Here is a 58,256-nt window from a genome sequence, read left to right as displayed (position 1 = left end):
CTGGTGATAGTTACATCTGACATCACATCTTGAAGATGAAAAACATTGCATCTCAATTGAATGACATAAAGTTTATCATTTTAGACTCTTTTTTGGTCAATCTAATTTAACCTCGTTGTCTACTGAATATGGATCCTTCAAGATCTCCTACAACACACATAATGATGAGTAGTATTTTAATGATCTCTTGACAAAATATGTTTAAGAGGAAGAAATATTGAAAGGTGAAAGGATGCCTTGTGCACATATGACCTCTCCTAAGAAAAAACATAGGTCAACTACTAAGAAAAGTTCTTTTAAAAAGAAAAACAAGAAGAAAACCTCTAGAGAGAGTTCAAACTCTTAAGCAAAAGCTAAATCCCAGGCAAATTGTTATTTTATAAAGTGTTTCTTTTACAAGAAGAAGGAACATAAGAAGGTGGACTGCCAGAAAGACCCTCAAAATTTTCGAGAAAATTATTCAATGTATGATGAATTTCCAAAATATACATATATATACAAGAAAGATCTTAGAATAAATAAATATATATATATATATATATATATATTCATTTGATTCAAATTTTTGAAAGGCTTTAGGATTGTTATTTCCAACAATATCACATTAAAAGAGTTTTTCCTCTCTTTTTTTAAATGTTTAAGAATGATAGAGAATTAGGAATTGTACTCAAACTTTAAGTTAATTTAAAAAAAAAAAAAGAAGAAATGGTTTTTGAAAATGAATTAAAACAAGAATTTAACAATTCAAAAAGAGGTTTTTTGAAAAAAGTCAAAACAAAATTTAATAAAACTAAAAAGAGTGTTTTTGAATTTTTGGAAAGGTTGGCACACAACCAACGTTTTTCTAAGGCATGGGCTCACTCTAGGGTGCAGTCCATGCCAATTTGAAAAAGTGATTAAAAAAAATGAAAAGACAATGAAAAGCCAAAAAGCCTTGAAATGGGCCCAAAATCAAGGAGGAAAAAAAGGAGAGTTGGTAGCATTAAATGGGGGTCTTTCAAAGGTCATTAAAGGAGGAAAAAAAGGGGGAGGGGGGGTCAACATGGACTCTTCATCCCTCCCTTTTAATCTCAACCATCCAATGGCTTTGTATGGGTTTAAGAAAGGAGATGAGAGAGCCCCAGCCAATTTGGCTTCTCTCTCTCTTCTATTTTGTCCCTCAACCAAAATTTGTTGTGTGTGTATGTGGTGGACCTCCATTCTAAGAAGAAGCACAATACCTTCTTCTCCTTCCTTCATCCGATCACGGTGAGTTTATCTTCTACCCTTCTTGTGCACACACCACATCTATTCATTTCTTTTTGTTCTTTTTGTGTTGTTTCTTCTGCTTTTCCCATTGTGGATGGGTTCACAGAGCCTCTTCATGGCTATGTAAAACCCCAGCTAAAAGGAAAGAGCAGGGTAGGTGGCTGGAACGCGCCCTTGTTGCTGGAAGCAAGGGGATGTTGTTTCAGCACCCCCACTTTTTGCACTCTTGTTGGGTGGCAGCCGACTGGGAGGGGTGGAGGTCGAGCCTCCTCTCTTCATTCTTTTCCCCCTCCCACTGTGGCTGTAGCCTTTTTCTAGGGTTGTGAATGAGGTTCAGACCTGGTCCGCCTGCAGCAGGTGACTCAGGCCGACCACACCCGGGTCAGCCCAGGCCCCCTCTCCTTCCCTATCTTTTTCTTTTTCCACCACTTCCTCTTTTCTTTTGCGCGCAGCAGAGCCTGGCTACATGCCAGACGGGTGCTTGGGACTAGCCAGCACCCTGTGCAGGTGCTGTGTCTGGGTCCCTAGCACCCAGACTCCCTCCTCCTTGCAGCTACAACAGCCCCTGTGCCTTGGATGCCCTGTTGTAGCCGTGGCAAGCAGGGTGGTCCAGCCCAGCACGACACCAGCATCACCCCTGGTCTGAGCCACCCCGGCTCATACCAAGATATGGTCCTTTGTAGACCAGAGCAGGTCTGGTCCCATCTGGACCAGACCCAGCTCGTCTAGTCTCGAGCTTGAGCACCCGGACAGGTGTTGTCTAGGTAGCCTCTTGCAAGTCTCACAGCAGTAGCATGCATGCCCTTCCCCCGCGCCCCTCTTCTCTATTCGCGTGGCAGCAGCACCCTTGGTCCGATCTACCCTGGCTCAGACCAGAGTGTGGTCATTTTTCAAATCTGAGCTAGTCTGGTCCCACCTGGACCAGACCTAGTAGTACCTGGTCTCACGGTTGGGTGCCCGAACAATCACTGTCTGAGGCAATCCATTGCAGGCCGCGGGGCAGCACCGCTTGTGCCTTGCACCTGCCCCTTTTTTCACTTCCGATTGGCGGCCTGTCTGGCTGCTATTGTGCAGCCTGCAGCAGGCCCAATTCCCTCGTGATCGGGATAGCTTTCTGGCCGCAAGCGGGGCTGCAGCCCCTACCGGTGCGAGCCAGCCTTTGGCAGCCTCATTCCGCAGCCCAACGTACTGCGATGTGCACTGCCTTAGCACCCATTTTTATGCCGTTATGGCAGCGGGTTGCTTGTGTCCCGTGGCAGCCCAATGCTGCCCCACTTTCCCCAGTTTTGGTAATATGTTTGGTGGCTTCATTTCCCGCACAAGTGTTGCATGTGTGAGGCACTTTCGTTGGGTTTGTTTGTGCTTGTTACGACACGAACCAACACGTAGAATAAATGCATGATGTTCACAAATGTTTGGCTGCGTATATCTCCAGCCACCATGGTTGCGACATGTGGACCCTCATATCGATATTAGCGTATGTATGTTGAAGCGGAATTGCCACTATGCGAGTTCTCACAAGAAAGATGTGCCAAAGTAATTCCCATAAATAGATTACGCAAGGTTATCACACATCACTTGCACACCATGACACGTGCATGAAAATCCTTAGTTAAATGGCGCATGATTGATGGCAAAGTGAAAGAAATGTGTTGCAATGTAGGTAAACGGCCTTTGCACTTAATGACATCAAATGCGATGCAAAAAGGCATGTGACGTATCGCGGAATTGTAAATGTTTATTTCGCCATAATTGCAAAATAATATGTAATAATGTGTAGTTGACTCACGTATTGGATATTGTTGCCTACTTACACGTCACACTTGCACATCTTGACACAAATGCGATATGAAATGTATGTGACATGCGTGGTTAATGTGATTTACATGTATGCAAAATTGATCGAAACATGTTTGAGTAAAGTTAGAAATTTCACACTTTTTGACACATCATGTCATTGAACTAAAATTTGTTGAATTAAGTTAGTTTGTATATCAAGTGTCTGATTCTGCAAAAAGTTCCTATTATGCGATAAATGTTTAATAGAATTGCGTGCATTTATAGTTGACACACGATGCACACTTGACACTTGGTTCATCCCGAATGATAAAGGGACATGAACATCACAGTAGGGTTATGACACTTGTTTTTGGCATATGTGAATGCTTATTTGAAACTTCGTGGTGAGTTGTGTTGGGCATTGGGGCATGATCGTGAGTAGAGCTCACTTGTGTTTGTTGTGTCATAAACCCCTAAATAATGAATATATGATGGTTGCCTTCACAGACAAAGAGCTCTTTTGAGGTCGTGTGAGACTAGAGCACGTGAATGAGCGGGCTAGACCATGAGTGTTGTTTGTGTTGCTCTGCGGGGAACACAAGGCCAGATGGGCCTAAGTACCTCGAGATGAGGGAAAGTTTACTAATTGAAGCCTTAATAAGATAAACTGCTCTGTTATTCATTCACAAAACGGTTCACCTTAGAGAGGGTAGATGATACAACCCTAAGTGACCGATCGATTTTACGACACGTTTAAGGAGCAAAGGCTCCCTTTGATCTCCAGTCACTCAGAGTTAGGGAGATCGAGGTGACCTATTGAGGTGCCTCAGCTATTGAAGTAGTGTGGATTGCAATCCGTTACCTATGCGAGATTTTCTCTCGGCTGCGAGCCGCCCGCATGAGGTTTACTCGATCTGTAAGTACCCCGATTATCACATAACATAGAATAATAAACGCCGACGGTATTTTTTATAGAATGTGAGGTTCATTCACGTACCTAAAGGAGTAAGCAAGACAGAATAATTAAACTAACTTGCTAACTACTGATGTAGGAATTAGTGTTTATGTCGTAGTGAAATTATTAGTTGTTTAGATGCTTATGTCGTAGTGAAGTTACTTTTTCCTATTGCACTTAGTCAGTTGATTCAAATGTTTCTAACTGTTCCATCATGCTAAAGTTAATTATGTCGTTATGATAGTTGACCTTGTTGATGTCTGTATGAATGTTACTACTGTTTTATTTTCATATATGTATGGTTGAAGATATCATCTCACCAACTCTCAAGAGTAGTGACCCTGTTTTATAAGGATACAGATGATGACTGCTAGAGTGAGATCGCGATGACTGTGTGATAGAGGCTTGGGACCCACACTTTGGACTTACGTGGTCATGGCAGTTGTTTTGAGAAATCCTTCTTTTTGGTTTTTGAGAAACTCTTTTGTAAATGAGTTGATGTATATCCTCGGTCTCATTTTGTAAATCAAATGTGGAATAAAATGTTTCTTTTGGTTGTTCATCCTGTAACCCGCTCAATTTTTCCAACTGATTTCCCCTTATGGTTTTTTTGCTTGTATAATGTTTTTTTTTTTAAAAATCCTCTAAAAATATAAGGATTTTACAAGTTGAGATTTTGGGGCGTTACAGATCTTGGTATCAGAGCGTGTCTAAAAGTGTGGTTCAAGACTCAGTGTGCATTGTCCATCGTACTGTAACCATGATTAGTTTAACAATTTCTGTTGTTTAGTGTTGATTACTGCCTTAATCAGTTCTACATGCATAATTAGACATATGGTTTGATAGATGTCGTTGGATCCAAGACATGAAAGGATTATTGATGCCCTACATGACTTGGTTCGAGGCGTAGAAGCCCTAGACCGAGTCGTTCAAGAGATAATACAAAGTGCTCAAGTAATTACACATCCAGCACCTACGTGTGGTAGATGCGAGTTGTATCATATGGGACAAATTTGTCCACGTCAACTGAGTGATTGCCCCTATTGTAGCCTTAGAGGGCATATCGAGATTGAGTGCCAGCATAAATTGAGCGACGAGATCGCGAAAGGTAATGCCGAAATGGTAGAAGACGTAGTGTCCGAGACTAGTCCAGTACCGTCGGAGGTTGACAGCCAAGAGGGAGATTTGCGCATTTCGCCAAATTCTCCTCAGTACTCGCCAAACTTCTTATTCTCGTTTTGTTTCCCCTCAGTATGTGCTGACTTCATCCCAAGTTCTGAGTTCTTCTGAGTATACTTTTGCATCTCCTCTTCGTCCGAAGCCAAGACAGTGTGGAATCTAGAACGATTATCGAGGCAGTTACACTAGTAGAAAGTAAAGATGATTGCTCTATGTGAACTTTTTGTTGGAACATGGAGTCAGTGTTCATTTTTATTTTCGACGTGGTTGGATATACTTTGTGTAACCCTGTTATAGTAGAGAGGGTATTTTAGCTTGATATGTAATGAAATGTATGCATCTTTTGTTCTATAAATATAAATTGTGTTTTGGACGTGTTCCTTCGCTTATACTAGCTTTTTTTTTTTCTTGATCAAGATGGCATGGTGAGGTCGATGTGATAACCTAATGGAGTCACTCAACAACCTTGCAGAGGTTGTTGGCCGTCAAATGGAAACCATGCGTGCCATGGGTGACAACCTTCAGCAAGCCACCCAGAGACGAGAGACTCCTACTCCAACTCCAGCTACGGTGGTACCCTACATGCAGTTCATGAGTTTGAACCCTCCGTCTTTTGATGGGAAATTGACTCCTGAAGCCGCAGAAGATTGGGTTCGAGAAATTGAACGAATATTTCGAGTTCTACAAGTTAGTGATGACCAAAAGGTGGATTTCAGAATTTATCAACTCCGTAAAGATGCTGAAAGGTGGTGGGCGACTACCTTGGAGATCAAATTCGTGAATGAGTCAATCACGTGAGAGCAGTTCATGGAAGTCTTCTATACCATATATTTTCCAATGCACGAGCAAAGTCGAAAGATGCAAGAGTTCCTTGACCTTCAGCAAGGGAGCTCTACGCTAGCAGAATATGTCACTAAGTTCAGAAGCTTGGAACGCTATTGCCCCAATGTCTACATCACTGAGAAGGGTCGAGCTATGAAATTTTCTCACAGATTGAAGCATGCCCTTCATACGAAGGTTTACACACGTGTTCCTATGACTCTAAATCAAGCTTTGGAGACGGCTACTCTCTTGGAGCAAGATTGGTCTAAGTCACAGAAGATGTAACCATTCAGAGAGAATCAGCAGTCAGACCAAAAGAGTTGGTCTAAGAAGAGAAATTTTCAGAAGAACCCCGGTGGGAAGAAGTTTTATCCACCAACGAAGAAGTATCGCCCTCAAGGTAACAACAACAATCAGCATCATCAAAATCGGCAACACCAGCCACAGAAGCAGATAACAGCAACACCAGTTTGCCCAAAGTATCCCATTGATCATCCTGGCTGACCATGTCCTTGCAACACCGGAGGATGTTTATATTGTGGCAAGATGGGCCACTACATCAAGGACTGCCGGAAGAAGCAGTCAGATGATTTGAAGAGAAACACCCCAGGAGCATCACAACCGGCGTATTAGCGACCGCCTCAGCAACAACAATCTTATCAGCAGAAGGCAGGCAGTCAGAGACCAGTGGTAGGTCGAGCCTATGCAACGATCGTAGACAAAGGCGAAGCTAGGGGGGCCTGGACTGGGCTGTAGCCCAGTTCTGCCTCCTGAAACAGTTACAAATTTTTTTTTTTTAAAAGCCCAGTCCTAGCCCAGCCCTGATTCCATATGAAATAGATTTGTATCCATTTTTGTAGCCCATCTCAGTCCTAGCCCAACCCTGACTGCAGCAAATAGTTTGATTCGTCCATATGAAATAGATTTTTATTAATAATTATAGCCATTTTTTATTTTATCTCAAAAAAAAATTTGGGGGGCGCTGCCCCCGAACCCCGACTATCACACAAAAATATTTTTTTTTGCTACACCCATGTTTCCCCCCCCCCCCCTCACATGAATCTTAGCTACACCACTGATCGTAGAGCAAGTGACCAAGGGAGAATTGGTCCAACGATACTCGTCGCTGGACAAGCGGCTTTTACCTTATTTGATTATGGCGCTTCCCATTCTTTTATTTTTGTTAGATTTGCTAGAATTATGCCTATGACTGTTGAATCATTGAATTACCCGTTGGAGGTCCATACCCTGACTGGTGATCAGTCCTTGTGTGTTTTGTATATTTCGAGCATCGAGGTGTCAATGGTAGGTCAGAATTTGCCAGCTGACGTAATCCTACTAGACATGACTGAGTTTGATGTCATTCTAGACATGGATTGGTTATTCGAGTATCATGCTCAAGTTCTTTGCAGAGAAGATAAGGTGGTATTGACCTGATTGACCAGTTTTGGAAATGAGACTCTCTGGACCCATTCGAGACAGTCGTTTGATTTTGTCTTTCAAGGCACAGAAGTATTTGCGGAATGGGGGTACTGCGTTCTTAGTCAGTATTACTCCAGTCAAACCAGAGATAGTCTCTATCAAGAGCTTAGATGTAGTTCAAGAATTTCCTGATGTGTTTCCTGAGAAATTGCCCAAATTACCTTCGAAGTGCGAGATCGGGTTTTATATCGAGCTATTGTTTGGAACTACTCTGATTTTGAAGGCACCATATTGTATGGCTCTAGCAGAACTCGAAGAACTGAAGCGTCAGTTGGAAGAGTTGATGGAACAATGATTCATCAGACCTAATGCATCTTCGTGGGGTGCACCTGTTTTGTTCGTGAAGAAGAAAGACAAATCTATGAGGTTGTGCATTGACTAGAGAATGCTCAACCTAGCAACAATTAAGAACAAATATCTGTTACCGAGAATCAAAGATCTCTTTGATCAGTTGCAGAGAGCCAAGATATTCTCGAAGATCGACCTTAGATCGAGTTATCATCAACTCTGGATCAAGGAGGAAGATGTCTCGAATACAACATTTTGAACTAGATATGGGTTGTATGAGTTTGTAGTGATGCCATTTGGGCTCATGAATGCACCAGCAACATTTATAAATTTGATGAATCGGATCTTTCGTCCGTTTGTGAATATCTTTATGATCGTGTTCATCAACGATTTCTTGATCTACTCAGAGAGTCCTGAGCAGCATCAAGAGCATATGTGTATCATCTTAGGAGTACTTTGGGAGCACAGATTGTTTGCCAAGTTCTCCAAATGCAAGTTTTGGCTGAGACGAGTCATGTTTTTGGGTCATGTGATATCTAGTGATGGAGTGTCAATTGATCTAGCGAAAGTTGAAGCCGTATTGGATTGGAAGCAGCCTTAGACTGTTACCGATATACGAAGTTTTCTTGGATTAGCTGGTTATTACCGGTGTTTTATTCAGGATTTCTCCAGAATTGCACTACCGTTGATGAAGCTTTTGTGTAAAAGAGTCAAGTTTGAGTGGACTGATTCGTGTGAAGAGAGCTTTCAGATCCTGAAGATGAAGCTGACGACCTCTCCGGTGTTAGCTTTACCTTCTGACAGAGGTGGTTTTGTGGTGTACACAGATGCCTCAAGAACATGATTGGGTTGTGTGCTAATGCAACACGACCGAGTTATCGCGTATGTCTCAAGGCAGTTGAAAGTTTATGAGAGGAATTATCCAACTCACGACTTAGAGTTAGCAGCAGTGGTGTTCGCCTTAAAGTCTTGGTGACATTATTTGTATGGAGATACGTTCGAAGTCTTTTTCGACCACAAGAGTCTCAAATATTTATTTTCCCAAAAGGAATTGAATATGAGACAACGTTGTTGGCTTGAGTTCACGTTGTCTTACCACCCTGGTAAGGAGAACGTCGTGGCAGATGTGCTCAGTCGCAAATCAAGCAGTGTTCTGGCTAGTCTTGTGTGGAGCCAGAAGTTGATTGAAGATTTCGTGACTTGAAAGCCATTTTTTACTGGAGGCGAAACCATTAAATTATCTGGTTTGACCATTCAAAGATGTCTTGACAGTAGAAAATCCACTATTAAATACATCTTCCTACTGTCAGGTGGTGTCGTCTCATGAAAAAGTAAAAAATAGTTTACAACCATTGCGAAATTCATTGCTATATACGAGACTTTATCTTAGGCTATTTGGATAAGAAACTTTATTATGAGTCTTGAGATATAGACTCTATTGAGAGACCACTAAAGATCTTTTATGCTATAAAGTTGTTGTGTCATTCTCGAATAATAACAAGAGCTCAACTTAGTGTTGACATATGGAGTTAAAGTACTTTATTGTTAAAGAAATGACTGAGGATAATTTAGTGTGTATTAATATAATCGATACAAAAAAATGACTATGGATCCCCTTACTAAAAGGTTAGTATCAGAATTATATTCTCAACATGTAAAGGGGATGAATTTGTTTGATTCTTTCTGATGTATGACAATATATGCAATCACATTTGTGAAACTAAATTGATTTTCTATGACTATATGTATTATTGATCTAGCATAAAAGAACTTTCATTTGGATAAAAAGAATAGCAGAATAACAATATTAAAGGACCAATAGAATGGGTTAGAGACCAATCTATTCATAAAGGTGATCTTAACATGCTAAATCACTGAAAATAATTATATTATAGTGCATAAAAATATGATATTTCATAAAAATGTGTTCATATCCATGACTCATATAGTTCATTCTTGTGATACCAGATAGCATGTGAACCCACATGAAAATTGGATCGACATAACCATAAAAACTTTGATTTTTATGCTTTTTTGTGTCAATGGGTAAAGTGAGAGAATGTTGGATATTTCAGATCGGGTCCAACCTAAGTGACCTGGTTTGACACAAGACACTAATGAAAGCATTAGTGAGGAGTTAGTGGGGGAGGGTGTTACATGAATGTGAAAAATTTACATTCAACATGGCATGTGAAGGGTTCACATACATGAATGCCATGTATGTAACCTCTCACTCTCCTCTCACTATAAATTGAGGCATTGCTTGATGAGTGCAACCATAGTGTTCTCTTTTTCTCATTCGGGTTCAGGGTCCTGATTACCTAGATTCATCATGGGCGTCGATAGGTTGAGGAGAACGTCGTGCACCTGCACCAATGCTCATTTCATCCATGGCATCTACCGGTATGTATTATTGTTTTATACATTCCGACAATGTTTTAAGAACACTTCAAACTATTGATCACCATAATGGACAGTAAAGATGTCAGAGCACTTCCTCAAAGTGATTTGAGTGATCACCTGATATGCTCCCTGCATGACTTAGTTGAGTGCACCATTGAACCTGCAAGCGGATCGGGCCATCTTGGTGGTTGAAGCTGCTCTAGGGCTGTTAACAGGTTGAGTATTCGACCCATCAAGGTGTACCCAAACCTGCTCAAATGACCAATTGGTGGATTGGCAGTGGGGTTTTGTTGGGCTAAGCTAATGAAATTCCAAACCTGGATCCATATAATTTAAGGAGCTTATTTTTCACTAAAAATATGTATAAAATACTTGAGTCAAGCCAGTCGGATAGCCAACAAAAATCATAACACTAAACCATCCCTCGTATTACTATTCAGGTTTGCACCAAACAAGGTAATGATCAATGTGAAAAGATCAGGTGCCATCACATGGCCCAATTTTTTATGCCTTACGCACCTGATCACCCTCCATCTTGAGAATAAGGTCTGTCAGGTGTGGGGTCCATGACCTGGTGGAGGCCGATCAGGTGCCTAAGGCACAAAAAATGTGCCATGTGATGGCACCTGATTCGGACTCGTGATCAATGTGGCACTTCTCTGCTTGTAATGGAACACTGACATGTTATGCTTGTTCCTTGCAGTCTTTGGCTTACTCTAGCATGAATGCTGACCAAGGGAATGCACTTGGTGCCCATCTGCCAAGATCAGAACTCTCTGTACCATACTCACAATTGCCGGCCATTTTTTTTTTTTGAAAATCTCTCAATTTTATCCCGAGATCTTAGACCATTCTCTTGTTCTGTAGCCAATTTTAAACCATCCTCACAAATAATATTCTCATTTCACATCAGCATATCGCTTATCAGGCATGCCAATATTAGATACCTGTACCAAACTCATCTCTGAAATCATAAGCAGAAGTACCAAATGTTTAAGAAGCTGGTCTCAATTACTCGAGGAATGTGTACCATCTTATATAAAAACATGTTTTTATTATATTATAGATGAGTATCAAGTTTGTTTCTATTAACATTTTTGCATAAAAACAACAATTTCATGACACAATTTTTATCAAAAGTTTAATCAATATTATAACTTGTAAAAAATTATTTTATAATATTGATTGACTTACATATAATGTTTAACCATTTTAATTTATAGATATGTTTATAAAATATATACTTTGTATTAACTTTTGATAAACTTGTACCAATTTTTTTAGAAACAGTATCAATGTATATTGATTTATTGATAAACTTGTGAAGATTTTCCATGTCTCTTATTGATTTGTTTTTTTTTAAGGCAAGCTGGGGTTGGGTAGACCCCTACCAGTTATACAATTACACCATTGGGTTTTGAACCTGCAATATCCCCAACACAAGGTGACCTGCACTAGTTGCTCCTATCAGACAAGCGGAGCTCCTGTTGGTATGTTTTTTATTGGTTATCAACATGGGGATGCCTCATTTTTTTTTTGAAAGGCAAGCTGGGGTTGGGCAGACCCCTACCAGTTATACAATTACACCATTGGGTTTTGAACCTGCAATATCCCCAACTTGGAATTTATCATCAGTGAAAGGGGCTTGATGCACCCACGGGTGATCCGCGTGGTTGGTAGGAGCTGTCAGTGCACGTCGCCTTATGGTGGAACGTTGCAGGTTCAAAACCCAGTGGTACATTGATAATTGGTGGGGGTCTGCTTAACCCTAGCTTGCCTTTCAAAAAAAAAAGGGCTTGATGCATGGCATATTTAAAGGTTTAACGTGAACATGGGTCCTGATTTTTTTCTGTAACACTTTTTTTTTTAAATTTACATGTGATGTCTTCTTATTTTTGGATGATATGCTATTCAAGCTAAAAAAAAAAGGTAGGATATAGATTAAGATAACACAAGAACAAGTTTTATGTAATTTTGGTGGTCATATATGTTTGTACTCCATTAATCTATTCTTTGATTTTTTCAGTGCATTCGTGTTCGCTAGTAGAGAATTAAACGCATCCAGCCATAATTGACTTGCAGCTCTTAAAGCATAGTCTCGAGCATGTATACATGTGATACCGTACCAAAACTTGATTAACAACGAATCAATGATAAATCTCTCTCTCTCTCTCTATATATATATATATATATATATATTCACTTTCTGGCCAACCTCCAGCTGGTGCACACACGTCAAAGGGATAAAAGGCCCTTAAGCAGCCTGCAGAAGTGCCACTAAAGGTCTTAGGGCTTACCACTACCGTAGACCGGGGGAAATGGGGGGTCGCCTGGCCTTGGCCCGTGGGAATGGAGGACATGAAACAGAGATGGAGGTGGGGATGAAGGTTAAAATCAAAACCTGTGCATGGATGGACTTACGCTTTTCTCCCTCCTGCCCCAACCCTGATCTCTGTTAGCAGGGGCGTAGCTAGGATTCATGTGAGGGGGGGGGCAAACAGGCGTGTAGAAAGAAAAAATTATTTGTGTGATAGTCGGGGGTTCGGGGGCAGCGCCCCCGAAAAAAAAAAATTGAGATAAAATAAAAAATGGCTACAATTATTAATAAAAATCTATTTCATATGGACAAATCAAACTATTTGCTGCAGTAGGGGCTGGGCTAAAAAATGGATAAAAATCTATTTCATATGGAATCAGGGCAGGGCTAGGACTGGGCTTTTAAAAAAAAAAAAAAATTGACTGTTTGGGGAGGCAGGACTGGGCTACAGCCCAGTCCTGCCCCCCCCTAGCTACGCCCCTGTCTGTTAGTAAAATAACTAAAATACCTTTAGGGATGCAGTAGACCGGGGCAAAACGGGCCCCGCCCTGTCTCAACTCATTTGGACCGGGGATGGAGGCCATGAGGCAGAGTTGGGGTTAAAATCAAAACCCATGCGGAGATGAAGGTGGGATGGAAGGCAGAATTTTGAAACGAGGCCGGGTGGAGACCTTGTGCCCTGCCTTCGTCCCCGTCCACTCTCATCCCTACCATCTACTTACTGAGATTTTGAAGGTTTTTTATGTACGTTGTCTTTAAATTTCACCATTCAGGTATGTTCTACATGTTTGATTTTTCAGTATTCAATTCCTGAATCATTTGATTCCAACATGTAGGCATCTTTTTATAAGGTTTAAAAATGGACAGGCCAAGATCTTCACAAATATTCAAGGCTTAAAATTTTTTGTTTTTTTAAACATGATCCAAGTATCTTTTTTGAGCATATCGACCATGCCACATAGATTTACTAAAAACAACATGAAAATACTTGTTCACTCATGATAGGCCGGTGATAGGCCAAAAAAAGTGGTAGGCAACTATCACTATATATATAGAGAGAGAGAGAGAGTAATGGGTTGGTGCTAAACAGCGTGCAAAATAGGTTTTTTGGGCTTATTTTATTTTATTTTAAAATTCTGAACTTACAAATGTGACCAGTTCTTGAAGCGATTGATTCCAACACATGGGTAGGTTTTTATAAAGTTCCAAAAATCAACTGTCCAAAATCTTTGTAAATTTAAGGCTCCAAACATCAATTTTCCATTCAAAATATGATCGAGGTGTAGATTCTTAGTAAATTGACCATGCCCAACACATTTATGGGACCAAAACCGCATAAAAAGCACCGGAAAAGCTGAAAAACTCATTTAGCATGTGATATAGCACCAAATGCATGGACCCATTTCTCTCTCTCTCTCTCTCTATATATATATATATATATATATACATACCAGTGCCATAGCTTGTGGGCTTTGATAGCTGACCAATATGATTGTCAACTTAAGAAACTTGCTCACCTCAACTTCGGGTGAAGTGGTTGGAACAACTGGGGCTATAGTCATGTGACTCATGTTGGTTGTGCATCTCATTCACACACACTTAGTCACATTGGTTAGAGTGGATGGCACGTCTTTACCAACCTTACCTGGTTTTGAAAAAAAAAAGTCATAGTTTTTTTTTAAAGGCAAGTGCAGACTCCTATATTCAACGTACCCTTGGGTTTTGAACCTGCAACGTCCCACTATAGGGAGACGTGCACTGACAGCTCCTACCAATCATGGAGAGCACCCGTTGATCAAAAAAATCATAGTTGCCATATCTTTTTTCGCTTAATCTGAATCACTAAGTGCAACCTGAGGTTAAGCAGACCCCCACCCCCTCTAAGTACAATTTATCGTTGCTTTTTTAGTAGAAAAACATGTTCTACATCTAATTTTTAAACAAAAACTTGACTTTTATGAGAAAATAAATGTTTATGCAACGTGGCTGTGAAGTTGTATATCCCTAGATCTAAATGGCCCATTTGGTTATTAAAATTACATATTTTCTGCTAAATAAACTATGGAGATTGCAGTTATATGGTCAGATTAAGCAAAACAGTTGCATTCATGACTACATGAACTGATTAAGATGGTTAGAGAGAGAGAGAGAGAGATTTTCTTTTTTCTCTCTTAATTTTTTAATAAATTTGGTAAGCAATATGAGAAACATCCTTTTCAGGAATTCAACGTTTAAGATTAGTGATACTCAATTTACTCCTTGAGGAATTCAAACATTTAAAAACAACTATTTGGGGAATTTAAACATTTAAGATGGTGACACAGAAAATTATGATACTGAGCTTCAAGCAATTCAGTTTTCACATCCAAATGTTCAACACATTACTTGCTTGATTCCTATGCATTAATTCTAAAAAAAAGTAGCGTTCTGATCAATTTGCACTGTTGAAGGCGTTTTGATATTTAATATTGCAAATAAAAAATAAAGACAATGACCGTACTATTCATGAAAATAATATTATTTCACAACTTAGCCACAAGATATACGCTTATACACCAAATTAGTAAAACTCGGTTTGTCATGCTTGTTTTTTTTTTAAAGGCAAGCTTCTATCAGTTATACAACTGTATCATTGGATTTTGAACCTGCAACATCACAAACACAAGGTGACATGCACTAGCTGTTCCTACCAGACAAGCAGAGCCAGGTTACAACTACTGTTCTTCCACTTCACCCTTCATCACCACAGCTAGGGATGGCAGTGGACCGGGGGAAAGCGGGCCCCGCCCTGTCTCACCCCGTTTGGACCGGGGATGAAGGATATGAAAGGGGGATGGAGGCGGGGATGAAGGTTAAAATCCATCCTCGTTCGGGGATGGATGTACCCTTTTCCCCGCCCCGCCTCATCCCCGTCCCCGCCACATTTCCCTGCCTCATCCCCGCCCTGCCCCACCTCATCCCCGTTTTAACCGGGGATGGAGGACATGAAACGGGGATGAAGGCGGGGGTGGAGGTTAAAATCCATCCCCGCCGGAGATGGAGGCGGGGATGGAGGTTCTAATCTTGAGGCGGGGTGGGGGTGGAGACCTTGTCCCCCACCCCGCCCCACTGTCATCCCTAACCACAGTCACTTCTCCTGCATCACAACTACCACCACTTCACCATTATCATCACCACCATCATCCATCATAATTGTCATCACCACCATTATCATTGGCATTATCATCATCAGCATGGCCACCACCACCATCCTCATCATTGTTACTACTTTCATATCACCATTGCCACCAATATCCACTCTCACCATCCCCACCGTTGCTACGGCCTTACATCCAAATAGTGATTGTGGTGGTGGTCAAGAGAATGATGAGGTGGAGTGAAAGTAGTAATTGTAAAAAAAATAGGTTTCAAAACTAAGTTTTGCTATTTTGATATATAGGTGAATCTCATATTTGGTAGGAAAAAATAGAGTTTTGCTAAAACTTTTGAGTTTAGCTATTTCAATGTAAGGTGGATATCAGTTTGGTTGGAAAGATTGAGTTTCATTAGATCATGGTTTAGTGAAAGAGTAAAATCTTTAAAAGAATTCAGGTGGGTGGATATGAGAGAAATATTGCCATATCTTGAGGTTACATTGTGAAAATACCATTATTTTCAAAGGATAGTACAAATATTTTTCAAAAAAAAAAATAGGGTTACAACAAACAATTGAAAACTTGGCCATGAATGAGTCTAGAAAATCCTACCTAGTGATGTCTAGATGGGCCCATTGACATGGTCCATGTATAATTCATGCTCAACCAAGGGCATGTGAGTTTGACATTGTCTTGGTAAAATGTATCAATTTTCATAAATAATGGTGATACCGAACTCCAGCTCACAAAGTATAATTTATACATATATAGTATAATTTATATATAATTGCATATATTATATAAAATATAATAGAAATATTATGTATATTATACATATAAATATAATTATATATATATATATATATATATATTAATATAATTTTATATTAAATATATTATAAAATATATAATATATTAGTAAAATACTATAAAATATAAATAATATACACATATATTTATATATTTTATATAAAATAAAAGTTAACGTGACCCAGCCAAGTAATCCAGTTGATTCGACAGAGTCACGAGTTACTCAAAGACAAGCTCAGACATATAGTGAAAGTCTCTTGAAGAGGTTTTGGGTCAAGGTTGCACTTAGCACCCACCTTATGCTATTATATTGAGTCACAGCTGAGAGGTTGTGTGGAAAAGATGGAGGGTGGTAGTAGGGATGGCAGGGGACCTTCATCCCCATCGGGGATGGATTTTAACCTCCACCCCGCCTCCATCCCCGGTTCAAACGGTGGCAAGGCAGGGCCCCGTCTTCCCTTGGTCTATAGTCATCACTTGAAGGATTGGGGACGGGACAGGACAGGGCAAGGCGAGGATTTTGAAATAGGGCGGGGCAGGGCAGGAGAAAGCATAAGTCCATCCCCGCCCCCATCTTCGCATGGAGATAGATTTTAACCTTCATCCCCGGTCCAAACGCGGTCATGAGGCGGTGCGAGCCCAGTTGTCCCCCGATCCACTGCCATCCCTACGGCTACGGTCAAGGGAAGCAACACATCCAAAATGTGCCACATGATAGACACCTGATCCAGCTGCCCCCCGGTTGATTTAGTGTCAATGTGTTTTTTGCGACATAGCTTCTAGCACCTTAATTTCGGTACGTGAGATCATAGTGACAAACGTTTTTATCGGCAATTTCTCGTTTTTCAAAAACTCGTGAGAAATTGAAAAAAAATCATAAATCTCGCATTTTTTTGGGGCAAAATCTTCCCAATAAAAAATTAATTAAAAAATAAAAAATTTTATTTTTATAAGAAAATATTAATAAAAAATATTTATAAATAAAAATACATGATTTTTCATGATAAATAGCCGCTTAAAACATAAATATTGCGTTTAAATTGCGGTATTTATGTTTTTTTCATAAATCTCACGATATTTTGAAAATCCCACAACAAATTGGTGTTTTAAAATTTCAAGCAATTTCTTGCGATATTATCGCAAGATTTTCATAAATCTCGCTATATTTGTCACTGTGGGGGAGATTTACCACCCTCCCATCCCTTGTGGTAAAAATGGTAGAAGACGAGACACGACTCATCGTTTATAATCTTCCCTTCTCACTAGGGGTGTCAATGGGTCGGGTTTGACCCGGATCCGACCAGTACCAAACGCTATAAGCTCAGGGTTCGGTGATAAATAAGAAAAACCTTATTAGAATCCGGGTTGGACCCGAAGGGTCAGATTAATACATGGTTTCCGGTATGGTTTGCGAAATGTTATACCATACTCGGGCTTCAATTAAGATCCACAAATTTTCAATGTAAAATGCTAAAAAAATATTATTTTGCTAAGTATGATCCGGGTCTGATTGTTTTTATAGGATCCGAATATGGTTTTTCTTATTGTGGGTTCGATTAGACCCGGGTCAGAAATCTAGTTTGAGTCTGAGTCAGAACCAAAAACCCGACCCATTGACACCCCTACTTCTCACCTTCCATAGACAGCAGAGAGGTAAAAATCTGGCGCACGTGTGGAACCCCCACCTGGTTCGACTCGTCTCTGGAGAAAAACAATAGAAGAAAAAAAAGAAAGAAAAGAAAGGAGGGAAAGGGGGAAAACCAGGTGTTTGGTGAACCAAATCCAACTCCTCTTAGTATCCCAACACTCTTTGCTTTCACGCGTCTTTTCCTTAACTCGTATTTTTTTTTTTAAATTTTTCTTACGATTTACTTATCTGATTTAATTTAAATCATCGGTTTCTCTTCTCTCCCTCTCTCGATCATTTTCCATTTGAATTCTTCTTCTTTCTGTTGGTTTTGATTCATCGCGTCTCGTTTTGTTTTTTTTTTCCTTCTCTTTTTGTTGATCGGTTCATATCTCGGGGCGTCGATTGCTCTTTTGTGGCGATTCTTCGTCTTTTGTATTGTTGATTCTGTCATTCTTCGGATTGATTTCTTTCGATATAGAGGAATTTATTTGATATTTTCGTGTTTCCTTCGCCAGTAGATTCTTTCTTTTCTGATTGTTTAACCCTGTTTTTTTGTTCAATTTGTGTTGATTTTGGTTTGAGAGTTCGTTCTTTCGCTGAATTGATTGGTAGATTGTGGGAATTCATTGTCGCTTTTCAGTTTGGTTTTTCTCTTTTTCCGTATTTGGGGGAATCGAGGGTTTTGTGTGAATGGGGAGCGGAGGTCCCTCCGATATCGAGAGCAAGGCGCCTACGCATCGAGGCGGGAAGGTGGTTCATCCGGTCGAGGGTGATCACCCGGTGGTGTATGCGGTTGTTGAGCGCGAGCCCGCCGGGAGCTGGTTCCCGTGGCTCGTCCCCTTTTTCATCCTTGCGAATGTTGCCGTCTTTTTTGTCACCATGTACGTCAATGACTGCCCGAAGACGAGCGGGAATTGCGTGGCTGGGTTCCTGGGAAGATTCGCGTTTCAGCCGTTCAAGGAGAATCCACTACTTGGGCCTTCTTCTTTGACGTGAGAAAAATCAACTTTTCTTCTCTTTGGGTTCTTCATTTTTGCTGATTTCTTTTGCTTTCCCATATGTTATAATTGTTACCTTGATGAAGGTCTTCTGTCTTCTGCTTATTTTCTCTGTTTGTTTGGCATTGCAAACTGTTGGATTTGGTTTTAAAATCGTACTTTCCTGTTTGAAATTGATAGTGAAATTCATAGACCTAGGTGGGATAGGAGAATTGATAAAGGGAATAGAGATGATGATAAAGATCATAGTGAGAAACAGCAGAATTCCGTACGGGCACAACTCTTATTTGAACGGAGTGCAAAAAATAGGATCTTTGTTGTCTAATATAACAAACACTAATATAATGGAATTTTCAGGTTTTGTATGGCATGTGCGGGTCCGCGTGCAAGTACTTGCACGTATATAGTTATGTTTGTGTATTTAATTTTCCACGCTTCGTAACTTTGTCACCAATGCTACTCGTATTAGCGTCCAAGTAATATAGGTTGTAGACCTAATTATTGAATATACGGTGTCAGCCCTTGTCTCTAGTTGAAACAGTGTCTGTGGTTAGTTTTCCTGCTGCCAGGGCCATATGGTCATTGGATCTATTGTTCACTTGTCACCATAGAGATAGAAGAAGCTTAAAGCAGCAACCGAGTTTACGGTAGTGTCAGCCCTTGTCTCTAGTTGAAACAGTGTCTGTGGTTAGTTTTCCTGCTGCTAGGGCCATATGGTCATTGGATCTCTTGTTTACTGATCAAATCTGTTTGTAATTGCTGTATTATTACCATAGAGACAGAAGCTTAAAGCAGCAACTATGCGGCTTCTAAGTTCTTGTGATATTTTCTAGATTTTTGTTTCCTCAAGTTTTTATCAGGACATATAAAAAAATGAAATTAAAAATAGAAAAAGGAGATTTGTGAAAGAATAGTACCCTTTTTCTGAAATTTAGCTCAGAGAAACATAAATATCATGTAAAGTAAAGAAAAATATGCGATAAAATATCACATTTTCTCGTTATATTTTCAAAATGGCAAATTGTCACCATGGTTATCACCATTTACTCTGAGCGTTCTCTAAATTATGTCTGTTTTTGGTTCTTCACAGTCATTTTGGGGTTTACTCTTGTGAACAAGTCTATCGTGTGTTTTGTAGCCTTTTCCCTCAACTAGCTTTACTTTTGATAGTGTTAAATAGACTCATATGCTTACTGGTGCTGTTTACATCAGGTTGTAATTCCTTGTTTATTGTTCCATCTGACCATTTAGTGGGTTCATTCTACATTCTTAATTGGTTGTTTAATTCTATATTAACAACTATCATGATTTGGCACTTATAATTTGGATTTTGGAGGCTGGGCCATTTAGAAACTAATATATTCGAGAATTTGAAATCAAGTGTGTATTGTACACACACACATCCACGTGTTTGCAACTTTGCATGCATGCACACACACACACACACACACACACACCACTCCATATATGTGTGGTTGAAGTTGTGTTACGAGTCTGCAAAAGTATCTGCTTTTTTGGTTATCTCTTTCTGATAACTCTCTGAGTTGTCCATGTATCATGGCTATGGGGCTCAAATTTTAATTAACTTTGTTAGATTTTGTCGAGATAGGATTTGTTCTGCTGAATTGTTTCATTGTTTTGCTGTCACTTAACTGATAATGTTCATATTTTAAAATATCAAATGCGTGACTAAAAAGCACTAGACAATACCTAGGCATCGACCTAGCATAATCACCTGGCTTGTCTAGGTGGGTAGGCATCATATAGAACTACATTGCAATGTATCAAGAAAAAAAGTTCCTATGTCACATGGGTTGCCTAGATCACTTAGGTTGTCCACCTTGTTTGCCCCTTAGGTACCTAGGAATTTCTAGATTTTCCCACTTTTTACGCATAGACACAAATTTAAAATTGGCAATCTTCCAGTTCTTTGGGTGATTTATGCTGTACTTGCTTATTATATGTGTTTGATACATGACGTGGAAGGGAATGCATTTCAGGTTACTTAATTCTATATTAACAAGTATCATGACCACTTGGAAACTAATATATTTGAGAATTTGAGAACAAGCGTGTGTACTGTATTCACTGTATGCACACACTCACATCCATGTGTGTGCATGCATGCCCACCCACCCTGCTCCATATGTGTGTGGTTGAAGTTGTTATGAGCCTGCAAAAGTATCTGCTTTTTTAGTTATCTCTTTCTGATAACTCTCTAAATTGTCCCTGTATCATGAAATTTTAATTAACTTTGTCGGATTTTGTCTAGATAGGATTTCTTCTGCTGAATTGTTTCATTGTTTTGCTGTCACTCAACTGATAATGTTCATTTTTGAAAATATCAAGTGCATGACTAAAAGCACTAGACAATACCTAGTCATTGGCCTAACATAATCACTTGGCTTGTCTAGGTGGGTAGGCGTCATATAGAACTGCATTGCAATGTATGAAGAAAAAAAGTGCCTATGTCACATGGGTTGCCTAGATCTCTTAGGTTGTCCACCTAGTTCACCCTTTAGGTACCTAGGCATTTCTAGATTTTCACCCTTTTTACGCATAGACAATTTTTTAAAACTGGCAATCTTCCAGTTCTTTGGGTGATTTATCCTCTACTTGCTTATCATATGTGTTTGATGCATGACGTGGAAGGGAGTGCATTTCAGGTTACTTTATTTTTTAACTTTTAGGTGGCTGAGATACTAATTTCAATATTGATGGGCCTTTGCCATTTTATCATTTTGGCTTTAAAATGTGGACATTCTGACAATATTTAGCAATAAAATACAGCATGCCTACACCTAAATTTTGGTCTGTTCTCGCAGGCTGGACAAAATGGGAGCTCTTCTGGTTAGTAAAGTGGTGCAAGGACACCAGGGATGGCGTCTTATCACCTGCATTTGGTTGCATGGTGGAGTTTTTCATATACTTGCAAATATGTTGAGTCTTCTTTTCATTGGAATTCGTCTTGAACAAGAATTTGGTTTTGGTATGTCTCATATCTTTGTTATGCATTGCTGAATTTGGACATAGTGAGATCTGATTTTGTATTGGTTTGTTATAATGTTCAGTGTGAGCTGTTGTAATTTGTTTTTTGTTTTGTGCTATGCATATATGACATTGCAGGAAATTTGTTAGAAAAGTCTCAATTTAGTGATCTAGTGTTCTTTAAAATTATCAATGCTGATGACATATTGACTGTTGATTTCCCCAAAAAGAAACAAAAGAAAAAGGCTAGAAGTTTCTATTGGTTCTATTAATAAGTTTTATTCTCGTCTTCCACAAGTGAGGTGCAATTATGCTTTAGGCAATTGTTTGACAAATGGAAACATCCTGAAATGATTATTGTCCAGACCAAATAGAACTCCTGAACACTTGTTAAACCTCTTAAGATTTCAGATTATAATAACAGTGTAGGGTTGCTATGCTATTACCCTGTCTAGATGTGCTTCTGCTTCCATGCTGTTTATGTATGAAAACTTATATATTTTGCAGATTTAATCAATTGGCCACAAAAAATTGGACTGTGTAGTTTAAAGGTTTGTTGTCAGCTTTATTTGATGTCACTCTGTTGAGAAGGGTTGGTTCATTTGGTAGCATAGTCTTTATCGAACGCTTGTGCAGATTTTGGGACAGAAGTTTATATATCATGATTTTATTGGGGAGGCTTGAGACTTGGATTATTTATTGTGAAGGAATAGCACAACATTTCCATTTTTTTTTGATGTTATGTGTTTTATGTGTGGTTGCTTGATTGGAAGAGTAAATTTCATAATGCATTGGTTGTTGCATTTTTCGTATTCTGTTTTCATAGGATTTATTAGCACGACATCATTATCATGGCGTCATTTTGTTGCATTTTGGGGGCTATTGGGGTAAAAAAAACAATGAAACATGTTATTTTGAAATTGTCCTAGTACTTGTTAATGGAGATTGGTGATACCTGTGTCATTCCTTGGCTTCACTCTCTTGCCAATTGAGTAGACTGAAAGTTTGTTTCATTTGCAGTGAGAATTGGCATTTTATACATTCTCGCTGGAATTGGTGGGAGCCTTTTGTCAGCTCTTTTCATTCAATCTAGTATCTCTGTTGGTGCATCAGGTGCACTTTTTGGTCTTTTAGGAGCTATGCTTTCTGAGCTTCTCACAAATTGGACAATCTATGCAAATAAGGTATTTTTGACTTTTGTGACTTCGTGTATGATTTTTTTGAATGCAGAGTGTCAATGCTTATGCTATATGTCTGTATGTATTTCAGTTTGCAGCTCTGGTGACTCTTGTGTTTATTATTGCAATCAATCTAGCAGTTGGAATCCTCCCTCATGTTGACAACTTTGCTCATATTGGAGGATTTATTTCAGGATTTCTTCTTGGATTTGTATTTCTGATTAGGCCACAGTATGGATGGGTTAGCCGGAAAAATGTGCCTCATGGATATGATATGACATCTGTCAAACCAAAACACAAGATCTATCAATACATACTGTTGGTAGTTGCTTTAGTCCTCTTGATTATCGGGTAAGCATTGCAGGTTCTCTTTCTATATTCTGAAAGCTATAGTTTTCTATTTTTCATTTTACTTGATTTCTGGAATCAGTTTCTTTTAAATCAAAGAAAAAAAGGAAAAAGAAAATGCAGCGCTTTCTCCTCTTTGTTTTATGTATCTTTCCAATACATTCTTGTCCTTGTTGTAGATATTATAATGAACTCCTCAAGGCTTGCTCATGTATATTTTGTAAAAAATGCCTCGTTATGCCTTTGAAGAGCATGCATGGAGAAATTTGTAAGCGTACCTTATTCATGTAAAACAACTTATGGGTTAATCTCCAAAACTACAATTGGTGGAAACTTTTTGTGTGATTATATATATATATATATATATATATATATATATATATATATATATATATATATATATATATAAGATTTGATTCTGGATTGCTGTTAATAATCTTATTCATGACATGAATGGGGATGATTTTATTTCTTATGATACACTAGCATGATAAACATGGCCTTTCATTTTATTTATTCTCTGTCAAGAAATTATTGTCTATCCATAATTCTCTTTTTGTATGTCTATCCTCGCTGGAACCACTGATGACTCCTTTCTCCAAGAAATATTTCTGGGGACACGATCCTAATCCTAGGGCAGTGGTTATTTTAAGATTGATAACTATGGACAGGGTGCTGGTTCAAATGCACCTTGAAAGTGGAGGCTTCCATCTTGCAAGTTACTGTTCTGTGTGCTGTGAGATGCAGATCCTCATGACATTTACTCTGGTGGTGTACTTTCTTCAAAAATCTGAGGTCTCTTGCATGCTTCAAATGGAATTTTGACAAGTGGAAGGTCGTTTCCCTAGGCATATTTTTTCAGCCACTTGGGCCAAGGAGGGGAAGAGTTGCACCAGATTTGAGATGGGTGATTTTTCTCGCTTGGTTGGTGGTGGGAGAGGAACAGGGGAGTCTTTGAATAGGAGGAAAATTATCTAATGACTCGGGGAAGAATCCAGCGTGCAGTTTTTCCTATAGATTGACTGAGTCAGACACTAGTTGAGTTGGATCAAGTAGGCCAGAGCTGCATGTTAACTGTGTTTTCCTCTCTCGTGTTTCTTTCTAACTATTTCAGCTGATCCCTGTCCCTCTTTACTCTTCTATTTCAAGAAAAGTGTTTTTCCTTTTCTCTTGTGAGAAAAACTTCCCTAGGCTTGGCAGGTCATTCAGGTTGGATGTGTACATTAGCAAACCCTACATAATCAGACCGCCTAATTGGATTTAGCGTTGGACTTGGATTCTGGTGGAGAAACATTTTTACCTAATACAGATCTGATAAGCCCTTATGGGTTGCAATGTAAAGGATGTTGGATTTTGGATGGTAATTGGGTTGAATCTGAAAATCCTGATCAGATCCAACCTCATTAGCTGATCATGTGCCAAACCAAATCTGTTAACACTCCTAAATCTAGGTCAACGGAGACTCTATTACCCAGGGTTGTGTGTGTTCACATGCATACACGTGCATATACATGCACTCATTGTTAAATTATATGTAATAAACTAGGAATCTTTGTTAGTTTATTTTTAGTTTAGTTAGCATAGGTCTAGTTTAGTTAGAATAAGATTTTTTGTTTTATTTTTTTACTTTATAATCTTTTTGACTAATCAATGTTTGACTTAGTCAAAAAGGTAAAGACTAAAGAGACGTTGGGCTTCCAACGGCTCTATTGGAAGCCCAACGACTCCCTCCTTCTAGCCATTCTCAGTGTGTATAAATATGGGGCTTTGCCCCCTCATAATGTAAGCTTTTTTTAGTGTGATTTCCGATCAATAAACTATATTTTTTTCTTCTTATTGTTGCATACCCTTCTTTGGGTATTTTGTATGAACCTTTAAGGTTCTTGTGAGTGATCTTTCTCGGCACTTTGGTTGGTGCTATTTGAAGTTTTGATTGGTGGTGATCCAAGAACTCATATTCTTACATCGTATCAGAGCTTGGTGATCAAGCTAAGTTTAGTTTCGGTGCATTGGGAAATGTGTCATTCAAAGTTTGAAAAAGAAGTGAAGTTCTTTTCAAGTATATGTAAAAGCTTGGAGGATCACTCATGCTCGTTATCGGTGGTGGAGTACTCATTATCCTCTCTTTTATCTCTTCTCTTCTTCTTCTTTCTTTTTTTTTTCTTCTCAAACCTTGTAAAATGGATGGCAATGATAATGTCACAATTAAACCCATTAAGCTTAACGATTCTAACTATGCTACATGGGCTTCAATTATGAAACACCTTATATGGGAAAAAGAGTTGTGGGGATTAGTTGATGAAACCGATTTGGAACCTAAGCTAATCCTTACAAAAGTAGAAGGTGAGAAAGAAATACCTCTTACCGAGGTTGAGAAAAACAAAGTTATTACCACTTATGAAAAAGTGAAAGGAATGGAGAATGTGACATGCCAAGATTATGTCTTGGCTCATAAGTAGTGTCGATATCAAAAAATGTTAACGATGCTTGGGATTATCTTAAGAGAATGTATTATCTTAAAGACATTGTACATGTGTGCAACTTACAAGACAAAGTTCGAAATATGGTTTAAGGGGATAAGAGCATTAGAGAGTACTATAATAGCTTGTCCGAATTATGGAAAGAGTTGGCTCTTCTTGAACAAAAATGGCATTATCCACAAGACATAGAACTTCGTCAAAACCAAATAAATGAGGAGCATTTCTTCTAATTTATTAGTAGATTAAGATCGAAATTTGAATCAACCAAATATGTTCTTTATCGAGGAAAGATTCCATCAATAGAAGACACAATAGAAGAATTAAGCATGAAAAATAATAGGCTTAAGAAGAGAATCTCCAAGTGTGATGATGACTCAGTTCTAGCCGTATCTAGACTGGAAAACTATGATCGTGCATACAAATCCCCACACTATGGGAGAACAAATGATGAGAAACAAGAAAATGAATTTGAAACAAGGAAAGTCATTTGTTACTATTGCCGAGAACTGGGACACGTGAAAACTTATTGTTCGAAATTGAAGAAACCCTATGAAAAGAATGTTGCCTCTGTCGAACCTCCACAAGAATCAAGTGAACAATCCATTGAAAGCATGTCCTTAATAGGGATGGCAGTGGGGCGGGGCGGGGGACAAGGTTTCCACCCCCGCCCCGCCTCAAAATTTTATCCTCCACCCCCGCCCCGCCTCCGCGGCGGGGATGGATTTTATCCTCCACCCCCGCCTTCATCCCCGTTTCATGTCCTCCACCCCCGCCCCGTCCCCGTCCCCGCCCCGTCCCCGTCCCCGCCCCGCCCCCGCCCCGTCCCCGTCCCGACCCCGCCCCCGTCCCCGACCCCGCGGGATGAGCGTGCTCGTCACCGGCGCCGCTGGCTTTGTCGGCACCCACGTCTCGCTCGCCCTCCGGAAGCGCGGTGACGGTGTCGTCGGCCTCGACAACTTCAACGACTACTACGACCCCTCGCTCAAGAAGGCCCGCCGTCGAATCCTCGGCGACCACGGCGTCTTCGTCATCGCCGGCGACATCAACGACGCCCGGCTCCTGGCCAAGCTCTTCGACCTCGTCGCCTTCACCCACGTGATGCACCTCGCCGCCCAGGCCGGAGTCCGGTACGCTATCGAGAACCCGGCGTCCTACGTGCACAGTAACGTCGCCCGGCTCCAGGGTTAGGAAATTAGGGAAGGGAGTTAGGGTTAGTAAACAGTTCATCTGAGTTGGGGGCGGGGATGGGGCGGGGCCGGGACGGGGATGGGCCGGGGGCGGGGCGGGGATGGGCCGGGGCGGGGCCGGGGCGGGGATGGGGCGGGGCGGGGGAACGTGCCAGTCCATCCCCGCCTCCACCCCCGGACGGGGATGGATTTTAACCTTCATCCCCGCCTCCATCCCCGTTTCATACCCTTCATCCCCGGTCCAAACGGGGCGAGGCGGGGCGGGGCCCCGCTTTCCCCCGGTCCACTGCCATCCCTAGTCCTTAATACAATTAGTGAAGGCACTTCAACCTCTATTCAAAGAAGCATTTTCATCCACTAGAGCCGCAGTCTCTTCCGTCGGCATATCTAATCTCGGTAAATCTCTTTGGCTCATTGACTCAGGTGCCTCTTTTTATATGACATTTAACATTGATATGTTATCCGAATGTCATAACTCATATGGGTCAAATGTTTTTACCGCTGATGAAACATCTCTTGAAATCAAAGAAATAGAAAATTTTGAAAATATTTCTCCAAACTCAAAAAGATTTTGTATTCCACAAATTTGATATATTCCTAAACTTAACCTAAATATTTTATCTGTCTCTCAATTATTTGACCATGGATGTAATGTTTTCTTCTCCTCTCGTAGTTGTCAAGTGCATGATCACCAGTCAGGGAAGCTGATTAGGGAAGGCAATAGAGAATGAGGCTTATACTACATGGATTTTTCGGAAATACTCAAGAATACATTATGTTGTAATGTTCAGAAAATGGATTTGGATCTATGGTACAAGAGACTTGGCCATCCTAGTGTATCCAAGATCCAATTTTTTTCAAATATAATTTTTTTTTTTTGTAATTTTGAAACCTTTACATGTAAAAAATGTATTCTTGGTAAAATGAAGAGATTACCTTTTCAAGAAAGAACCTTTGTCTCTTCTCGACCACTTGAGTTAACCTACATGCGGATGTGTGGGGACCCGCACCTGTTATATTAGAAGGTGGTTTTATTTATTATGTAATTTTCATAGATGACTTTACAAGACATACTTGGATCTATTTTCTTAAGCATAAATCTGAAGTTTTCTTACATTTTCAAATATTTTATAATTTAGTAAAAAATCAATTTAAGAATGAGATTTCAATCTTTTGCACCAATTCAGGGGGGACAGTTTTTATCAAAAGAGTTTAAAGATTATTTGAATCTATATGGTATTACACATCAAAGATCATGTCTCTATACCCTTCAACAAAATGGTTTAGCAGAAAGAAAGCATAGGCATATTATAAAAACAACAAAGACTTTACTCAATACACATCAAGTACCAAAGATTTTTTGGGCTGAAGCCACTCTAACTGCAGTTTATCTTATTAACAAAATGCCATCCTCTTCATTAAATAATATATCTCCTGTTGAAAAACTTTTCAAACAAATTTCAGATTATTCTAGATTAAGAGTTTTCGGGTGCAAGTATTTTATTTTTTTTGACAAAAATTACAAACTCTCTCCTCGTGTTATTCCTTGTATTTTTTTAGGATATGCAAATCACCAAAAAGGCTATAGATGTTTTGATCTTAAAACTAAAAAATTGTGTGTGTCAAGAAATGTATCTTTTTTGTAAAAGTAAAGTTTTTTTAGTGTAAGAACTCTAAGGAAATAGATGAGTATTCTTTTTTATTGGACTTAGTTCCAAAGATTGATGAATGTGATATTAATAAAAGTCAAGAAGATCAAAATGACATGATAAGTACATAATCATTTCGTGATAATCAAGATTGTATTCAATACTCTATGCGGGATAATTTAGAACAACCATATGCTCTCGAAAAGTATACTAAAGAACATGAACAAATACCAATAAGAAGATTATCTAGAGTGGCAAAAGTCCCTGAAATTTTTGTGTCCTGTGAGTCTTTTTCACCAAAGTATCAAGCTTATATTGCCTTAATACACTCCTACATAGAGCCTTCTAATTAGTTGAAGCAATGACAGCGAAATTAAATGCCTTAGAAAAGGCGAATACCTTGACTATTCAAGATATTCCGCCAAGCAAAAACTTATGGGTTGTTGATGTGTGTATAAAGTTAAAACCAAGAGTGACGGTACTCTTGAGAGGTTTAAGGCCCAATTAGTTGCCAAAGGTTATTCCTAAGAGTATGAAATAGATTATGAAGAAACATTTGCTTCAGTCGGTAGAATGACCACAATTCGGACCTTAGTAGCTCTTGCCTCTGTAAAGAAATGATATATATATCAAATGGATGTCAAGAATGCATTTCTCAATGGAAGCTTAGTCGAAGAAGTGTATATGGAACCACCACCTGGCATTAATATTTCTAAAGAAAAAGTTTTTCGTTTAAATAAGGTTGTTCTTCGTTTAAATAAGGCTTTGTATGGTCTTAAGCAAGCTCCAAAAGCTTGGTATGATAAATTTAGTCAAGTTATGCTTGATTTTGGTTTTCAATTTTGTCTTACTAATACAGCTTTATTTGTTAAGAACTCTAATGCAAGTATTATTATCCTTCTCCTTTATGTAGACGACATAATTATCACTGGTATTGATAAATAGAGAATTGATAATATTAAAAAATTTCTCAAAATACACTTTGAAATGAGTGATTTGGGTTTTTTTAAATTCTTTCTTGGTATAGAAGTTGTTTATTCCTCTAGAGGCTATTTACTAACTCAATCTAAATTTGCTCTAGATATTGTTGATATGTCTGATATCTCAGATGAAAAATAGGTCGACACTCTCGAAGTTGTAAATATCAAAATGAAGATTGATGATGGAGAACCACTTGAAAATCCAATACCTTAGAGACAACTTGTCGAGGCATTTTCTTATCTATCCATTACAAGACCTGACATTGTGCATGTCATTCACACAACAAGTCAATTTTAGCATGCTTTTACCACTGTTCATATGAGAGTTGTTTTGCGTACTATTAGATATATTAAAACCTTCATTTTTCGAGGACTTTTCTTATCTGCTTTTTTCTCCTTAGATCTAATTGCTTATACTAATGCAGATTGGGGAGGTGATCCTAATGATCGACATTCAACTACTGATTTTTGTGTATTTTTAGGTGAATCATTGATCTCTTGGAAATGCAAGAAGCAAAAAAAAGTCTCTTTCTCATCAACTGAAGTTGAGTACAGAGCTATGACCACAACCACTATGGAAGTAATATGGCTAAGACGCTTGCTTCATGACATGGGTGTTCAGAGTACAGAAGCATCACGACTATACTGCGACAACAAAAGTTCTATTTACATCGTCAGCAACCGGACATTCCACGAACGAACCAAGCACATTAAGATGAATTGTCACTATGTGCGAGCGGAATTTCTACACGGCGCCATTGATCTTCTCTATGTTTCTTTAGAATATCAACTGACAGACTTCTTTACCAAGCCTCTCGCTGCTCCTCGATTTCACTTTCTCTTGGACAAACTTTCGGTTATCTAACCATAAGTTTGAGGCGAAGTGTTAAATTATATGTAATAAACTAGGAATCTTTGTTAGTTTATTTTTAGTTTAGTTAGCATAGATCTATTTTAGTTAGAATAGGATTTTGTCTTTATTTTTTTATTTTATAATCTTTTTGACTAGTCAATGTTTGACTTAGTAAAAAATAAAGTCGTTGGAAGCCCAACGACTCCCTCCTTCTAGCCATTCTCATTGTGTATAAATATGGGGCTTTGCCCCCTCATAATGTAAGTTTTTTTTAGTGTGATTTCCAATCAATAAAATATATATTTTTTCTTCTTATTGTTGAGTACCTTTCTTTGGTTATTTTGTATGAACCTTTGTGGTTCTTGTGAGTGGTCTTTCTCGGCACTTTGGTTGGTGCTATTTGAAGTTTCAATTGGTGGTGATCCAAGAACTCATATTCTTACCGTCATCACACACATAATCGTTACGCACACATGCTCAAACTCTCAATACTCTTCTGTTTACTGGTTGTGTTTGCAGTTTGGACCCAACCAGGCTCTTTGCAATGGATGCTTGAAATCCATCAGCTAGCACCGTGTATTTGGCAATACTTTGATTCTGATGCCATATTTACAGCGTATTGCTTATATGATTGACTGACATCTATAGAGTAGCATGTGAAGTTGATACCTGGTAGTTCTAGTTGATGTTTCAACTTTGGATAGCCTTAAGTGGTGATGCATGAGTCTTTGGTTATTGGTACATACCTAGTTTTCCATGCTGGCTCTTTTTAACATGCAGGAACTAGATTTGAGCTGAGTCCTCTTTTTCAAACTTCAGCCCTATGAATCCAGTTTTGCTGTATTCTTTCTTGTATAATGTTATATACTTAACAGTGAGCATATGGTTTTCTTATTAAATTCGGTAAATTTTTCCAAGTTGCTCTTGCTTGGTTTCTATTTTATTCATTTCGCATTGTTGTAAAGCATCTTATGCAGTATGCAGCTCTAGGGATAACCTTTCTATATAATGCGGTACCAGACTGAAGAATATGGAAGGTTGTCATCATCATTCTGATTATGATGGTATGAACTCGATTAGCTGCTCAAATTTATGGTGTCATTTGAAAAATAGACCTCTGTCTAATGCACGTTATGAAAATATTTGAAAAGTGTGAACAGAACATTGGGAAAATGTGTTGGAACTTGGAAGAAACTGGCAATGAGAATATGTTGGAGATGGTAAAAGAGGAGGACAAGTGCCTGCACAAAACATGGGCTGAGGTCATGAGAAATCAACCTGAAAACACAAAATTAAATTGAAGGCTATTTACATCATACTGAAATTTATTTAAGGTGGGAAATTGGAAAAACATTGGTAAACAAATTTAATGGGTAATACATAATCAGACAGGCTTGGCCAAAGTTCCCAATGAATTTCAGATATAAGGCTAGTTTCTCTGTACATATAACTGTTCAGAAATCTTAAAGATCATCTGATGGACAAAAGTGATTAGAACGTGCAGTATCATGCGGGCTTGGGTCAAAATTAGCAGTTTTATTGCCACACTCTAGTGAAAGGTATGGGATTCTGTCATTCTTCTCATTGCTAGATCTTGATCCTTAAAAATTATTTCAGCTTACACGAGTGCAATATAAACTTTGAACACGTTTCTCCCTCGCCATTTCCTGAATACATGGGTATAAATGACAGTTTACTCTTGAACTGTAAGCTGGTTATGTTTTGTCCATTTACCATTGTTGAGATGACGTCTATGACAACCCATTCTTATATATTCAACTCTGAGATAGTATTTCCATTATTTGAGTTACCGTTTTTCTTTTGAATTTTGTTGTCATGATTGAATTTAACTGTTAAGATTGGCTGTTCAACTTCAATCATTCAACCCATTATAGAATTTTCTTCTTGGACAAGACTGATCTCTATTTGCAGGTATTCTGTTGGTTTTGCCATGCTTTTCCGTGGAGTTAATGGAAACGATCAATGTTCCTGGTGCCATTACTTGAGCTGTGTGCCAACATCCAGGTGGAACTGCAAGGCTGAAAACATAACCTGCTCAGTAAGTTGTCACCAGTCTGTCATTCCATCTTATTTGAAAATGTCTCTTCATGATATGGCTTGAAAATTGAATACTTGAGCAACAAATTATACTTCTTGCTGCAGTCTTTGCAGACTGATGATCAGTTGAGCTTGACATGCTTGAACAATGGGAGAGCGAATACATATCAATTGGCCAATGCAACTCAAACTCAGATAACATCTCTATGTTCTCAGCTCTGTGGTTAATACAACTGCCCTGAATGTGGAAGGTGGGGTTTCATGCTAGTGCCACTTCTGGAAGATGTCATTTTGCAATGAAGCCATATATGCACCATGCAATTACATACAGCAGGTTCATGCGTGCTTTCTTGTTGCCCTGAATGATTTAGTTTCCCTTTGTGATTTAATTATGTTTTATCATAAGATTAGGATAAACCAGTTTCAATGATGTACAATTTGCTGGATTGTAGCCAAGACTTCATGTAATATAGCCATTCTTTGGGGTCTCTATCTGGTTGTTTTTCTGCTTCATTCTTTTGTTTCATAGCTGTACTCATTTAAAATCTTCTAGACATGACATTGAATCCAAGAGCACCTCTGCGGTGAACTTGCTAATGTACCCTCTTAGTTTTTTTTTTTACCGTGCAGTGAAATCGGTTCTCTGAGGACCACGTTAGTAATGCCATTCAACTTTCTGGCGAGCAAGTTACCTGACATGACCAGCTCGAGCTGGCTTATTTACTAAAAAAAAACATTGTTTTAAAGATGGAAGTAATAGGATTGAACTCTAGACCTACTGACCTGAACTCGAGCTCAAGCTGGCTTGTTTACAGAGAAATACATTGTTTTAAAGATGGAAGCAATAGGATTTGAACCCTAAATCTGTTACTTGCAAGCCAAAGACTTCAATCATTTGTTCTACACTACAATCTGTCATGTATAATATATATATTTTTTAAAGAGTTATGTATAATATATCAAAAATGTGTTGGGAGGAAAGCAGTAGTGGAAATGCTTCCCCTCTGTGAATCTCTTAGGGATTCAACAACTATTTTGGCGGCACAATCACATAAACCTCCAAATACACCAAATCTTATTCATTGAAGAATTATTGTCTACATGCTTGGAATTGAATATAGTTTACTCATGCAAGAAAAGAATGAACTAGAGAAAATGAGAATGGCCTATGTCTCAAAGCTTGGAATTGATTACAGTTTACTCATGCAAGAAAATAATGAACTAGAGAATTAGAATGGCCTATGTTGCATGATGGAATAGGTTCCAATCTAGCTAATATGATAAACTTGTCAAACTTTTCACCCTAAATCTTATACAACCAGCTTCACCATCACATATTCACAATGCAATAGCAAGGGAAGAACATGTTAATTTTACGTGGCAAAACCCTCTCCTAGAAAAGAGAGAAAAGCCAAGGAGCTATTGAAGAAATCTACTAGGTGAAATTGGGTTATAATGTTTTTAAGCTCCTGAGCTTATAAATTCACTTCCCTTCCAACAAAAATCTCTCTTGGTGTTATATGGGCCTCAAGTCCCTTTCTCACACACCCAATGTAGTGGAATTTCATCCTCATCCTCGTGTCTTTCTCACAAAGAACAAATGATTATAGGCTCTAATACCATTATTTAAAGCATGTTGAAAATTTAACCTCCATAAGTAATTACATTAGACTCTTTACGAAAGGGATTCAAAAGGAGTGTAGCCATTCAGATGCGGATGAACCTAACCCAACAATCCGAACTGACATGTTCGGCTCGCCAAGTAAAATCTGAGCACGAGTGGAGCCATGAGCAGCTCGCCTCATTTTCTAGGCCTCTCTGTAAGAAGAGGAAATCCGGACCGTTATCTGCACTTACTGAAGGGCCATCATTTTGGATTAACCATCAAATAAAGAGTTTAACTTGCTTCCCATTCGTTTAACTCAGATTAAGCATGAGCTAAATGCATTAAAATTGCAAACCAACCTCATTTTTCCATTCCCTCGTTTTTTTTAGAGGAATCCTCCACACCATGTTCTAACCTCATCGCTGTTTTCCCTTGTCGACGTCATTACAACGTCGATGCTTCCTCGTTACTGCTTCCATATGAGCAGACCTTACATGGCAAACTAGTGATGCTTCTGTCTTATACCCAGATTGGATTCTCCGCTGGCGGGCCTGGTAACTGAACGAGCATGCTCAATGAGGTTGAACCTCAGCTCAAGATCAGGTTTGAGCTAATGACAAGCCAACCCAAGCTTAAATGGGGCTCATTTAGTATTGTAAATGTTGAGAACAACTGGATTTGAACATTCAACCATCTTCTTCCAAGTGCTCTACAACATTAACTGAACGAAAATCATAGCGTATATACATAAGATACATGCTTGATGAGACTACGTGAATGCATTGCTCAGCTTGGTAGCTCTTCACTTGCAGTTCATGGCTCAGCTCCGTGAGTACAATTTATGATCTTGATTGACAATGTGATGAGTCTAGTCGAGGAGATCCGCGAGCTGCTTGTCCCATTTATCAGCCCTTTACGCCGGTGTATCAGTGATTCCTGCATCACATCATAGTGAGGCTCCGTTCACAGAAGAGGAAATCGTAATTCGTCATGCTTAGCAGGTGTAGCATGGAGTGCGAGTGTAGTGGGTGGTAAGGAAAATAGTCTCAAGAGAGAAAAGCTAAACCAACCTATGAGTGACATAGACTAAAGGGTGTTGTCTGGTTGTAGGAGCGGAGCAATAAGAGTGAGCCACAAAGCGAGGATCTTCCAGAGTGCACTATGTGAGGGCAGTTTCTTTTTTATGCAATGGTTTCTTACTCAAAGACGGTCAAGCTTAGGCAGGGGTGTAATGTAAGATATCACTTTTGTGTCAAGCCTATACCATTGTTGCTAGTCTGTTGCTTGTCATCATGTAAACAGCAATGGAAAAGCACTTATACAATTTGACCCATGAATTTTAGTAGAAAATTCCATATTAGAATATCATTATGGCATAGTTTCTCAAAATCATGACACCAAAAGAAAATTCAAACACGTTTTCAACCAACCTGTGTGGCGTACAAATGGAACTTACAAAATCAATAACAGGAAACTGAAGAGGCTCTAATCTCACTTTATTGAGAGAAGCCGTAAACTGAGGAAGAAGCTAGAGCAACAACAGTTTGATCATCACTGCCATGGTTGCAATCCCAAATAAAAACTAAGAACTCATTATGTGCTCAACAATTCAAACAGGAAGCTCATAAAAACACTAACACTCATACAAAGTTGAAGCAAATGTCATTAGCAAATACAAAAAGGATGAATACTCTTAGCAATTATATAAATTAAAAAAACTTCAGCTAATATATCAATACTACTAACCACAGCAAACAACAATAATAACCACTAAAAAAATTAGGTAGACTGGATACGCCATATATACACCATTAAGCAAATAGAGATTTCTTTTTAAGGCTTACTCGTATGTGATTTACCAATTAGTAACAATCTAACATGAAAGTGCATTAAAATGTCATTAGTCAAGCGTCCCAGCTGCAGAATCCAAATGCCCACAATTCCCACCAAAAGAACAATTACAAACATATTAAGTACTCCAACAAGTGACAGAAAAATGTAAAAATAACTTTACTATAATACACCGTCGCCACTTGCAACAGGAAACTCTTTAGTTTCCTAGAAATGAAACACCAAACATTTTAACACATAAACATTCACTGTTACCATCTTACAAGTGGAAAGTATGCTAAAGGAGAATACAATGCAAAACATTCCAGGCAAAAAAAATGTGCACCAAGATCAGAACTCTCACTATATCTCTACCATTTCAAAAAATTGAAAACAAAAGAAACCAAATCAAATCACAAGAGAAACATATAGCAGAACCCAATTCCTCCTATCAGTTCTCCAAACAAGCCACATCTAAAATTCACAAGAAAAAACAAAGAAAACCCAAAAAAACATTTATGGGTATCAAGAAAAATCCAAATTTACACTCAGAAAAAACATAATTCCTAATATTCAGATCATGGATACCTTAGAAAATCATGAATCTTATCAAAGAAACATGAGATGGGTCTTTGAATCCCGCCCCCCCCCCCCCCCCCCACGATCCCTCGGCACTGACGTCTTTCACCAGATATACATAAGCAAAACCACCTTCTCCGAGCTGCCTGACGATTCTAAACATGTTTTCATTGATCCAAGCATCCCCACCTTCATTAACGTCGTCATAGAGAGCATTCAATCTGGAAAACGAGCAACCCATCTTCTCTCTAGAGAGTCCAAGAACCTAAATCATCTCAAACTAGTCCAAGATCTAGCCTTGCAATCAACGTAGACCTACCAAATCCCGATGAATGTTTTCCTCGGATCATGAACTCGTTTCGGAAGCTCGGTGGGGTACCTCTTTGAAAGCAAGCACACGGGAGAGAGGAGGAAAGCACGGGCGAACGCTGGCCTCCCATGAAGCTAGGCAATGGAGGGTTCGATAGGGTCGACAACTGCTCAGATAGGAAACAAGGACAATGGTGTCGATGGGTCTGCTCATCGAAGAGAGAATGGGGAAGCTGACCGACTAGAGAGAGAGAGACGCATCGATATTTTTTTTTGTCCCCTTCATTCCTATTCATTTTTGTAACCGGGGGAGGTGGATAAAAAATTACACACTATAATGGACGCGGCAGATGCAAAACATCGTCCGCCGCATTCAATGTTTATTGAAAATTTCTATTCTCAGCGATATTTTTGTCTGAATCTCATGAAAAATGACACAAATGAACAAAAAAGACAGAACAGAACATTGGTTCTGCTCGTTCAGGAACAACTATTCTGAGTCCAACGTTTGTTTGGACCGTACTTAGATGATATGTTCAAATGTCTGTTGTTTCATAATGATATGCTGACAACTTGGACAATCACGGATAATGGGTCAAATTACTTTATTTTATTTTTGCATTGTATGACCCAATTTAATTTCTATAGTATCTTCTCATAAACATTTCTTTTTCTATTTTTATTAATTTCAAGCTGTGCACACTGCCAGATCCTTCATTGACATGGGGAACTCTTCTTCCATCTGAAAATTCAATCCAATTTTCACGTTAGCAGCCATTTCAATTCACTCACTTTGAGGGGGTTTTGGATGCACCCGCTTATTGAAAAAGCAGGATAATTTGGGATTTTAAACTATTCCCCTCATTGCAAAAATTTCAATTTATCCCACTTTTCCTGCAGATTCAAATTGAGCTAATGTTGGAAATAGTGAGAGTAGCAATTGTTGATGTCAACAAAGAGATGAGCACAAAGACGTAAAATAAAGAAATCAAAACCCATGACTTTGAATCCAAAACATACATTACCTTACCTCACCGTTTCTTTTTCTTTCCCCTTCCCACTCCTTTTTTTCAACTCCTTTTCCCACCTCCTTTAATCGATTGAAAAGCAACACACGGCATGGCAGAGGCCTACACCAGCTAGCATATCTATGCACTACCCAACAAGCCTTTTACTTTGTACGCACGGTTTATTCCATCACCAAGGAAACTACAGTTTTCACTCAGGGAAAACCAAAAAAAAAAGGGGACGAAGAAGAAGAGGGGGGGATATCTCCGGCGCCATTATCGCAGAAGAAGATTGGGGATCGATCAATTCCCATCTCTACGTTCTTTTCTTCTTCACACTTTCGGAGATTCAAATCTTCTCGAGTTTCTCTGCTTTGATTATGGGATTGGCCCTCGCGATGGCTTCCCGCCCAGCAGCCTTGAAGTCGAATGCGCAGACGTGCTTCTCGGGCAAGCGGTGCAACGCGCAGAATGTGCTACCACAGCTGCACTTGAACCCCGTCAGACCCACCTGCTTGTTGCAGCTGGAGCAGCGGTTCGGCTTGCTGGAACTCGACGACGAAGAGGAGGAAAGGGAGGGGGAGGAGAGGGAATAAAGGAAAGGGAAGACAATGGCCTGGTGGGACACATCGGCGTCCCGGATTCTGGCCTTTTTGGGCGATTCTTCCGTGAGGCTTAGCGATTTCTCCAGCGCGGATTTCGCCGACGACGACTCCTGGGGATCCTTCAACCAGAGGTCTCGGTAACACTTAGAGCAGAGGTTCATCATCGCTAGGCTGCCGAAGAATCTGCAATTGTTGGCGCAGAGGCGGTGGTTCTCCGACGATAGGCACCCTGTCACGTCTGTTCCTCTGTTCCAGCTCTCCTCCGCCCGACGTCGGTGATGAACAGCTGCCGCCATTATCGCCCATCTGGCTCTCGCTTGTGGCGATGCGGCAGACGACGATGATGAACAGCCTCTCCCAGCGCCGATGATGAACAGCCACCGCCATCATCGCCTCCACTCGTTTGCCCGCTGCACAAGAGAGAGGAGGTCGAGCCCGCTCGTCGAGAAACAGTTAAATCTGTTCCTCCCTTACCTGCTATTTTCGTAACAGGGGAGGTGTAGAACAAAAATAACATGCTTTTATGAACACGGCGGATGACGTTCCGCCGTGTCCCACGTTTGTTAAAAAATGTGTACGTTTTGTATTTTTTGTCCCGAGTGACGCGCGGGACGTGCTATCAAACATACATACCCTTAGTGTTAACATATTTCTAGTTAACATGTTCTAGCTGTTCCCACTGGCAGCCCTTCGTTTTAATATTTGGATTCCTTTAAGAATTTAACACCATTCGGACCATATCCGACCAGGCGCTTCATCTCTCCCGCCATTGGGTAGAGAGAGAGAGAGAGGTGTGGTGATGATGATGACGGTGGCGGTTCGCGCGGCCAACGCTTGCTCCGTCCTCCGGCGCTCCCCGTCTCCGCCTTCCCTCCCCTGCCGCCACCGCTTCCTCTGGATCCGCCTTCGGAGGGGCGACCCCGCCCTAGGGTCCGCCTTTTCGGGGGACGACCGGAGGCGAGGGAACGGCGGCGGCGCCGTCGCCTCCTCCTCCTTCCGAGGACTCCGGCGCTGCTGCTCGACCCAGAGCCTGATCGCGGGCGTCATGGAGGAGCTCGAGGCCTTGGGCGTCTCGCGGAGAATTAGGGCTCGCGCGGGCGGAAAGTAAGGGATTTTCCCCCTTTTCTTGATCCTATTTGGTGAATTCTGTTTGATTCAGGATCGGTGGAAATGGTTTGAGATTTCGTGATTGATCGAGTTGCGGAATTAGTCCGGAATGTTTTGGTATTACTGTCTCCTTTTTTCTTTTTAAATTTTATTTGGGGGAAGCATATTGAATTGAATGCTGTGGGATTGGTTCGAAAACACATGCTTGTTTTTTTCTGATTTTCTGGGAAATGTGCGTTTTTCTGGATGTTTTTGTTGTTTGGAATTAATTCATGTGGAATTCGTGCTTAGTTCATGTTTTCTGAGGTATTCTTTTCGGTTTTTATGGATTTTTCGGTGTTTTTGTATGTGGTCTAGGTTTTCCTTCTCTTCATTCGTCAATTCTTGCTTCAATTATTTCTTGGCAAGTTTTTGCTTCTTCTTTCTGCGGTTCTTTTGGTTTTCTGTTCTTTTTTCCTTTCTTTTTACCACTCTGTATCTGTGTTTAATTTGATCATTTTATTAACAAGAATTTGGATTTATTTTATGGAAGAATAAGAGAAGAAAAAATAGTGCATAACATAGATCAGATTTGCAAGCTACCTGTTGATAGAAGCAAGCAATGTGAAGGTGCTGGGAAACAGTAAAAGCTTACCACCATTAAGACTTAGTAGGCATGTCTATCACTGGCGAATAAATTGGTTATGTGGGAGGGGTATATTGAGGTCATGGAGACATAGTTACTGGGTTCTCTTATTTGGTTCATGGTCTACAACCCAGTGCAACCATCATACATGGGTTCCTTACACCATATGGGAGTCTTTGGTATATTTGAAACGATGTTACCACGGTATATCAGGGAGACTGAGGACTTGGGAACTCAATTTTTCCAACATATGTCATTGTGACCTTTTCTTACAGTGTGGTGGTTTCTTGACTGTAGGACTCTTGGTTATAAATTCTAATAATAACATAAGACCGTAGCTGCCCACAAGGACTCCACACACCTGGATAGGTGGATTGACTTAAGGCATTCAAGCTGAAGGATGCCAAGAGTTCGTTACTTGGGATGTGTCCCTCTGGCCGCAAGGCCAAAGTAGCAGGCTCCTTAGTGGGTGAGCGGGGGGGGGGGGGATTTAACCACTTGGGGTGGGGCCATGCGGCAGGGTATCATTCTCTCCAAGCTCCATCACCTGGACTGGGGTTTCCCCTTGTTAAATATCAAAACATAGGTCATACCTTGTAATACGTTATAAATAAATAATTCAAACTTTGCACATATTATATTCTTTTAGCATTACTTGGTACTTCTACAAGGAAATACTAAGCACATGAGAATGTAATGACAAGTTATAATAACAAAATTATTAAGGCATTGTAGATCATTAATTAAACTTGTTAGTTACTACTTGCTACCTTAGATATTTAATTGTAGTTTGTAAGTAAATGGCAGATTATATAAATATATTTCTATTTGTGCTGATATAAATCATATAAACTAAAATACCTATATGACTATTCAAATTACTTAGGAGACCAATAATAATTAACCAGGTTAAATTGTCTATGTCAGGAATCCATCACTCAGGCACTGATTTATAGACCAAATAAGCTTGGTTGTAACCATGGGAACTTGTCAATTAGCAACACAAACAGTAGATTCAATGTTTGTAACTCTAGTATAAAAAAGGATAATGTCTAAAAATAAAATAAAAAATGGCTGCAGACTTGTTCACATATACATGCTCTAGAAGACTCTTAAAACTAAGATAGGATTGTGTAAGAAAAAAGGAAAGAACCATAGTTGCCAAAGCTGGAATTGGAATCGAGAAGTAGTACAGGAATCTAAACCTGGAAGAGATTGTTTCATATTTTCTGGAAGCGAGTAGGAAGCGGTATGAGAATCGTATAGGAAGTGGTATGAGAATCGTATAGGAAGTGATATGTGAAATTGTGTGAACATATGAATAGGCATTTGTGAAGGAATCATGATTCTTGAACATAGGAGTCAGAATCTTGAGTGAGTCATGATCCCCATTTGAGAGATTCAACATTCTTGTGCCAAGGAATTATAACTCCTAAACATGAGAATTGGGATTCCTAAGGAAATTGAGATTCCTAGTCATGGGAATCGAGATTCCCATATTATGGTGATCGGGGTTCTCATGACTGGGAAGCGGTCCTGTCAGATTCTTGATCACTTTTGTTTCTTGCTTCTTAGAATTGTGATCCCTACTTACACTAAGCATTTCAGATAGCTATGGAAAGAACCCAAAAACTTACTAGGACATGGCGATTGAGATGAGTATCAAGTGTGCGCTCATTCAAATATACTTTTTGTTCATTCTGTGATCTTTTTCCAACTAATAGTGAAATCTTGTTGGACGGTCAAGAAAGAATGCCCTCTATAGCAAGCATATATGGTTTTCCTCTCAAAAATTTTAAATGTGTATATCAAATTATCAATTTATGTATGTACGTGGATACATGGACATGCTACGTACATATACACTTAGCTATATCTGTCAATCCTGTTTAGTGCACTGGGCCATAGGTGTTCAAAAAATTAAACATGTTAAAACAGAGGGACATAATAAATTGTTAGCATGATTCTACTACGCGGGTTGAAAGGTGAATGATGTGCCTTGTTGCTTTTATAATGAGCTTGTAAAGTACACCAACACAAAAGCCAAAACAGGTGGCATATTATACAGTACCACATGGTAAAAATTTGCAAAAAGTTTATCATAAGTTATAAAAGACAACAATTTAAGAAAATAGTGGATCAGTCTAAGGCAAAAGGTTAAATGAAGTAATTAAAAATAGTAATTAAGGGCTTTTACTTTATCTAAAAAAATAGTAATTAAGGAAGTTAAAAAATTGACTTCAGATAAATAATTTGCATGGAAATTAGTAATTTTAACTATTTTATTAAGTTTAAATAAGATATTGAATGCCGATAACAAAAAAATACATTATTAACTGATGTTTTCCAAGGCAACTAACAGCAACTAGCTAGGAAAGATTTACCTATGATTTGAATTGGTAGTAACTGATGTTTTAAGAGATATTGAAAATCAAGCTTTTGTGTAAGTGAAAAGTCCCTAATGCAATGTCTCAAATGTAAGGGAAAATTAGTATTTTAGTGTAATGGAATAGGTGAATCTGCAAGAATCTATCTTCCATTTGTAAAGGGCAACAAAAGACGCTCTGCTTTGGTGCTTTGCGTTAGCAGAATAATCAGACTCAGACAAGTGGAGAACCCAAATTTTATATTCTTTAAAAGTCTAGAAAATCTTAACCAAAGGGTCTTTTTGACGTGAAACATGACATAAACCACCCTATTGTGGAAAACAAAGTGGCTGTGGCAGAAAAATGAAAAAAACTTGTAATGGTATTTCCAGTTTTATTGGTGTATATAAGATATCCCCTGTAGTTTTATACAATGCATTGATTGCATTCAATAAGTGTATATGGTTATGGGTCCGTATCATATTGAGTAGACTTAGTCACAAACAAGAAGAAAATTGGCTGCATTTAGGTGTCTTCTGCACTATGTGGGATTCTTAATTTAAATTTGATTATTTGAAGATATTAAAAGCACATTTATTTAAAATAAAATTACAGCAAGATGAGAACCATTTGAGTCGTTGAGAATTAGGTTCCACGAAGGAGCGGTGACCATTGGGGTTGATTGCCACATTATCAAAGAAAAGATGACAAGAACTTTCAATACTAGCCCATTCATTAGAAGAGAAGAAGTGATTTGTTGTCTTTAAAATGAGATGGGAAATTATGCCTGAATATTCTAATTGGCAAGCTAGCAGTGTGCAGGGTAGTTTTAAATTTGAAGAGAGTCCATCAGTTTGAACCAGAGTTACCAGAAGCGTCTAGGTAGGTGGGGAAGCGTGCTTCCTCAGAGCGCGCTTCGGAAGCGCGAAACGTCGTGCTTCCCATCACGCTTCCCCGCGCTTCCCCCATTTTTTTCAATTTTTTGTATTTTTTTATTTTTTATTTTTTTCGCTTCCCCCTCGCTTTCCGGTTCACTTCCTAGGTCGCTTCTGAGACGATTCCCGGTTCGCTCCTAAGTGGTCCCACGCTTCCCGCTTCCTAAAATTTTGAAAGTGCCTTTCTTCCCGCTCCCGCTTCCTGTATCGCTTCCCGCTCCCACTTCCTCAACTGGCAACCATGGTCTGAACATGGAATAGTACTTCCTTGATGCTGATTTTTGTCTAATATACAAGTTATGCTTGTGCATATGCCGAATAAATTGGTTTTCTTAGATTTTTTTTCTCATACCTATTACCATCAGAGTTGTGAACCTAATAGGGCTTGGAGTACACACGAAAAACTTTCATATCTTTCTCCCATAATCTTCCCCTTGTATAGAGGGGTTTTATAAGAAAAATGATAAATGATACTGAAGTCTTGGAAAATGATACGACTGACTACCTGTCTATACTTGAAAAAAAAACTGCAATTTGTAAACTTGGACTGTACTTTTTTGTTGTGTTATTTTTCTTTTTTTCTCTTTTTTTATTTGATTCTCAAAATATGCCACTACAATACTGCAACCGTGTCATCCATCGCAGATAAAGCAAGTATTTCCCATCAAGCCTGTCACCACTCGGAAATATTTTCTAAACAGTAGCATTTAAAGGGTCTTATGATCCATTAGTTCTACTTCTATTCCCTTATCATATCATATACACTTATTTTCTCATGTGTAAATGGACTGCCGGTCTTTGTCTGAATCAATATGTTCATTTTGTTAACTAATTACTTATTTTTTGTAGGATGGAATTGGTGGGCAGTAAGGATTTAGTTGAAGAGAAACTTGGAAAGCGTGTCTTGCAGAAGGGAGTATTGCTGGAATTTCGGAAAGATACTGAAAGGATTTTATTGGCAGTGGCTCTGAAGCCTGATGGAAAGAAAAACTGGATGGTGTCTGATCAGGTTCTCACTGGAAACAAGTACTGCAGGCTGTTCAATTGGTTGCCTTTTTGTTAGTGTTCTGGTTCTGTGTTTCATTTGAAAAATAATGTTCCTTCAATTAATAATTTACATTTTCTGCTTTGTACACCATGAAATTTAAATGCAGAATGGAATTACATCCTCTATAAAGCCCCAGCAGATCACATATATTGTTCCTGGTATTGAGGGTTTCGACCATTCAGAAATCTCTGACTTTATGCAGAAAACTGAGAGTCTCTTGGTGGGTATGTTCACTTATTTTGAATGGATTTTTTCTTTTCTTTTTGTTTTTCAGTGTTTTGTTTGACTAATTATTATCATTCAGGATCCTACTCTTATTGAATACGCTTGGGAGGAGTTGCGAGAGAAGAATAAGGCAGTGACTGCTGAAGAGCTAGCAGAGGTTCTCTTTTCCACAAAAAAACATTCTTTTTAACTTTTCCTATAAGTTAGCATTCTGATTCAAGCCTTTTTTATGCAGATCATATATGGCACAATGGAGCCTTTGGAAAGTTACTGTGCTCATCTTTTGCTCTCAAAGGATGAGATATACTTCAGTGTGTTGGAATCTAAAGGATACTGCCCTGTCTATCAGCCTCGCCCGGTGTGCCAGGTAAATTGTCCAATCAATGGTGGCAATCTTTGGCAGTGAAAGCTGTATATCATTTTATTCTGTGCTACATAAAATACAAGTATAAAACTAAGAAACAAGAAGTTAATGTCCTTCATTTGTTCCTTAATCCTTATGCATCATGAGTTTGAACCAAGGTTGCTAAACTAGGAAGCGGAAGCGGGAAACGATACAAGAAGCGAGGCATTTTAAAATTTATAGGATGCGAGAAGTGAAATATTAATTTTAAATCCAAATATGAATAAAAAATGAAGCAATTTGGTAACTGAATAGGAATCGAACAAGAAACAAATAAAAACTAAAATAAAATTGATCATTCTTATAATTCATGATTTTTCAGTAAGAGTTAATTTTTTGTTAAAATCTAACAATGATGGTTACCGATTCTAGAAAGTACATGGGAAGTGAGTGGAAGCGTGAGAGAAAATACATGAAAAACTTGAAAAGAAATGTGAAAAAAGCATATATCATGTGTGTGGGAAGCATAGACCATGTGTGTGAGAAGCATAGAAGAAGCGTGGGGGAATCGAGATTCCCATGATGTTTCGGAAGCAAGGAGTATCGTGCTTCTGAAGCGAGTTTCCAGGAAGCGCGCTTCCCACCCAGCTAAGAAGCTTCCGGTAACTCTGGTTTGAACCATAATCACAGATATTGTTCTCAGGATTTTCCCAGTAAGAGAAAATCTCATGATAAGTTGATTTTTTTTTGTTACTCAGGAAAAGTATCAACAAAATCTTGGTACATTTATAATTAAAATATAAAAAACATAAAACATTAAAAAACTATAAACATTATGATAATATCTTGGTAAAATTGCAATATATTGGAAGTAGGTGAGTTTTTTTAAATCTTGTAATAATGCTTGATTTACACATCCTATGAAATCTCACATAAATATCACGAGTTTTCAAAATCTTGGCTGTATTTGTGACACATCCTGCTACTCATGACCTTTTCCTTTTGCCCTTTCATTTTATCATATTACATAAATTTCTTCATTTTGTTTCAGCTTCCTCCATGAAGCAGTTTGTTTTAAACCTTCCAATTTGTACTATCAATTCATACAGCAACTTGTTCTATGTCTGATTTTTTTCATTCCTTATGTGAAGTATTATTTGTTTATTGTTTCTGCATGGTTGAAGCCTGAAAGTGTAGCTCAGCATTTTAGCTTTAGAATGACTCACAGAATGCTCCTGCTATAGTGCTTTTGTGTATATGCTTCCTAAAGCTTTCATTATTGAACAGTTTGATTATTGTTCTGCTCTTTTGCAAAATGCTTTTGTCTGCAAAATTTGGCTAGTTTTCTTGTTATGCTTGTCCAAACCACCATGCTTCAACTTGAGGTTTGTGTGCATTTTAGTTATTCATTATGGTTTTTTTCAGTCTGCAGTGTACCTTTTTGTCGTTCATCAACATTGACATATTTCCCTCTTTAGGACTTTCAAGTTGGGTGTCTTATGATTCTCTATAATTTATATGAGCTAAATTGCATTGTAGTTTGATGAGCAAGGTTTCCTTTCCTTTTCTTTTGTGCCCAGTGTTTTATCTGTTCTTCATCTTGTTTGAAATTTCGGTTTGCTTTCTGAAATGCAAATTATCCTAGTTTTGAGTGAAACCTGGCTGGCTACTCCTTATCATCGATGTGTCCTATATGTGGTTTGACATGTGCTGTAGGATTGTTGTGTTGGTTTCCTGGTTGGAGTGGTGGCGGTGCATGCTACTTCTCCAATTGTTTGTATGATGAATACTATAATTCTTTGTTTCATGAGTGATTTCTATGCGAACATCATTCTATTGAATCTCGAAAAAACAGGTAGAAGAACTTCTCCTTTGGAAGCATTCTAAGGAAGCCACTGAGAAAGAGCTTCAAGAATTTGTTCAATTATTAAGGTCTGCAAAGATGATGCCTCCAGGGTCTAAACCTGCCAAGTGCTTTTGGACATCAGAAGAAAAAATCTGTAATAGAATTGAAGCTCTAGAAGCTTATGCTATTGATAGATGCAGGAATGATGAACAAAAGAAAATGGCTGGCAATGTAAGCTCATTCATCTGATTCTAATGTTATGATCTACAGGATATTTCTGATGTGTTAGCTAAGTTTGAGCAACTCTGTCAATTTTGATAGATCCTGAAAGCTATGGGGCTACCAAAAGCTTCTGATGCTGCTGTAGATCTACTGATTGGTATTGGATACTTCCCTGTCCATATAAATCTTGAACTTCTGAAGCTCAATGTCCGCACAGAATATTCTGAAGAGATCTTGTTGGTTGCTGATAAAATTTTGTCTCTTCCTCCTGATCCAGATAAGGTTAGCTTCTGGAACTTTTCCCAGATGATTGGCATGTTACATCAACTCAATCATATACCTGTTTTTTTTTCTTTTTCCTTCCAGATGATTCGTAAGGACCTTACATTCTTAAAAGTCTATGCAATCGATGTTGATGAAGCTGATGAGGTAGCTAGGCTGTGAGATTATGTTTGTTGGAAGGAGTTATATTTCCCTGTGAAGTTTTTTGGTTGTAGTTTGGTTTCCTAAATCAGTATCTTTTAATTGCATCTTTTGTGTTGATGCAGCTAGATGATGCATTAAGTGCAGAGAGGATGCAGGATGGCCGAATCAAAGTCTGGATTCATGTTGCTGATCCAACATGCTTAATAGAACCTCAGAGCATAATAGACAAGTATGTGGGAGATTTGTTGAGCTTAAGTTTTTATTTGCAATCGCAACCCGATTCTAAATTTTGCTTCTGATCCTCTGTAGGGAAGCAATGAAAAGAGGAACTTCAATTTTTTTGCCGACCGCCACCTTTCCCATGTTTCCTGAAAGGCTTGCTATGGAGGGCATGAGTTTGAAACAAGGACATGTCTGCAATGCTGTGAGCGTATCTGTTATATTACGTGAAGATGGCAGGTAGGTTGTAAAGATTCCATCTTTGCCTTACATAGATTGTCATATGTAATATTTATACTATACTAGAATGCGCTCATGACATGGTTTGTTTTTTATATATGCTTTTGAAGCATTGCAGAATACCAGGTTCAGAACTCTATTATCACACCTACCTACATGTTAACATACGAGAGTGCATCTGAGTTACTTCATCTGAACTTGGAGGAAGAAGCAGAACTTAAACTTCTATCTGAAGCTGCTGCCCTTCGCTTTCACTGGCGTCTTCGGCAGGTTGCTTGTTACTCCTCATTTTATTATTTTTTTGTGAACACTGAGCAGGTGTTAAAAGTGGTGATTGAGCAGTGTTTCAAGGCCCTGTGAACCGAACTGGTTCTTGTTTCATTTGACTTGTTTTGATTATTTTGAGTTCAGCAGTTGTATAGCATGGATGAACTGATGGCTCGGTTCACTCCAGTTACCTGGGACTCTTGGTTATTCACCTCGTCTTACATAGAGTTGGAAGAGATTGGCACGATTTGGGTGAACTGATGACTTGGTACAAGTCATTCTCCATGATTCTGCAGTAGGTCTATTGTATCCAAGAGTTGCTATTAGTTTTGAAGTCATGAATGACCATGTATATTAGGATTCTGTAAAGCATGGAACATTTGTGATTTGTGTTCCTCATTTCTGCTGGGTTTCTTTAAAAACAACAAAGATGCCCTCTGAATACGAGACATCTTAATCACAAGTCTTTCTCCCTGGTTTAAAGTCATGGAATAATTGTAATCCAAGAGCTTCTACTGGTTTTGAAGTCATGAAGATACATGACATGGTCATGACATGCTGATTTATATTGGGATTCTGTATAGCATGGAACTTTTGCAATTTGTGCTCCTTTATTTCTTCTTGGGATTCTTTAAAACCATTAAAGATGCCTTTCTAAATATCAGATCCCTTTGTCAGACGACAACAATTCAATAAAACCATTTTGTGTTCAATGTTTGGCCAGTTAGAAGCTTCAGTCTTATTGATGATGGCTTCCCTAAGACACTGTAAAGCCAAAGACTCTCTTTATAGTTTCTCCTGATCCTGTAGTATCTGGACAGCCTCCAAAAAGGACCTATTGACGAATATTTGTACATTGAGGGCATAGCAGGGTTACCGGAAACTCTACTTACATGTGGGAAATATAATGAAACAAGCGGAAATACAATAAAGAACCCAATAAGGGTTAACAAGAATACAAAAGAAGTGCACAAACACTAGTCCACCAAGGGACAATATAATATCCAAGAGAGAGCAATCACAAAAGCACTATAAGTGCACACAAGAGCCACTATGGGCAAACACAAATATAAAAAATATGTATATTTCACTTGGAAATGCTTAGAAAAGCATTGAGAATACAAAGGGAAAAAAAACTATTTATAATACAAGAGAGAAGGAGAGTGAATGGGGGCAGCCCAACTAGTTGTTGGGCTGCCCCAACTGCCATATTACAAAAATAATATAAAAACAAAAAGAAATAAAATAAAATAAAAAAGTAAAAATCAGCCCCTACTAGGCCGACACCTATTACATGAGTAAAAAGACTGAAATACCCTTTATGGGTATTTCAGTTTACATAGAACAATATATATATATATATATATATATATATATATATATATATATATATATATATATATATATATATATATATATATATATATATATATATATATATATATATATATATATATTTATATATATATATACAGCATAATTTAACAGGAAACCCATTTCCTAGGAAACTGTTTCCAAAACCAGAAATCGAGCATTTCTGAAACTTGTGCGAAACTTCTAAAGATTCGTGGGAAACCTGTTTCCCATTGAGTGAGAAACCCGCTTCATATTACATAGGAAATCTATCTACTTTCTATGGTATACTTGTTTCCTTTCTTTAGGAAACATGTATTCCATACATTTCTTGCATGTTTTCCTTAAATAAAAATTGTCTTTTTTCAATAGAAAATTGAGATGTGTTATTAAAAAATCTTGATTATTTAGAAAACTAAATTTTCTTATTTCACAATTCTGCCTAAACGTGCATTGCTTTTGAATAGTTTATTTATGATGTTTAATATTTTATTAAAAGTAAGCTGGGTATGGACTTTGTTATATAAAAATATAACCATTTTTATAGTTGTTCTATACTTTTAGTCATTGTAATCATATATTTCATAAAAAATTAATTTTATTATTTTTACTCATTATCATAATATTAATAAGGAAGAAATAGACTTTTAATATTCTTCATGCATATTGTCAATATTTTCATTTTTGCTACACACACACATACATACATACATATACATATGCATATATATGTTTTATTTATATCACGTTTTTCTGTTTCTCATGGACTTTAGAAAGTCTTGGTTCCGTTTCATGTTTCCCATCCTGGCAACCTTGGTGCATAGGCCTGGAGAAAGTAAAAGTTAAGCATCTGAAATGACCAAAAATATATTTTTAGATAAGGGACAAGATAGCAGAAATATGCAACAGTTAAAACCTTAGAAGTGGGACCTATGCTATTTTGAAAGTGAGGGTGATGATATTCTTTTTGTTGGAAATTAGGCACAAAAATTGTAGTCATTCCAAGATTAATTACAATGCTGATGATCATACACATCGCGTATGTGTCTTTTAGTCATGCTATAAATATCATCAAAATGAGTTTGTACTGGAGATTATGAAAATAACTGAGTTCCTGCACTTTTGCATTGTCAATAAACTCTGCTACTGATCCATCCTATATCTAATGGATTTTATTGTATCGCTCTTCTCTACCTAGTGCCATTTTCACTGTTCACCCAAGAAGGTTAACAAATCATAAAAATTACAGGGTGCAATTGACACAACAACAATAGAATCACGTGTGAAGGTGACAAATCCAGATGATCCAGAGCCTTTAATTAATTTGTATGTTGAAAATCAGTCATCACCAGCTATGCGTATTGTCTCAGAGATGATGATACTTTGTGGGGAGGCTATAGCCTCGTTTGGTTGCAGCAACAACATTCCTCTACCATACAGAGGACAGCCTCAATCAAACATACCTGTTTCTGCATTTGCACATCTTCCTGAAGGACCTGTCCGGAGCTCAGCATATGTTAAGATACTGCGAGCTGCAGAAATGAACTTCAGAATTCCGATACGTCATGGAGTTCTTGGTCTTTCTGGATATGTGCAGTTTACTTCTCCCATACGAAGATACCCTGATCTTCTTGCTCACTACCAGGTGTGCGTTCTTTCCTCTGTATTTTTTGTGACCACTTAGTTACATATTGAATTTCATGCCTCTGGCTTTGGCATCTGAATTGACCGTTTTTAGTATAGAATGTGAAGTTGTAGACTTTTCAAATTGATTAACAGCCACTAAGCTTTCAAAAGCGAAGTGTTTCACATTTTGCAATGCCTTTACTAATTATCTGGGTCTCAAAAGTGAAGTGTTTCAGATTTTACAATGACTTTGCTAAGGACCGGGGGATCTCAAAAGGGAGTGCTGAAACATTTATGCATATCCTGGACATACTTCAACTAATGTCAATGTTTCTTCATCATTTTAATCATTTCCTTGTGTTGTGCTTGCACTTCTCCTCTAAACTATAATTTTCTATGAAAAGACGCCAAGTATTTAACTGTTTATCCTTCTGTACTTGTTTATTTTCATCACATTGTTTCACATTCTTCATGCCTATAGTATTGATTGCCCTTTATATGCAGGTGAAAGCTTTTCTAAGAGGAGATTCTCCACCTTTTTCAGCTGGTCAGTTGGAAGGGATAGCAGCCATCATAAATATTCATGTCCGAGTTGCTAAAAAGTTGTCTACTAATAGTTTACGGTATTGGTTGTTGGAATTCTTGAGGCAACAACCTAAGGACAGGAAATATTGTGCCTTGGTGCTTAGATTTATCAAAGATCGTTTGGCAGCATTGCTTTTGGTGGAGGTATACGTGTCTCCATGTTACCTTTACGATTACTCTTTTCTTTTTTTAAGGAGAATTGCTGCCTCTTTTGGCATTCATGATGGTTCCATCGAAAATAAGCTGTCAAATAGTGATGAAAGGTTGTTTTATTTATATCAAGTCATCATGTATTCGAGTTACTGATTAAACAGTTGTCTTGCTCATCATTTTTCATATGATACTGATTTTGAGAACCATGGCTGGTTTGGAGTTAGGACTCAATGATGCATGTGATTGGTTTTACTTGGCACCAACTAAATTCTCTTGAAAGTCCATAAATTGTGCATTAGACTCATTCAGGGAAATTAATTTGGAGTTCATTCTTGAATCATGTGTGTTTTGTTTGACCAATTAACTTTGACTTAGCTATTGTAATGAAACAACCGGAAATACAAAAGAGATCCCAGTAAGGATCAACACAAATACATAAGGAGTGCACAAGCACTGATTCACCAAGAGATAATACAAAGTGAGAGCAATCTCAAGAACATTACACACATACACAATTAGCCACTATGGGCATACACAACACAATGTAAAAATATAGAATTTCACTATGAAATGCTTAGAAAAGCATTGAGAATACAAGGGGATTTATCCCCTGTTTATAATACAAGAGAGAGGTAAGGGGGCAGCCCAACTAGACATTGGACTAGCCCCCAATGGTCATATTTATGACGTTGGGATCAGCCCAATGTCTATTTGGGCTGCCCCAACAGTCACAAAGCACAAAAAATAAAAAGAAAGGAAATAAAAGAAAAAAGAGAAACAAGCCTCTAATAGGCTGACACCTATACAAGGGTGAAATGACTGAAATACCCCTGATAGGTATTTCAGTTTACATGAAATAGAAAAACAGAATATATATATATATATATATATATATATATATATATATATATATATATATATATATATATATATATATATGTAGACATAATTTAACAGCTATGTGGGCTTGAGTTATCCAAGTAAGATTTTTGCTTGGTGCAAGTCACCAATACAATCGTATGAGTTTGCAATGTAGTTTTCATGACCATGTGACTTGACTCTGATCTGGTTTGATGGAGTTGCAATCTGTGTTTTGATATTATGAGTTTTGACATTATAAGTTGCTGTGCATTTTCAGTAGATTAAAAGTTAAACCACATTCATGTATCCTTTAAAGCATTGACTGTCAGATGGAGATCTGCTGCAAGTTTTCCAATATACCTTTAGGCATGAACTATTGAAATTGCAAATATCTGAGTGGTATGATACATGTTGAATAAACTAAGAAAAGAGTCAGACCATTAAGAGCTTGCAGAAATAGTACACACTCATGACAGGATGTGGGATGACCTTGGTCTTAGATAGAAGTTGATGGAGAAACAATAGAAGGTTGACCCTCATATCATTTTTACAGATATCACGATATTTTGCAAATATTATGATCTCATCACAATGTAATAAAAGAAATTGTAAAAAGAAAATAGTGATATTTTCAACAAATAGTAACTTAAAAAAGTATTTTGTTATTTATTGCAATATTTTGAAGAAACCTTTTTGTCTATTTTACTTTTTATGTACTGTACAATATGATCTCTTTTATTATTCCTTTTTTTATATTTTCAAAAACTTCTCTAGCTTTTCTTAACACTTCTGCAAAAGAAAAATATCAAAACTTGATCTTTTTATTATTTTGTATTATTTCTCTTTTTTCCTGAGTTTTCTGTGAGACTACACATCGTCTCGGAAGCGACCTAGGAATCGAAACGAAAGCGAACCAGGATTCAAAGGTGAAACGAAGAGGAAAGCGGGATTCGAGCGAGAAGCGAATAGGAATCAAACAAGATGTGAAAATGAAATTATATTTATAGCCTTTGAAATATGTAACAATTCTAATGGAACATTTTCATTTAAAAACCTCATACCAGAACATATTAACCACAAATCCAAGCAAAATGCGCAATCACATAGCAAATTTGGAACTGCATTAAAGAGAGATTCAAACGCACCCACTACAAGAAAACAGAAAAAACACCACCCAAAAATTTACCTAACAAAATGTGCATCTCAAAAAAACAACTAGTGACTTGAATTGGGTATTTTGCAATATAGATATGAGCATCAACATTGGTAGGGGTGCACAACGAGCCGAGCTAACCTGAGCTCGGCTCGGGCTCGGATTTTTTAAGCTCGGTGCGAGCTTGTTTGTGAAGATAAACAAGCCGAGTTTGAACATCAAACCAGGCTTGGCCTAGATAAACGAGTCCAACTTGATCAAGGCACTATGCTCAAAAAAGCTCAATTAGGCTCAGGCTCAGCCTGGTATTATATATTTATTAGTTTGCCATGTGATAAAAAAATTTATTTTTGCCTTAATGGGTAGGGTTATTGCTTTTTATCAAAAAGTGATTAAAGTTGTTCTGACCAGAGTTACCAATCGAGGAAGCGGGAGCGGAAAGCGATACGGGAAGCGGGAGCGGGAAACGAGGCACTTTCAAAATTTTAGGAAGCGGGGAAGCGTGGGACTACTTAGAAGTAAATTCCGAACCGTCTCGGAAGCGACCTAGAAAGCGAACCGGAAGCGACCTAGGAAGCGAACCGGAAGCGAGGGGGAAGCGAAAAAAATAGAAAAAATGGGGAAGCATGGGGGAAGCGCGCTTCCCATAAATGTGAAGTGTGTTTTTCATAAAAGGGAAACGTGCTTCCCATAAAAGGGAATCATTTATGGGAAGCATGCTTCCCAAAAAAGGGGGACGCTTTCCCTCACGCTTTGGAAGCGCGACGTTTCCCGCTTTCGAAGCGCGCTTCGGGGAAGGGCGCTTCCCCTTTTATCTAGGCGCTTCCGGTAACTCTGGTTCTGACGATGTAGCTTTGCACTTAATATGTTTACCTTCTTTTTGTCCTTTGTATCAGAAAAGGACAACCTACCTTTTATATAGCTTTCTTTGTCCTTTATATTAGGAAAGGACGGCCTACCCTAGTGGGGAGGCCTTGTACCCGCCTCGTATGAGGTGGTGGGTTCAATTCTCACCCCTTCAAAATTTAAAATAATTTTTTTTTGTGAAATACGGTCAAGCTCGACTCTACTCGAGCTCGGAACCGAACTGAGCCTGGACAGTGTAGTTCAAGTTCGACTCTGAGCTCGAGCCGAGTTCGATCATATGTATTTCTGGCCAAGCCGAGCTTGAACAGCTCAAGCTTGGCTCGTGTGCACCACTAAGCATTGGGTTGAAATACAAGCAGTCATCAAGAGAGAGAGAGGGCATACTTGAGGACCCCCATGGTTGTCGAAGATTGTCAGTTGTTGGAGATTGTCGAAGTCACCGGAGAGCACATGAGAGAGCACTGCCACAATCCTTAAAAACTCGAAAAACCTCCCCATTTCTGTTTGGTGCCTTTTAACATAACTTTTATGAAGGACAATTTTGCCCTTTCAAAAACATAATGCTTTTTATTTTTTTGGTAAAAAAAAATTAAGTATGGGGAAAATTGTCCAAATCCCCAAATACAAGAAAACATGATTCTCGCAGTTGGAATCAGGTTTCCCTAGAGAGAAGCTCGCTTCCCATTTAAAAAGTGTGTTTTCCTGAACATTTCGAAAGCACCGCGTTTTGCGCTTCCAAAATACATTTCGGGAAGCACGCTTCTCCATGCTTCCTAGCGCTTCCAGTAACCCTGGTCTTGCATAGACGGCGGAACTGACAATGATGGTATTGGGGTTTATCCAATAATATATCTTAAAAGAGATCTATGTGATGCTTACTTTTCTACAGACCAGTGCTCTATATTTTTTGGAGATAAATATGCTTGATATCTGAAATTGATTGATTTATCCTTTTAAATGACCAAAGTATTCAGTTGTCTCTTAATGCATGAAACTTTGCTCTTTATTTTAGAAATTTCCATACATGTCCATGTGTTGGATACCTCGTTCACCGTTTGGGCCTGTTCATTTTTGTTCATTTAATGAAACTTTTTGTTCTGCCTTGGCGTACTGAGAATATGTGGTTCTCAAGACTGAAAAAATATTTGAAGGCTTTTTTCATGAAATCTTGTTGAATTTTCTATAAGATTATACTTTCTGTAAACCTTCTGTTGAATAATATTATAGCGATTTATTTCTGGCAGATTGGAATTCAGACATCTGCTTCAGTATCAATAGGGGTGCAGATTGGGGATGAGATAGTGGTTCAAGTTGAGGAGTCGCATCCCCGTGATGATATGCTCACTGTTAAGGAAGTTTAGAATATCTTCCATCATGTTTCATGACATTGCTTCATCAGCACGTCTGCTTGGCAGCCTATCTAGCAGTAAAATGGAAAAGTTGAGGTACTACCTTTTTGCATATTTGAGTTAAAGACACTTTATGATGGTCTGATCCATTGCAATTGGTAATTTCTGTTTTCCTAAAATTTCATAAATCCTTAAGCATGCTGCAATTCCAGGAATTTTTTGGATATTTTGCAACATCGTTTGTGTCAAGGAAAATATGGAGTTGCTTGATTTTAGGCTTTCCTGCCAATAAGAAATTCTAAATTTCAAGAAATGTTTAGTGTGTGATAGCATCAAGATATGCTCATAGAGAAAGATCAGAATATCCTAAGCATTTGAAAATGACAAATATCCATTTCAGTTTATTGGAACATGCAGTGACACTGCATATAACATGAATTATATTCTAATATGCTGTCCATTTAATACTGTGAGCTGATGCCTTCAGTTTTTCTATCTGTACTAAGTTGAAAAATGGTGGATGAAGAATCCTGAGAATGACAGTATGGAAAATTCTCTCTTTTGTGATTCTTTCATCTGTTTTTCTCATATCTTTTGATTTTATAGGCTTCCCTCATTGATGCTTTTAGCTGTCACCATAAAAATATTTTGCCACACAAATGCAGCAGGTCATTTGATGATATGTCTTCAAGGTTGAGTGGCATTATATCATTCCAAATACATGTGAGACTGGAGATCATTTGCAGGGGTTGTTTCACCAACTTTGCACAAATTACAAAACCTGGAATCTGGCTATTTCCATTGAACTTTTTTGTATTTTCTTGCACAGTTTTGGTTTAAATAACTCTTTAACATATTAGAGTCACTGTTTGTGTTGATCCATGTCAATCCAGGCAATCTTCACTGGCTGTCGGAAGTAATTCACCTTTTGCCCGCAAGACAAAACGTTTTCTGCATAATTAGTTGACTGCTGCGGAGTTCTTTGAATTGCTGTAATAGCCTTGGCAGATGGGAACCATTCCTTACAAAGCATCCACATGTCAGTTGGCATACAAGCGGTTGTAGTTTTTAATGAGCTTCTTGTGATTGCCAGACCTGCTGGGCTTGAGAGTTAATATTCAAATGGATATCATTTTCATGAACATGGGATGAAGTAAGCAGCCATTAGTCTGTTTACAAATGCAGTCTGGAAATTTTGATAAACCTGGATATCAGGAACATGCATGGGGTTGGCGACATCCTGAAATGGGTGACGTCGATTCTGGCAGATCTTGTACGCTGATCATTCTTGCAGTTTTGTTCTTTTCTGGTTCCATCTATCAGTTTGGAAATTCCGGCCCGAGTCCTGTTCGCAAATGGGTTGAGATGTAATTGAATAATATTGTTGAAATGTAAAAGATATCCTCACCTCTCTGCTTCCATTGTAATGGAGGCCTGCAAAATTTTACGAGGGTGCATTGTCAGATATGGGATCAGCCAAGTGATGGATTCTGCTGGCTCTGTAGTCAGCTTGATATCTTAGGTTAAGACTCTGTTTGGACGCTGATACTTGGAGGGAGTTAATGCATTTGGAAAGTGGCAGCTGCCAAGTGCCAAATTCTGTATTTGGCAGCTGCCACCTCTAAGTGGTGGTAGTCACCAAATCCAAGATTTATACACGGGAGATTATCTCACTTCACATAAACTTCTATCCCAGGCTCCCAGCTGCCAGTTTCCAGCATGCACCAAAGGAGTTTGA

General features: G+C 38.6%; 2 protein-coding genes and 1 pseudogene across 3 annotated transcripts; 2 read left to right on the top strand and 1 right to left on the bottom strand.

Annotated features, from left to right (window-relative positions):
* Window positions 1–18,101: 18,101 nt before the first annotated feature.
* LOC149821336 (RHOMBOID-like protein 1) lies at window positions 18,102–33,275 on the top strand. 2 transcript variants are annotated; one of them, XM_089983773.1, is made up of 6 exons: window positions 18,102–19,039; window positions 21,871–22,034; window positions 23,147–23,217; window positions 23,303–23,562; window positions 32,641–32,767; window positions 32,872–33,275. In XM_089983773.1, the coding sequence occupies exons 1-6, from the start codon at window positions 18,738–18,740 to the stop codon at window positions 32,992–32,994; spliced, it is 1,047 nt and encodes a 348-aa protein (XP_089839899.1). In that variant the 5' UTR covers window positions 18,102–18,737; the 3' UTR covers window positions 32,995–33,275. The 2 variants fall into 2 exon arrangements, with proteins under 2 accessions (XP_089839899.1, XP_089839898.1); XM_089983772.1 differs by having other exon boundaries at window positions 23,054–23,217.
* Window positions 33,276–38,446: 5,171 nt separating this feature from the next.
* Window positions 38,447–38,998, bottom strand: LOC149821335 (zinc finger A20 and AN1 domain-containing stress-associated protein 6 pseudogene; annotated as a pseudogene).
* Window positions 38,999–39,430: 432 nt separating this feature from the next.
* EMB2730 (Ribonuclease II/R family protein) lies at window positions 39,431–57,922 on the top strand. The gene is made up of 15 exons (XM_089983771.1): window positions 39,431–39,806; window positions 44,585–44,744; window positions 44,890–45,003; window positions 45,088–45,165; window positions 45,244–45,375; window positions 47,207–47,428; window positions 47,519–47,701; window positions 47,786–47,848; window positions 47,968–48,074; window positions 48,155–48,304; window positions 48,415–48,574; window positions 51,174–51,569; window positions 52,055–52,279; window positions 56,414–56,614; window positions 57,412–57,922. The coding sequence occupies exons 1-14, from the start codon at window positions 39,502–39,504 to the stop codon at window positions 56,528–56,530; spliced, it is 2,412 nt and encodes an 803-aa protein (XP_089839897.1). The 5' UTR covers window positions 39,431–39,501; the 3' UTR covers window positions 56,531–56,614; window positions 57,412–57,922.
* Window positions 57,923–58,256: the final 334 nt, after the last annotated feature.

The sequence above is a fragment of the Nuphar pumila genome, chromosome 12 (assembly GCF_984573655.1).
Source record: "Nuphar pumila chromosome 12, dmNupPumi1.hap1.1, whole genome shotgun sequence".
NCBI classification, from domain to species: domain Eukaryota; kingdom Viridiplantae; phylum Streptophyta; class Magnoliopsida; order Nymphaeales; family Nymphaeaceae; genus Nuphar; species Nuphar pumila.
This window is presented reverse-complemented; position numbering and strand designations above follow the sequence as displayed.

What these genes read in the sequence shown, in the direction of transcription:
- LOC149821336 (XM_089983772.1), top strand. Translation starts at nt 18,738, where the DNA reads ATGGGGAGCGGAGGTCCCTCCGATATCGAGAGCAAGGCGCCTACGCAT. An exon ending in GGACAATCTATGCAAATAAG is followed by an intron (nt 23,218 to 23,302) that starts GTATTTTTGACT and finishes TATGTATTTCAG; the next exon opens with TTTGCAGCTCTGGTGACTCT. An exon ending in CTGAAAACATAACCTGCTCA is followed by an intron (nt 32,768 to 32,871) that starts GTAAGTTGTCAC and finishes TTCTTGCTGCAG; the next exon opens with TCTTTGCAGACTGATGATCA.
- EMB2730 (XM_089983771.1), top strand. Translation starts at nt 39,502, where the DNA reads ATGATGATGACGGTGGCGGTTCGCGCGGCCAACGCTTGCTCCGTCCTC. An exon ending in TTCCTCCTGATCCAGATAAG is followed by an intron (nt 47,702 to 47,785) that starts GTTAGCTTCTGG and finishes TTTTCCTTCCAG; the next exon opens with ATGATTCGTAAGGACCTTAC. An exon ending in ATGTTGATGAAGCTGATGAG is followed by an intron (nt 47,849 to 47,967) that starts GTAGCTAGGCTG and finishes GTGTTGATGCAG; the next exon opens with CTAGATGATGCATTAAGTGC.